This window comes from Buteo buteo, chromosome Z (genome assembly GCF_964188355.1).
Source record: "Buteo buteo chromosome Z, bButBut1.hap1.1, whole genome shotgun sequence".
In the NCBI taxonomy this organism is placed as follows: Eukaryota; Metazoa; Chordata; class Aves; order Accipitriformes; family Accipitridae; genus Buteo; species Buteo buteo.
In genome coordinates, this window is record NC_134204.1 from 15,301,689 (window position 1) to 15,373,343 (window position 71,655).

Genomic DNA, 71,655 nt, shown 5'->3' on the forward strand with positions numbered 1-71,655 from the left:
TCACATTGAGGGTTAAATCTCAGACTATGGTAGGTTTCCCTAGGCCTGTTCTCTTTTTTTACTTTTTTTTTAACCAGGAGTGTTTGCCTATGCAGCTCTTGAGGAATTGCTCTGTCTGCTAGGGATTTCCTGATACCTGGTAGCTCTGCTCTTGATGAAGGTTCCTGCTGTTCTCACAGTGAGGCAGTAACATCAGATCTTCCACCAAGAGCAGCTTTATTTCAGGTGCACAGTGCAGCAAAGTACATAAGTGTCAGGTCTGAGGCTTTCTGAAATGTCCCAGGAAGACTTCAGGGATGCCAGGTGCATATGTGCTACGTCCATTGAGAAAATCCTGTGTTTGCACTTGGGAGCATTAATTAGTGGAAGCCTATTTCCACTTCTGTGATGTGAAGGGAACTGTTCATGTTGGCAGGAACCAGTGAAAGGCCTTTTTAGGTCTGCCTTTGTAGCACAGGGTATGATTCACTTTCTTTGGTCATCAGTGCACTTTCACTTTTTGAATGCTCTCCTACCACAGGTGCCTGGGAAACAGTTCTCTCTCCTGCTTTCTTTTGTGATGTTTGGTCTTTGGTACTTCAAGTCTTCAGGGTCACTTGGGGTGGGCAGGAAGCAGGTAAAGAAGCTTCCAGGGGACTCTTCCAGACCTGGACTGCAAGTATGCAAGGGACTGATCTCATTGATCTGATGGCTTTTACCATTCCTGTGTTTCCAAACCACTCAGCTCTCATATACCCTTGTTCTTAACTTTTTAAAAGAAATCTGTTTTCTTGTATCTTGCTTCCATGTGGATCTTCTGGTGTCTAGTAGAATAGCTAAGATGACATTAATACTTTTTCCTCAACAGGGACACTAATTTCTTTTCATTTTCTCAATTTAGCTGCCTTTTCCCATGAAAATTCTTTGAGAACTATCCTTCTCCCCACCCCAAACAAATTTTCCAGTAATTGTCCACTAGTTTCAAAAGTCACTGAGGAAGACTGACAGGTAGGTGCAATGACAGTACAATTGCCTCAACCTTGTTTCCTTTGGAAGTTTTGCTAAAAATATGGATGGTAATGTAACAACTGTTCTATCCCTTTGTAACGTGCCTCTGATTTCATATAAAAACCTTAACACACTGACATAGACAAGATATAACGTCAGGCTATTCAGCAAATGTTGGGAGGAGCAAGAGCAGTAACTCTAGTAAAGCTGCAGGTCTTCATAAACATAGTGGTGATTCAGGGCATGAATTACATGTAAGATGTGGGGTTGGCAATAAATCCACGAGGGCATTTTGCTGAAGATAATGACTCTCCCAGGTTCTTTACTAATAATATACCATCAATCAGCTGAAGTTGTATACATTATTCTGATAATCATGCTGGATTTGAATTCTTGAAAATCAGTTTGAAAACATACTACAAAGAATTATGAAAAAGAGGATACCATTACACTGTTGACTAACAAAGATAGATAATGCATGCTATAATGAAGGCCAAAGACATATAAAAGATGGACCACACCCACTGCATCAGCTCATCTCTGTTAAGATGTTTATTGGTGTATTACTTTGTTTTGATTAGCAATCATTTAAGCTGCAGGTGCTTTTAAGTCATGGCATTCCATTGCTCTTGGATAGCCAGATGGCCAGTAGAAACTGTGATTTGTAGAATCGGTTTGGAATCCATTATTGTTTTCTAAAAAAGGAGAAAAAATAGTGAAGAATTGATAGAAGGTAGTAGCTACAACTTATACATTTTTCAAAATTTAAGTGAAATAGTACTCTTATGGCTCACCAAGAACATGATTTCAATATGTCTCAAGTATGACTGTAATGTAAAATTATTCTAATGAAGAATGAATCAAAACACATACTGTGATTTTCAGAAGACTTAAATATCTGACTTCTGCTGGAAAAGTGAGACTCAACATGTCTGAGGTGTCAGGAGCCAATTTTTTTAACAGAGCTTTTACTATGCCATAGCAGAGGAAACATATCTGAATATGTATGTATCATGAATCAACATCGTGGTATTTGCTGTCATGGCTGAATAGAAACATGTCAATGAAAAATTTGTGTCAGTGCACAAATAAAATTAAGCTGTTTATGAGATTTTTTATAAAATAAGACCAACTTCACTGGATCAATCAAAGACTAACTTGATACTCTGTTTTTAACGAGGGGACAATAGCACCAACCTAAAGAATGTCCATGAGTAGGGAAACGCATAGAAATACTTGCCCAGAATACTTTCCCATCCTGCCAAAATTGATGCTTCAGAGGTTTCCTGAGCAAGCATGATTATCTACATGTTTGAGAACCTTTCATCAATTTGCATTGAGGTTTTTAAAATGCATATTTACTTTTGGTATGGCCACTGTGTGAAGGACCAGTCTTCAGTCTGTTTTGAATCTGCCACTTGCTAGTTTTATTTAATTTCGCTTATTTCTTATACTTGTCTTCCTCATATTACTCTTGATTTTCCAGCTCTGTATCATATTTTTCTCTCAATTTTCTCTCTTCCACCTTTGGAATAACTTAGGGAATAAGTAACTTTGGTGGCCTTGAGATGCAGTGCTATACGAAGCAGTTTGTAATTCCCTGCTGTAGGGCTAGATGGCCATGAGTGCTGTTATGTCTTGCTGGCCATGCTTTCTGCAGGGTGCTTCAGAAGTAGAGTATTAGGTGTAGCTGAACTCTACTGAAGCTGAGAGAGAGCAGGCATAATAGAAGTCTGATACATATTTTTGGTGCAGGTAGAAGTCATGTTGCAAGACTTACCATCAGGGTGTTTCACTGAGGAAACATTCAAAATCCTTCCCCTATCTTGCCACCTCTTTTCTTCTTGTGGCCTCCCAGAAGAGAAGGAACTTACGGTAACATGTTAAGCATAAAACCCAAACACTTCCTCTTGGGCCTGAAAACTCTTACTGTTACATCCAAGTAGCATGCAAGCTTCTTGTTCTCAGCACATGAAGAAAGTTGAGACCACTTTGCCATTTTATGGACAAAAGCATCCATCCTCAAAATCCTGCTTATTTTTTTGTTTTATTTTGCAGTATTATACTGAAAATTTTTTAAAAATGACAAATCCATGTAGCTAGACATTTTCTTAAACTATTTTTTTTTCCAAGCTAAAAGTTTCAAAACTGCTGTAACAGTAGCTTTGTTGGATTTAAGCATTCTGTTTATCAAGTAAGAGAATTCAGACTCCCAAACTGACTTTATATTTTGTTTCTGCAAAATACATCTCTTTCCCTCTCCCTAAGACATAATTTTTTTGATGGAGAGTCTGACTGGAGATGAAATCTGGATTTTAAGAGGTGGATTTTCAGTCTGTTCTTATCCAGAATTCCATTTTACTCTTGAGTTCTGTGATATAACATTACTTGTCAAGACATTCAAATACAAATCTCACCATTCACAAATTCAAGTGACAAGGTAGCTGTTTTTAAAAGCTGTATCAAGTCACAGATTTAAATGAAACATGCAAGTGGATTTACCCATCACTTCTTCAACTGTGTCACTGAAATACTCCAAATATTGGCTGAGCATTTATTCTAAACAGCGGTAACTTATTAGTACTTAGAGAGGCTGCTTACCTGTTTTTCAGCAGCATAACTATTTTGCTTCTCCACAGGGCCGTTTTTCAATGCTTTCTCCCTGGCATGGTCTGCCATCAGGTTCTGGTGTAGGATTATTACACTGGCGAGTTCGAGTGCTTTCTCCATTGACGCAGGTGGACCAGGCGCTCCAACAGCTCCAGCCTCCATCAGTGACAACTGGTATTAAGACACCATACTAGGATTAGTCCAGCACCTCTCTGTCTTCTGTGCAGTGACAGAGAGATAAATTAGAGCTTTTTACTTGGCACTTTTGAGGGTGGACAAGGTAGACCATGATTCAATTCTTACGTTACCAGTTGTGGTGACTCTGCAGATCACTGCAGCCTACAGCATACAACCCATCACACAGATTTGGCTTTTGAAACTGCTCTTGTCAGCAGCACTGCTTAAGAGCTCAGAGGTTTCAACATTTTTGTCACCCTTGGAAGCTGCCCAAGTATCAAGTTCTAAGGCCCATTTTGGGCACCTATGTTTTAAAAACTTGGCCATAGAGAATGAATTTACTGCACACTGAATTTTTTACATGTTGTGGAACTGCATTCATCTTCTTCTTCTTCCCCTTTGTGGACCAATCCGATATTAAGCTAGCAGAGTAATTATGAAATGTGATCATGTGTTAGCAAACACAGTGCTTTTGCAGCAAACTGAAGACAAAACAACTTATGATGTGGTGAGATTGCTTTTGCCTGAAATCAGTTTACCATTACTGCACCATGCTTCAATAATGCTCCTATTTACTTTCATGAACTTGGGGTATCGTTCCAAGACACAACAATCTATGTGGGACAATGAACTCTAAATTAGAATGCCCTCTTTATAGAAAGAACCCAGTAACTTATGCTAACTTCCACACCATATAACCATGAAGTTTGACAGCAGTAGGTATAAGGGAGTACTATGATATCTTTCTGTCCTTATGAAGGCTCATTTTGTCAGCATATTGTTCACAATAAAAAATATGCTTATTTTAGTCTGTCTGGGGTGTTTACTAACCTTTAACTAATGTAGATTTGGGAATCTGACAAGCAATTCCCTTAAAGTAGCTTGAGCACATGCATGTACAGGCCCCATCTACCAGCACAAGGGTGCCTCCATTTTTGCAGGGTTCACATTTGCACACACTGTATTCAGTAACGTAGTCTTCAATTGCTCTTTCCAAATTTTGTTTCTTTAAATACGCGTTTCTCATCTTAACTGGAACAAGTGTATGTATTGGAGAAGGCTGTAGAAGAAAAAAGCCCATGCATAACAGACTTTCCTGAAGTTCTGAATCCTTTTGATACACCCATCACTCAAGTAAGCATCTGAATAAACTATCAAGGTTGTGGCAGTGTGCTCCACCCGCTGCCCCTGCTTAAGCCATAACCAGCAGTGGGGGTTGTGATGGCTGCATCCAGCTTACCCTGGATTTCGGGGGACAGGTGGCAGCATGGTAGCCAAGGGCTGCTTGGAACAGTGACCCAGACATCTTACCACTATGCAAATACGACTGTAAGTCAATCATCTTACTTTATAAATAGTGGACAGCCAGCCTGGGGCCCGTTGAGCTCTCCTGCACAGCAGTGGGCTGCACGGCAGGATCTCCCCTTGAGTAGGGACACCTCACGAGGTTACTCCTTGAGGTTGAGAGATTTCTTGCCGCAACTTATTCTTGGTAAGTGATTAATAGCATGCTAAACTTTGAAATCTTAGCTAAGTGATATAAACGATTGATTGCACATATATAATCCTTTAGACATAAACCGTTGAGCAAGTCTGTGACTAGGAGTGGATCCAGCTGCACCTAGACTCCTTTCTTTGAGAAGGAGTTCAGAAAGCAAGGGGGTCCTTTCGAACCTCATGACTCAATGGGACGGTCTCCCTGACAGTTTTTTCTGATCCTGTTCTCTATGCAGTAAATGCTCAAACATACCTTGCCATCAAATCTTGTTAAACCACTGTCACATTTACCATTGAACTTTGTTAACTCACTGTTTTACATCAATAAAGTACACTGTTGCTTCTGTCTTATGAGTGAAGTGCATGACTCCATTCGTGATAAAAATGAAGAAAATACCTGCAAGTTCATGATAAACTTGCAGTCTCACCTCCATCTTAGAACAAAAGCTTTCAAACTGTAAGAGCCACAGCTCTGAAGAAGTTGTACTTACCCGTTGCTGTATCACTACTGGAGCATCAACCAAAGACTTAGCCCACTGTATGTAATCCTCTACATCAACCATTTTGGATCCTCGCAGTAACATTTCTTTTATTTTAACTGAAAAATCAATTGTCCCTCCATCAACGAAGGAGATAACATCATCAATGACAGCGTCATCCTTAAGTTCTGCTGCAGAAAGAAAGAAGAGAGGATGAAGAAAGTTGGATGTCCATGCATCTTGAAGAACAATTGTCTTTTTAGCACAAGTCCACCTCTATAAATTGACTATAGAGAGAAGAACCCTTCACTCACTGATTGTGGTGGAATTCAATCTTTCTTTGCTCATACCTCTTATATGGGAGGAAATCTTCTATTTTGCATTTAAATTAGAAAACCCTATATCTGAAAGGAAAGAAGGGGTAGGGCAAAATGACAGATATCATGGAGATCGTAGCTTTTTGATAACAAGCCAAAGATAATATGAGTAATGCTACTGTCTCACATGAGCTGAACCAGAAAAGGGCAGGAATTAGACTAGTAGGAGGTTTTGCTTCATAACTAAAACACAGGAAGAGAGCACTGAAAAGAATTGCCTCTTCTGTGCTCAGTAGTAAATCTCCTTGCCTTTTGCAATTTTTAGGTCATGTGATAGAAAAGTAATTTCCAGACACACAAAGGAGCAGAGAGGAACAATGACAGGCAGGGGAACACAAGTAGCTTAATAAGAGAAAGGAAGCCCCTGCCTTGATTCCTCCCAGGCCTGTCCCAGCAGAGCTATTAGCCCTACAGGATGGGGCTGAGGATGAATGAACAGCAAGATGAGTCAATGGAAAGGCTCTCTGGATGCAAAGAAGGGCACTTCGGGATTGCACAAACTTAAAATACTTAGAGAGTGTTTAGGGGAGTACCGTTGAAGAGGTAAGGGGGGGATCAAGGTGGCTTTGGGAGGAACAATCATGTGAAGGTAGAGGGATAAAAGCAAAAAAGGGGATTGATTGCATATAGAAAAGTGGCTGAGCAGTGAGCTTGTCTGCTGCATACTGTCCTTGATCAGTGCAGTCTGTCCTGGCCTACCATTAAATTCCATTTCTAACTATTTTCCTGGGTGAGGGGACTCTATTCCTTGTGCATGTGTGTGTATGGAGATCTGTATGCCAGCAACTAGAATTGGACAATGGCTGATAGGGACCTGGTATTTGTGGTGCCAGTAACTGGAACGAGTGAGTATACGTGTGTCAGTGTGTGATCACTAGCAAATATCAAGCCAGACTAGGAGGTGAATAGGGTAAGTGGCTTGGGAGCCAAGTATCAAAATGGGTGTTAGTCCGGCCTAGATATCTACATCTCTAGAGTCTAGAGTGAGACAACTGGAGGAGTTGGCTACTGGAGTGACCAGGGTATTTAGGCCAAATACTGGAGAAACCACAGGGTCTTGAGGTTGACTGACACCTGTTTGCATGTGAGTGTGTGTCTGTGCAGGGCAACTGGAGATAAGAGGATCCAAGGACCAACTGCTGGGTAGACTGCGCACCTAGGGCCAGTCACTGGAGGCATCCATAGTGTGTGTGGGGGTGTGTGTGTTGGTGTGCATCAGGTGGTCTGTACCAGCAATGGGACTGGAGCTGTGGTCCTTGGGGTGTTGTATATCTGGGTGCCAGTAACAAGGGAGACTAAGGATCCAGTTGCTGGTTCAGCTGAATGTCTAAGGTTAGCTGCTGGAGGGATCTGTGTTGGCTATATATGTATATTGAGGAGGGGCTGAAATATCTGACAGTTGTGTTGCCTGCAGAGACTATCAGCTCTAGATGACCCTGCTTGAGCAGGGGATTTGGACAAGATGGCCTCCAGAGGACCGTCCTGACCTCAACCACTCTGTGATTCTGTGATATTTCACACTAACAGACTTTCACCCTGATCAGACAGAGACAAGAACAGGATGAAGCCACTGGTGCTGTTTGTGTTTGCCTGAGTGCTGTGCTTTTGTGTATATTGATTTGTGTGGCTAGCAATGTGTGTATGTGTCTATTTGTTAGGTAAGTATGTTTGTGTGTGTGTGCACCTACTGGCAACACATGCTCAGCCTGGCTTGGTCTAGGAGCATGGAAGTATGGCAGCCTCACCTCTGCTTATCTACCAGATTTGTCCTTTCCCTAACAGCAATAGCTATATTGGTTATAAAAAGGGAAAAACTTGGTATTTTGCCTTAAGGAAAAGATGTAATGTAAAATACAGATATACTTACACTTGTCCTTCACATGAATCTTTTCACATTTACCACCCTCAATATTAACATCGGCATGTAAGTCTTCATACGCAATATTGACACCTAAGTGGTAGCCGAGGCATCTTTTCACATCTTCTACAGTGATACCTAGAAGTGGAAATAATTAGGTGATTAGAGGGATTGTATGACTATAAATAATGTGATACTATTATTCTTGGAGAATAAATTTCAGGGCTATTGGACATGTTTATGACTTTCTTCTTCCCATTTATCTCCTGCATTTTCCTCTTCCACAAAATGAATGTGAGGATGATTGTATCTGAAGCCCCTGCACAGAGGCAGGTGAGATCTACAGTGATTAGGAAAATACCAAAACCTTCCAAAAACTGATTTCTATTTTCCTTGATCTAGCTAAAACCAGATGTCCCTCTAGGGACCACTCTTTCCATATATTCTATTGGAATTCTGTCTCAGCTGCTTATCATTTGGTCTTTTTATGTGCTAAATTGTTCAATCCTCCCAGTCTCTGTCACCCAGCCTCACACATGTTTCTCCACTCCTTTTCCCCATAAAGTTAATTAAGGCCACTAATCTCTTACAAGTGCTCTATTCTCATAATTTCTAATCCTCCTCTATCCGCTACTGCCTCCAACACTACTTTTTATTTATTAAACTCAAACATATAATCTGGAACTTCACTTTTGTGTTCAGAAAAAATTTTGCTTAAGATTGGTACTTAAAAAAAATTCAGCACCACATTATCCAGGGGCTGAACAGAGTAATAGTGGGATACGTAAGTGACAGCTTTGCCCTATATCCCTTTGCACAGTCTGAATATCTGATAGTAATATTGGTGGTGGTGCTGCATGCATCAGGTACTTATTTTCTGATCTCCAAAATCAGCATAAGAATTACTTTTTCTAACTTTATTCTAGAATGATACTTTTAATCCATCACAAAACCACATATATCTGAACTGCACATGAAGGAGGATTAAATTGCTACTTTCCTATTTTAACCAGAGCAAGGAAAATTCCAGGGTGAATGTTAAAATCTATAAAACCAGTTTCAACACACTCAAGTGCACTGTGTGATTTCTAGGAAGTTCTTCAATTTATTCCTTATTTTTTGCCACTACCATACTTGTAGAGCAATTGTACCCCAAGAAGGTACCAACTAGCAAATTTGATTTAAGGTTTAGGCAGATTTTCTAGGCATTGGGGATCTCTTGTGAATCATGTCACACCAATTAGTATTGCTAGCATTCTGAAGAGGTTTGTTTAAGATTTTTTTTCTTAGTTACAGACTTAAAATACAGACTTCAAATAATTCTGGAAGTGACAAAGGCTGACTCTCATCTCTGTTGAACTCATGCAATTCTGTAATGTCACTGGTGTGCCACAAGTGGCACACCCTGAAATGTGCTGTTCTCAGTAGTGCTCCATATACACAAATCTATCCTCATACTTCTCTTTGCATGACTGGAGATTGGTGATAATCTGCATAACACAGCAAGGCCAACAGAATGCATACCTGTTCGAGACATAGCGTAATTATCCAGCACGTACACAAGTTCATATTTTCCTCCTACAGTTCCAGAGACTGCATAGTGGGTTCCATAATCTTCTAGGAATTTGAAATATTCCCCCTTATCATATTCAGCAGGCAGCAAGTTTAGATCATCAAGGAAACTATCTGTGAGACGGACATCACGACTCCTCATTTGGAATCTTCCCAGCTGAATCTTTCCTTTTACATGCAGAAAGGTTTGGTTCTAAATGCAGGGGGAAGAAAGCAGATGAAAGTGCCCTTCTGGTATGAAGCACAGCAGGAAAATCTGTTCTATTTTGCTTACAGGGAAACACAGCACCATTAAACATGGCATTCAATATAGCGTTTTGGAACAGGGACAAACTTGTTCAAATTGAAAGTTCTCCAATTTAAACTGAGGAAGTTGCAAGAGATTTAGATCATTTCAGTTCTTTCAGTTTTGCAGAACTCTCCCCTTACTAATTTCAGCAAGCCCTTTGTGATCTATTTGACAACAAGGTCTTCTCTTTAAGTACAATATTTACTGAAGGTGCCTCTCTGACTTTCCTAACATTGAAAAGTAATTCCATATGGTTTGCTAGATAACAGAAGCTGCCCACTGAGGTCAGCCGGAGTTTTGTCTTTGTTTATAGTCAGAGCAGAACTAAGTTCTCTCTTTTATTGGAACACTTCTCTGTTATTAGACTGTCAGGAGGAACAGCACAGCTCCAATTAAAAACAAAAAACCCAAAATAACATTGTAAAATGAAAATTAATTAGGAAAAATTTGCTTTGAGGCCTTTGACCCATACCGACATACTAACTCTAGATTTAGCGACTGATATTTTCATAAATTACACTGCAGATGGTTTTATATCATAATCTAATCTAGGACCTAGCTGCTGCCCGTAACACATGACATCTTGTGAAATAGTTGCACTTAAGACTCTAAGCAAACACATGCCTTCCAAACCCCATTATTATCTGCAGTACTTATGTGACTCCCTTAACAGTAGTGCCTAATAGGAGGTACGTAAAAGGGATTTTGCAACTGACCATCACGTTAGTTGGCACTATTTAAAGAATCTTAAACTGCTGACTAGGATGCTGCTTGGGACTGGCAGAAATCTTCAGGCATCTAAATCTCTGTGAAGAAATTTTTGTAGGTGGAAATATTCCCACCATCCAGCATGTACAAATTCCCTTACCCTCTGGGCTTCTCCTGGCTTTAACTTGCAGGTGAGCCCTGGAGGGTTCTCGACCAGGGACTGCCACTGCAGCAATGCGAGTTTACGGTGATAGACCTCTACCAGTGACAGATCACAACTCATTTTCTGAACTGATTTCCAAGCAAGAATTTGAGGCCAAAACTCCTATCACAAGCCACTAGACTATGAGCAGCCTCTAAGACACCCTGAGCTACAGAACTTGATCTTTCAGGTCTGTGGAGATGAATGCTTTGAGATTTAAATAGTCCATTTCCATCCCAAGAAAACTCATACCAATACAAAGTCAGTGCTGTATGTCAGCTTCTTGTCATAGTACAGACCTTTCTCTTCAGCATTATTTTAATTAATCAGTTATAAAAGTTATCTTAGTTTTCCTTTATATCCATTTGATCTCCAGAGCTCTGAAGGGGTCCTGGATAACAAGGCTGACAAGAAACTTGAAAGATTTAATTAGTTGAGGCAGATATATTCTTCTCCGCATGTGGTGCATTTCAGCAATATGGAATTGATGTACCTTGTACATGACGGCATGTCGCAATCACAGACTTCGGTGAATACGGTGGGAAAGGGTATATGACCCACTAGCACCCAGCTGCTGGATTAGGCCACAGTGTCTAGCATGTCTAGTATCACTTTTTGTGGTCTCTCTTTGACCTCATTAGATGTTAAGGCTACTTCTTTATTAGTAAATAAAATGGGATAGGGCCTTTCCTCTGTCTCAAAGGACAGGTAGAGAGGTATGGCTTGTGTGCATTTCCAAAATAGGCTTGCTTTCTCCAGACTGCCTACTGGGAACATTCCCTTCAAACATGCTGCAGGGGACCACAGGATAGGCATTGCTTATGAGAACATGAGAGCTGGTACATACCAAAATCATGGCAGTGTGCTAGTGAAACTATGGATTATTGTGTGCCAGTGCTAATGCCCATGCCTCTTAGCCTAGGGTAGTTTATTACTACAGATATACCTGAATGGCTGAGATCTGACCTTTCAGTTATTATTCTGCACGTCTATTTTGTCTTTACCTAGCATGGGCCTGCTCAGTGGCAATTTCTATCCCAGGACTTGACCTAATTTGCCCCCATTGCACTAGATCAGAGCTGCTCTCTAATCAAGATAAGATCAGAGATATTTGGCCCTTTCTCACAATCAAGCCCATGTTGAAGATGAGGGTGGTTGCTAGTCAAGGATAAACAGTGGGAAAATGAATCTATATTTGGTTACTCTTTGGCCACATCTGAAATCTTAACCCTAGTATTACCACTATTTCTTTTTTCATGCATAAATTGCAGAAAAGCAGCAGGCAACTCAAATACTGAGAAAGGTTAATATTGTGTTATTCTAACACTGTAAATTTTACTGTTTGTAAAATAGTTGCGTTAAACTCTTTAGCTTGATTAAACTTACCCTTTCTGTGGAGCTTTTCAGGATAGAGCTTAAACTTGAATTCTTGTTATAGTGATACTTGAACTTTTGTTCTAAACCATTTTTGTTACTTCCTTCAGTAGGTGTGTATTTCAAAGATAGGTCAGCATTAAAGTGTTTTTGTTTTTCTATATAAACTTCCCGTAACATTTTTACACGGTCATGGTAGAACACAGATGTGAAGGTTTTGTCTGCTTTTGTCTTAGAAAAGATAATGAAAAGGTTGTATGAGAGAACAAAACAGGCATTAATAGAAAAATCTACAGAGCACTTTAAAGTGGTATGTTTTACATAGTGTAGCAATACATTTTCTTACAGCTCTTTTTTCTTTCAAAAGAAAATAAGTGGAAATGCCACCCCTTCCCCAAATCACCTCATCTGGATCAGCTCAGTCATTCAAAACTAAACAGAAAAGTTCAGAGTCAATACTTCAGTGAGTGTTAAATCTCAGCATGTAACATTTTCAAAGTAATTTATGTGTGTTAACAGTTCCTTTACATGTAAGGACCAGTAGTCTCCATATCCTTCCTAGAATGCAAACAAGATTTGCTAATAGGTTCTGACATCTGAAATGAATCAAAATTATGATTTTGCTTTCTTTTCTTATCGCAGGCAATAGCTAATTCAGAATACCTATTTCAGTGTTGTTTATTTTTGTATACTTTAACAGAACATAAGAGTTCTAGTAACGGGAAATGGTTATGCATCAAAATAAAAAATGAACAATGATGCCTGGGTCAGATATACTCATTTTGGGAAGGATCTGGTTTAAATTGTCATTGTTCTATGGACTTCCTACTTACAGTGATAGGCAAAGCATTTGGTAAGCAAAATACTGCTTTGATTTCTAAAAGGCATCTGACATTGATGTTTCTAAGATCATCAACATTTTTGGTGTTCATACCTCACTGGAAGTCATAGACTGAATCTCAAAAGCCTATAAGATTATTTTTTTCAGTGGGACAGAGAAGGTCATCACTCATAAGAAAGCCCAAGCAGGACCAGAGTACCATAATATTATTCCTGCCTTTTTATCAGTGTCTTTTGTGTGTCCTTGAAAAAGTAGCTTGATTGCTGTTCTGCCCAGTAAAAGTTAGCTATCATATTCCTTTCTGTGCTTCTCCTGTTCATCTCATCCACTTACATTGTAAACATTCCAGAAAGACAGTTTCATTTACTGGGTATGGGTGCAGCAATGAACATGTGGGAATTTATCTGGTACAACTGAGCTTAACTGCTAAAGCAAATGATAATATAGCCTGTTTCCCTCTGGACTTTATCAAAACCTTGATGCTAAAAAACTGCTGCTGCCTGACTCAAGAGATATGCAGAGTCTTCCAAGAGGATGTCAGGATTCATCATTCAGTTAAACACATCCTAGTTCATACAGAAGGATTTAGACTTACATCGTAATTGAGAACACCCACGTTCCATGGCTTGCGGTAGTATGTCCGCGTGTTTCCGTCACGCACCCTTTCACAAAGACCATTGAAAAAGTCATTGTCAAATGGGCTGGCCATTGGCTGCATCCCTAGAATATTGATTCTACAACAGAAATACAGGAGATGTTACACTTCAGGAAAGGAGGTGTCAGCACCTATAGCCTGTAGACAATGATGTTATGACTGGAAAAGACAGATTCTGTAAGAGATGGAGATTATAACTGTGGAACCCAATCTTGCTTCATCCACAGCAGCATGAGCATGCCTCATCTCTTGTGGTCTTCTTATTTGTGTAATGGAGATAACCATACCTCTTTTGTAAAGCACTTTAAGGGCCACACATGAGAAATAAACAAATAAAAGTAGATATTAAACATCAAACACAGTGAGAACTTTAGGAATAAAAGGGTGTAAAAACCATTTCTTCTTGACCAATGTATCTGTGAGAAAGCATTCCTTATAGGTTTGAAGGGGACATCTCTACAGCTACTTTTAACCTGGGTTTTTTTCATATCTTATATTAGTTTGCTGGTAGGAACTTTGGTATCAAGTGTATACCAGATCCCTCAAATCTGTAGAAGGAATATACAGCTACTCCTAGCATTGTCTTTTCTACCAGGGAGTGACCTGGCGGAGTAATAGAATTCCCTGAAGCAGAGGAGAGGAAATCTGAACCACTACAAATCCAGAAAAGTTGGCATATCGACTGCATATCTCTATGCATTTATGTACAAATGTACAACAGATACTTTGAAAAATAACTGCTCCTTGGAGGATTCTATATCCTTTTTTTTTGCCTTCCTGTGTCTGTTTCAAAGATTTGAATTTTTTTCAGCATTTCCAATATTTACGTCTGATACATGTCCATATACCCATCTCAGTGCAGAAGTGGTTATCAATTCATCAAAGTTGCCAGCATCACTACTGCACATCTGTACATTTTCTCATGGAAGATTTTAGTAATAGATTATAATAGAAATAATAAAGAAGTTACTTCTAAAAATGCCTAAGTACCTGGCTTACTTCCCCATGCTACAAGAGCAGCAGTTTTGCTCTTGTGCAGTAATACTATTATCAAAATTAAATGAAAAGAATGCATCCTTTTCATTTAAACACAAGGTGGTGCTCTAGTATACCTTTATTTTCATTTGTCCAGTTTGGATAGCTGCCTTCTAACTCGATTTGTAGATAAACAATGTGTCACACTTTCTTCTTGTTTGAAAAGAAAGAAATCCAGCAGGGTATGAGAACAGAAAGATTAATCTTTGACTTAGATTAATGAGGAAAACTACTGTGAACAACAAAGATCTGGGAAGTGGAGAATGCAATACTGGAAAAAAGCTGCAGGCAGAGTGTTGCAGTAAGTCATCCCATTGTATAAATAATCAAGATACGTTTTCTCCCTTTTAGACAGGCATGTTAGTAAAGTAATTGGGAATGACTGATTCGTTATGAAATATCACTTGAAACATATCTATAAGCTTTAGATTTAAATAATAAATATTGTAAGTATTTTCCTGTAATTAATTCATGATTCTGTGTATTAACGTAATAATTGATTTATACCGTCTGTAGAAATATTTTATCCTCTGCAAGTATACAAAATAAAGCAGTAGTTAGGTGTTCTTCCAAAAGCTACATAGCATTTCTGAATACAAATGTGAACACAATTCAGATTCCACTTTTGGGAATGCCAGTTTGACCCAGTGTTTTCAGCTGGCTTTGGAGACAGTCCTAGACTCTTCACAAGGTGCAGTAGTACTTTTTCATTCATTACATACCCTTGCCCTGCAGTCCTGCCAATTTCAGAGACATCAATATCATGGTTATGGCATGGTGATCGTGGGTTGGATTCACAGTTATCTTCATCAGAAAAGTCTCCACAGTCATTATCTGCATTACACACAAGTCGTCGCTTTATACATCGACCTAATCAAAGAATAAAACATTGAATGAATGCTTTTTTTTCCAAGATGGACTTTAAATAACACCCCCAGCTACTCTTTATTGAGATCTTCCTCTTTGTATAGTTCTATTATTGCCAGGAGCAATTCATGTCCTACACCGTGCCTCTTTCAAATGAAAAAACCCAACACTACTATATTTATTTATGAGTTTACTAGGATGGCTAAGGAAAGTAAGTGACAGGAGAACTACTGTAATTTGCAGAAGTTTGTTACTCCCTATGATTTTTTCTATATTAACCTTTGATTATTAGTGTTGGGGGTTTTTAAACTTGTATTAAGAAAGCACAGGAAAATATTAATTCAATATCAACAAAGAATTATTTCTAAATTGTTTAAATTGTTGCCATTGGACTGTATTATTTGGACACTCTAGTGTCCAAAACCATAGCGATTTGTGTTCTAAAGCAACAGCGAAGTAGTAATTCTCCTGAGGTTGCGTATTACAGGTTTTACAAAGACTGATTTTTTTCTACGGGAGTTAAAGATTTTGGGTAAATTTAGCCTTAGCATAATAAAACAACGCTTGTTGGTATCAACTGCCTCACCTCTAAGTGCCTCACAGTGGCTGTGAACTAGTAGTTAAACACATACTTTCTAATTTTTCTTTCTCTACTTGCACATCACTGTATCAGAGTTAAAGACAATATTGACAGTGGTTTGGGACTCAAAATTCACTTACCGTCTTTCCTTTTCTGTTTTGACTAGTTTTATTACCATTAAATTTTCCTATTTTCTTTTGATTCACGATGAATCGTGAACATTATGTTCATTCATATGCCATGCACATATCACTTTACAAATTTACATCTTACTTTGGATCTAGAGGCATTCTGGTCTCCAGCTAGCATCTATCATACATACCACTTCAGTCGGTAAAACTCCCTATCCTTTTTGTTAAAATTCCTTCTGTCCTAGTTTTATGCAATGATTTTTCATAACACAGTGATTCTGTAGCAGGTGGAGCAGTTATGCTAGGAGAAAGGACACTCATAGTATGGTCAAATTTTAACCGTGGAGTAGAAATTACAAGAGAAGAATTTAAACTAGATGTAAATTGTAATGGGAGGTGAGAAGAATGTACCCATTCTCAAGCATTTCTTGTGCTGTGGTTTTGGCATTGTGGCTTTGCAACCACCTGTCTACACACTAGGGACTCTCTTTAAACCCTAACAATAAGGTGCTGCTTCAGGAAATGATCCCCAACTAGAAAAGCACTGAAGCGTATCTCTCTTTTTGTGTATGTATTTTGTCTTCAATGGAAACTGATTCAGCTTCACAGAACTAAGTAAATGTGGTTTCCTGAGTTACTGCATAACTCACTATGGCACAAAACCAAAACCTACCAGAATTGCATTCAAAGTCAGTACCACAGTCTGGTTCTGGTTCTTCAGGACAGACTTGGCTGGTTTTACAGCTTTGTGTGTCTCCTAAGGTCTCCAGGCATGGTCTTCCATCAAACTGTCCGAATCTTTCAATACGTCTAGAGCGAAACTTGAAGGATAAATAACACTATTAACATTGTTTAGAGGGAAAAGAGAACTACCAGAACTGAAGGATTTCCAGCTTAACTTAGAACTTTTCAAGATGAAGCATATTAGGTGAATTTTTTTGTTGAAAATGCATTGGCACAGCTCATGGTATAAAAGTGTACAGGAACACTGAATTAATAATAATGTCTTAGCAAGTATGTAGAGATGCTTATTTTTCACTATGTAGTTTATTTCACTATTTTCAATCCAGAGAGGAAATGCTTCATATATATCTTGTAAGCTTTCAAACCTTTCATTTTTTTGAAGTCTCATAAGAAGAACTCCCCTAAGAAAATAAAAATCTGCTTTGAAAAAAAATTGCTTTTTATTTAAGAAGGGAAAATGTGTTGAAAAATAATGTTCTTAATAGAAACATCCACATGGCCAAAATAGATAATTTCTATCAACAAAACACTTTGAATGAGAACACTTGACTAGTTTTGGTCATCTGGGTGTAGTCTCCTCTTACTCTTATGGCATCAGATCTGAAATGATCAAATCATGAACATACAATATTAAAAGTTGCAATCTGATATTGTCCCATAACCAAAAAGCAGACAGATGATGTCCCATTAGTTGTGGCTTTGGACCACAGACTTCCAACTGTAGCTTACCCTTTGGTAGGTGCAGGGGTCACAGGGTCCCCACGCATTCCAGCTGCTCAGCTTACAATCTATTGGAGATGGAGCATTCAGTTCTCTTGTTCCCCTGTGGAAAGCTTTTTCTGAAGAGCTGTGAAAGAAAACATTCCAGTACAGTCCTGGGCAGTACGCTAAAATCACATGTCAGTTTGTGTTTAAGCATAGACCAATTTTGGATTTTGGAAGCATCCTCAAGCCACTTTCTGCTTCATTTTCACAGCAGTACTTGGTAGTTAGATGTATAAAGAGCTCCCTAATCTTAAATCCTTTGGTGGTTTAAAATTACATTAAAAAAACTTTGAAGACTTAATAAGCCAGCTCTTTTCCCCCTTTTTAGATCTTTGTGTTTACTCCTGCTTTTTTGGTGGATCATGTTATTGGAGGATCAAACAATAATACACAGAAAACATCTTCAGTTCCCCTATTCAGACAGTGGCTGCGTTCCCCGTATTTAAAGCTGAAGACAAAGCAGCACATCTCAAGTAGACGTAGTACCTCAGTACATCTTTGTGATTTTTTAGCTTATTAACTTTAATGGGGTTGCCCTTAGTTCTAGATAAAAGTTTAAATGTTTTCCTGAGTTGAAAGAAGGCTCATAAATAAAGATACTATTTGCCAATAGGCTAACTTATATAGTTGGAAAAAACAGGCAAGTGTTTAGCTATCTAAGTATTCTTCAGCTTGCCAAGTTGAATATTTTGCCAGTTAGGTCTATATTTTCTAAAGTGACTCTTCATTTTGGTGCTGAGTTTTAAATATATGAAACTCCTGTCTCTCAGTAAGTGAAATGCCATCACTTCATAGAAATCGAGTTTCTTTAAAGCACCCACAGTTCAACATTAAAAACTGATGCACCGTAGGATGACTTGTTAATTTTAAAAACCAAGGCCAATAGCTTACTGGTGACCTTGTCTTCACAGGTAACAATGCTGGAAAGCAAAGGAATGGAGGAGCATTGAAGTCTGACTTGCCTGGTTTGCTCTCTGGAATTGATTACAATTTGGCCTTACATGCTGAATATTCATCCACCACGAAGCAATTCTCTCTATGCACATCTCCAGGTTAATGCTATTGCCTCTGCTCTACAATGGGACCTTCTTTGCTGAGCCCAGCTAGTTGGCACATGTAAGAAACTGAAAGACTTAATGTCTCAAACATTGTGGTGGGGCAAGTTCTGCTTAATGAACTCTGCATAACAAGGAACACTGCCTAACAAGGAACCACAGGTGAAAATAAGCAGATCAGCACAGGACATCAGCAACAGGATGGGGAGGGCAGGCTGGATGGTGCACAGCTCCCTGTTCTGAGGCGCTGAGCGGGGCAGCTCACCATGCATGGCCAAAGATCAAACAGTGGTCATATCTGCAGGGAAGGAGAATTTCCTCCCTAAATGACCCCCAAGCCCACCGACCCATCTCCTAAAGGTTCTGAAGGCACAAACCATGCACGACACCCAATTAGCTGAGTGAGTTTGAGTGCCCACCTGAAGGAGGGGCAAGGAGATGATAAAAGGACACAAACTGAAGCCCGCCACACATACGGCCACTGGAACTGGACCTCCAGGCTGACTGGACCAATGCTAGACCCAGGACTGGTGAATTCTTTCTCTCCTTTTCCTCTCTCTGTCTCACTCTCTCTTTCTCCTTTTCCACAATCCCTACACCTCATCCCTTTAAGTCATAAACCGCTGACCAAGTCTGGGACTAGGAGTGGATCCAGCCACCCCTGGGCTCTTCTCTGAGGAGGAGTCTAGAAAGCAAGGGGGTCTGCTCTGAACCTCGGGACTCAACGGGAGGGATCTCCTTCTTCCCTGAATTGACGTATATGGTTACCACAGGTTACACGGGTCACTGAGGTTGCTCCATGCCAGTTCCTGTTAAGAGAATCCCCGCCACCTGCTGTTAATGCCTTCCAAGTTCAGTTTGCTTCTGCTGTGAATAAAATGTTTTAACTGACCATTTGGTGTCATTTCACCTTAATTTAGCCTGGGGGAGTTCTGAATTCACCAGAACCCCTCCCTGGTCTGTCCAGCCCAGGTCACAACAGCAGATCTGCAGCTCCTGCAGTGTGATGTATGGGCTTTCATTGGAGGCAGGGCCTTGCCCTCCACCCTTTGACCCCATTCCCTTGCACAAATATTTCAGGAGTCCAAACAGATATAACCTGATTCCACAAGATTGAGAAACCTGCAGTTTGGACAAGAAAGATATACCAGTTGGTTCAGCTTTCTGGTGATATTTGTTGTATGTTCAGGTTACATACATAGTAAGTTGTTACGAGAGACCCTAAATCGACCTGTGTCTCTTTCCAGTTATTGAATCTTAAACAGCTCAGGGATCACAGCGTTGTTGTGCAACCTTTTATATACTCATCTGACCCTGACTGGCTCTGATGGCTCAGACTTTCCCCTGTCACACACACCAGCAGTAAACACGCACCACTGCTGCTGGAAGTATCTGCATCATGCACTCCCACTGTCTTGCCTGCTACTCCTAAACAACTCTCTTCCCAGAAGTCTCCTGACTTCAAGGGAGGGCCTGCAGTGAATGGATCCTTGGCTGAGGATCTTGCTTTTAACAGGTGGGATTCTGAAAAAAAGGAAACAGCAAAAAGCACAAATATGCCCAATATCTATGGACAGCAGAAATAAGATAGAGAATCGAGAATTCTCTCCATACAAAGGGGACCTCCCAAACACTTCGCTGGTAGGGAAGTGTGAAGTCTTGTTGTGTGCCTGGCACCAGGAATTTGGGTACCTCATAGACGATGCAGATCCAACCTTGTGAAAAGTCCATTTTACGCAGAATTCCCTTTCACTAATTCTCCGGTGCACTCCGAGCACCTAAATCAATAACCCACTGGTTGGCAGCTGAAAGCACTGGGAACTTGGGAGATGGCATTGAATACCTGCCTTGTTCTCACACTTTTCCCTGAGCCAGCTTTAATGATCACTATCAGGAACAGGGTAATAGATCAGCTGTCTCTTTGCTCTGACCCAGAAAGACTGCGATTAGATTAATCATGTTACTTTTAATTTGAGCCTTTTCTTCTACTTTCATATGCCCACTTAAGGGCCAGCTTTCTTTCTCCAGTGCTGCTGAGGTTTACAGATCCCAAAACACTCTTCAAGGTATATTTCAACTATTGGCTAAGCATGTGTGCTTACATACATCAGAATTATACTTCAGCCTGGGAACTAATACAGTTTTTTGAAATTACAAATCCAGTTTAAGTTGCACTGCAGTCACACTTGCCCTGTGCTATATTAAGGTTTATAACTCAAAAATAAGAAAGAAAAAGAAGTATACAGCATCTCTTACAAACTTCTACAGAAAAGGCTACGTCCTAGAAGGTAGTTATATAGAAGATGGAGGCACCAAGCAGAAATTGCTTCAGGGGAAATGGAATCTAAATATAAAAACCAAACAAACAAACCCAAAACAAAACACCAAACCCCCCCAAACTCTACCATGAGAAAAATTAAACATTGTAATACGTTACCCATGGAAATGGTAAAATGTGCCTCACTGGAAATATTCAAGACTGACCGACAGGAGCCCTGGATAACCTAGTCTAAGGCTCTGCTTTGAAGAGAACATTGTACAAGATCTCCAGAGGTCCCTTCCAACCTAGATTTTTCAATGTATTCTACAGTTCTATGAAATTCTGCAAAGTTGTAATGTATTTGAAGTTTGTTGTAGCTGTCCAGCCTCTCCAAAGACAATTCCTTCACCTGTAATTAACTCATCTTACAAATACTTCATCAACACCACAGTTTACTGGAACTTCATAATAAGCAGGCAATGCTTTGAAAAGTTGCTGTACAGTATTCTATTAAATATTTTTCCAATACTCAGCATAACAGTAACATGAACAGAGGGAAGAAATCAAAATTGACTGGTCTTGCAAATGGATGAGGATCAGCTTGTTCCTTCCTTTATCTGGAAACATGACCTTTCCATCTCCTTACTGATGTAGGACTGTAAACCTCTGGGTAACAACATCTATTCTGGCATCTTGGGTTGAAGACTGACAGATTGTCCTTAAAGATAATAGGAGTGGGAACCCTTAGACAACAGACCTTAAAGATATATGGAGGCACCTAATAGGATTTCTAAAGGCGGATGGATATCTTATTCCTAGCAATTATCAGGTATTTAGGTACCGTAGAAGTTTACATTGAAATGCATTTCTAAACTTTTAAATTACCTTGAAAATGCAGCCAAAATCCCTTGCACAAAGTAAGAATGAACCATGAAAAGCAGTGTCTAGGAGGAATATCTTAAGGAGCTATCAGACTCAAGCTAGTACAGAGTCTAAAGAGTCTCCTAAAGGTTCCTATAAGTAATTATTTTGAGTCTAAAATAAAAATCCCAGGCAGGAGAGGCTGAGTTTAACGTTTCAATGCAAACGGAAATCTTGCCATCAACTGTCTGCCAACCAGAGTTGATGGTAGTCTTTGAGCTGCCTTTCAAGTAGCACAGGTTTTCACATAATCCCAACCGAGCAACTCCTGCAAGAATATTCATTCAGTGATGTACACACACGCATGATCCCCTTCCAGGTTAGTGTACAAGGTTCACATGATTTGCTGCAGATCTATCTTTAGGGTTTTGGATTTATTTGAAGTTAGAGAAGAAAAAAAAATCAGAAAAAGCTCACTGCAAACGAGTCTCATGAACGCTGAAACACCAACAATGCATCCACTATCCAGACTGATGTAGAAATTCAAAGAAACACATATGGAAAGAGCATTTTATTCAACATCACTGTTTAGAAAAAACAAAGATACTAGGAAAATTGGCAAGCCTGTAACCTCCACATTAAACCCAGGGAGAAAGGGTTACTGAAAAACCATGCTGAAACAGGAGATATTAAGTCACGCAATTTAAATAGGAGAGGAGATAAAAGCAGTTCATGAAGAATGTCACTGAAGGTGGCAGTTGGGGCAAGAACAATTGAAATACCTTCTCTGCTATCCATTATTGGGGAGGTTTGAGGGGCAGAAGAGTGGTCTTTGGAAAGGAAAAACCATTTCACTATCAGTACACAGAATTTCTTGCACCTTGTCTTGGATTGCACAATACACTCTGTATACCCTCAAGCCACACAGCTTAGGTGATTTGTTGTTGATCCATACTTCAAAACAAAGAGCTGTTTGGTTCATCAGTTACAAAACCGATGACTCAAGAAAAAGTCTTGGTTTGACAGTTAACACTGACCAAGAGAGAAAGCATGGCTCTCTTGAATTTAGAGACATGATAGCATCACATGAGGGCATAATTCTGCCAACTGTAGTTGCTAGCACCATCATGGAGCTGCATAGTCTTTGGTATGACGTGAAGTCAAGCTGCTGGCCCACATTGCCTGCTATGAACTATCTGTAATAATCATATCTTCTGGCTCAACTGTTTCTAACTGAATATATCAAACCTGTGCTTTAATAGGATCTGAATGCCAAAATAATAATAACCATCAAAACGTAAGAAGAGAGGGAAACAGCAATCTTTCTAGCTTTGAAGGCTGCTCTTCAAAGTCTGTGCAGGTATTTCAAGCAATAACAGGAGCAGCCACTCTCAGGCCTAGACACATGTGCAAGAGGCAATACTTTGTTGATCAGATAGTATTCACATGTCATCACAAAATGCTTCACATACTGCAATTTAAGTCTTGAAGCAGACTGACCCCAATTTATTCTTAATGTACATATATCTATTACAAGACTTACACTCTTTCACCACTTTGCACTAACCATTCTCATAAATGACACACAGACTAGGCAGCTCTATTTCTGCTAGTGTAGCTCTTCAGTTATTTTCACTTTTATAAGGACTAAGCCTTTAGTTCTCCTTCTTGTGATACCTACAGTGAAAAAACAAAGGCTATATTTCCAAAGAACTAGAAATAGGCAGTCTAGGAGACATGAAATAGGAATAGAAGTACTGTCAGCATGATTGTGCATCTTCAGAAAGAAACAGATTGAGATTAGATTATATTTTCTCACTCAGTGTGCAGTAGAAAACAATTGCCTGAGCTCCACCTCCCTGCAAGAACACAGCTTCAGTTGCCATCAGTCACTTTTATTGTGCCACGTACATCCAAAATAAATCAATAAACCATTTCTATTTGACTCTTTGAAATACAGCAAAAAGTAGTTTCCTTTTTCATTGGGTATCTGAGCAAGCTACCATTAGAAATATCTGCATTGGAGGTTTATGCTCTGTGATGGAGAAACAAAACAGAGTAGATTTCTGAAGACCAAGAACACTTACCTTCTGCTTTCCCCCCAAAGTGAGGCAGCCACCTCTAAATTGCATAGTATGGGTATAAGCTGCAGGATAACATGCATGCTTCTCATTTTGTAGCTGAATAGACAAGAATTGCCGACACTGAATTTGTAATTTCTTTATTTGTTCCTTTTGTTATTTATTACCAAGAGAACAAACAAAAAGCAGTGCTTACTAAACAGTGCCAATTACTGGCCAAAACTGCCTTATGGTATATGCTCTAAAGTCCACTTTGCAGAAAATTCCACTTTTTCCTGCATGGAGACTGGGAAATAGTGTAAAGTAGTTTCAAGATTAAAAACAAACCATTTTTGTTTACTAGTACCTTTTAAATATTGGAAAAACATTTTCTATTTAATTAGGGAACAGTTAACTGCCTAGTAAAAAGCAGTCATAGCAGTGACTCATGTGAGGAACAAGTAGTTCCTAAAGCAGAGCTGTTTACAAGAGCAATTTCAGCATCTAACATCTTTGGAATCCATCTTTGGAATAAAGTCCCAAGATTCTTTTTTCTTCTTCCCCCAGCCAATATAAAAGAACACCACACAATTTTTTGTTGTTTTGAAGGAACCTAAAACTCCTAGCTTTCATTGTCACCAAAACCCAAACCACAAGCTAGCTCTTTAGAAGGGCATTCCTATTCAGTGGTTTGCTGTAATCCTGATTTAAGGCATCATGTGCTATACACAGTCACAAGACAGAAGTAACTCAAATAATTCTTAACTGCTAAACAGCAGGGTAAGTATCTGGATGCAAGCTTAAAACAATCATCTAGTACAAGTATATTGCAAATTACTATGGGTTAGTAGAAAAAAATTAATTTTTTCTGCTCCCCCCTTTTTGTGGCAGGGAGAGGGAAGGGTGCAGAATAGGGCAGGAAATTTTTTCCCCTATTCAGTCCTTAATTTGGGATAATTTCATTTAAAGGAACTTAAATCTGATGCAGCCTTAGTCCAGCTTGATGAGTCCGGTTGCACTCAACTCATTTGTTGAGCAAGAATGCAAGACAAACACTTGTAATACTGTATTGTTTCATCATATCTGCTTCAACTGATGGTATATATACCACCACATTTCATGGTTCTTTAAAACAGACTAAATTAGAGCAAACAGCTATTCAAACTAAGCTAGCAGACCAGCAAGCATCTTTGGCCAGCCTGCAAGAGGTCCTGCTAACCAGCTCTTAGTGATCATTCCAACAGCTGTTTCAAAACTCCAGCATAGTAGGAATGTTAATTTTAGCTTGACCAGCAAATGGTCATTTAGACGCTTAACTCAAATGCTGGCAAACATATTCCTTCACTCAAGCACCAAGACAGTCAATTGCTTTTTTAGTTATAATAGTATCTTTGAGTACTAAATCACATGTTCCCATGCAGCCAAAAAAGTAAAAAAAAACCCCAACCCCCAAAAAAACCCCCAAAAACCAACCAACCAAAAAAACTACAGTGATCCTCTATGAAGCACCACAAGACCTATCTTTCAAGCTAGGTACCAACTCCCTTTCAAGGAGTTGTTTTCAGTCCTTCAACCATACAACTCAAACAGTATTAAAAGTAAGCAAACAAGCACCTGTTCTATTTATTCAGTGATAAAGCAGGCTGACAGCTACAGGTCTGTCTCCAGTACTAATGGCTAGTCTAAACCAGTAACTTTCTAAGGGATTTATTCTTTTTAGCTATCTGCATTAAAGGAGTTGTAAAATTTGTTCTGAACATGAGCTAAATGTTCTAATTAGTTTTCCCAGCATCAGTTTAGACCTTCTGCAAAGTTGGAATAGACAAGTCAAATTAATGAAACTTCTGACTGCAATGCAATTTAAGTATCCAGCTTCCATGGTCCTGCAGATGGGAGCAAGAAAGCATCTTTAGTAGCAGCAAACTCAGTTTTGGGACAAGCTTCTAGTGACAGTTTACTAAGTCAGCTGGGAATTTTATTTTTTACTGTGGAACTGCATTTGTTGAACAGGCCTGATGCAAGAAGCTACAGAAAGACTTAAGAGTTTCCCATCAGACAGCTATAGTAAGAACCTGTGAGAAACAATTCTTAGCGGGCTTTGAATACCTAGTGTCAACTAGACCACAAAACTGAGTTATGGAGGACAGAATCAACAGTCACACTAATGTTTGGTATGAAGAGTTGCTTTTGTTTAATGTCATTAGGTAACATCACTTGAGATACTACAGTTCTTTGTAACAGTGTAACATTCATAAGTTTCCACATTTCCAGTTTAAGACAAATACTTCAATTCATAGCTTTTTTTGCATTACAGAAAGTGCAAGAGAGGTTTATATACAAGACTAATTGCATGACTGGCTGAATTCAGTACTAATGCTGTATTCAAGTTGACTTTATTAGTTCTCCAGTTCAGCAATTGCATAGGCATTTGATTTAACAATACCATTTCAAGTTTATACTTTGTATTAACAGTAAAACCTCTGACACATCAGCCATCACCACTGGACAAGAATGTAGTTGTTACAGTCAGTTGTAACCAACTGATTTAAAGATTCGTTAATAAGACATTCCTTGGAAAAGGCATGGTTTTCAAGAGATGGATGACTACCACACATTAACAGCATCTGTTCACAAGGAATCTAGGCACAGAGTGAAGCCATGATTGTCTTCTTGCTTTCTAACATACTGGAAACATGCCACACTATACCATATGACAAGTCAAACTGAGCAACATCAGGGACATTGTGAGATACACGCAAGAAGCTTGTTCCATTTGTCTGCCAAGCCATCCTAGTAGATTTCCCTCCCCCAAAAAAGCCATATCAGCACCATGACAACAGTTAGTGTCCAGGACTACCTTAATGTTCTGCAAGAAGTGTTTCAGCTTATCTGACCCTTCCCTCTAGTACTCAGGACTCAAGCAGTTCTGTTACAGACCCCACAGTTAGTTATTACACATCTATGGCAGAATGGTATTTTTACTTTGAGTTCAATAGACAAGTATTGGATTTTTTCTTCCCCTACCATACAGTTTACACCTTTGTGGCTCAGAGACCAAGTCATATGTCCAGTCACCAATTAGAAACGCATAGAGTCCACTTAACTTTACAACTGGCTGCTGTTGTGATAACAGGCAACTGACCTAGTTGTTTAAAGTGTGGACTTTTAGCTACTAATTCAGTTCCCTGATGTGCAGGCAACACTTCTTCCCCAGGTACATCCAGTTCCTGTATTTTGGGACAGTAAGCACTACATAAAAAGGAATCGTAGTGACCATGTTTACAAGACACATGACTTAGTGTTGCTAAGCTCCTCTCTGGAAGATTGCAAAGAACTAAAGTAAAGTTACCATTCACCAGTTTGAATTTGGGTCTCCAGCATGAGTCCAGCTCTACATTTGCTTTGCCCTGAATTATCATCTTCACAGCATGTTCTTTGAGGGCTCATGTTTCAATCCACCTGGGCATGTTTTAGATTACAGACATCATGGAACAGCAGCAAGAGTGGCAGACAGCAAAGTGAAACGTGTAGAAAAATCATGTTGAGAAGAGGTCCAGTTACTACTCCATTTGTCCTTTCCTGGTTATGCCTAGTATGATGAAAAGGACTTAGGGTTAGGATGGGTGTAAGTTACAGTTTTATTGCTTAAACTAGCTTAGAGCCACTGAGAACAAAAACTAAAGCAATAAATAGCAAGACTTGTCTTCTGTTAGAAGCCAGACCATATTTCAGGGGAAGACTTGGAGGTGTGGCAGTGGAATAGATTTGCTAGTTTGACAGTTCACACTCTCTAGTCAAGGGTACAAAAGTTTGAGTTACATTAGTTTCTAGTAACAAAAGCTCTCATAATAGTTGTTATTCTGTTTTTACACCAATTCACCCAGAGTACAAACCCACAATTATTTAGGGGATTAAACTTCAGAAAGTTGTATGGGGCACTGTGTGTTAACACTCTCCTAAAGAGATATCTGAAGGTGTTTAGTGAGCCCCTCTGAAATTTGCAGCATGTATTTGCTTATTAACTTTCATCAAGGAAAGGAAATCTAGATCTATTGTGGCCTTGAGACTTAAGTCTGTGGAAGAATAAAATCTCTTTCTAAAGTGAAGCTGGCTAGGCTTAGCCAGAATGCAGCTATGTACAAGTCTGTGTAGATGTACTCGTACTCTAGGAGAAGTGTTCTTCTAGGGACTGTTTGCCATACTTTAGAGGAGCATTAGAACTAAGCCAGTGTAGTTTTTAGCCAGCTCTTTACCAAAGGTTTTCTGAATCAATTTCAGAGAATGAAATATGTTTCCTTACTGGTGGAAGACTTACCTGATCTATGCAAATGGGTTGCCAAAAGGATCACCAAAAGGGCCAGAAGGTGGTTTCTGAGATTTCTAAGGAAAGAGAGATCACAGGCTGTTAGTGGGTTTCCAGGTTTACCCTGTGTAGCTCTATCTGCTAGTTCCCATTCCAAACACCATCTGGAAAGAATACGGCAGAGTCCCTGCTAAATACACATTACCTGTACTGCTTTAACAAGAGAAAAGGGCTCTAAAGCAGTGTTAGCAGTTATCCTAGTCTGAGGCAAGGTATCTTTCAGAAAAGCCATGTGTCCTTACTGAACACTCTTTGGAGCAGAGCCCATATAGTCATGATGAGGTCTGTTTTAGCCAAATGCTAGATCTCTTAGGATCCAGAGTTTACACCAAGGATTTCAAGTACTGTGTCCCAACTGGAGCGATCCGGTTAAGCCACTTCTTCCCCCAGGGGGTACTGAACATGGGAGCCTCCCATTTGTTCAGCAAGAGAGCTGCACAGTCTGCACTGCTCAGTCTACTCCACAGAAAGTTAAGTATAACTGAAGTGGAAGACTTCTGCAGCTACATTATTTTACAGTCTTTTGTAGAAGCTCCCAATACTGAAGAACTTCCTGCTAGGGCTTGCAGATTGGGGAACTGGTTATGGGCCCAAGCCAAACAGAATCATACTTTGTTAGCCTTCTTGCAACAAATGCCTTCTGTTAGATTAAATATTAGCCTCAGACATGCAATAAGGTTTGTTCCATTGCCTCTAAAGCCAGAACTAAGTCAGTGCTCAAACACAGGCACTGTGTTTCTCCTGTTAAGGAGAAAGAAGGGTTGTATTTTTTAGTGTTGGTTTGGTTTTTCTTTTTTTTACTACTTACAGATGAGTCACTGAAAAGGTCCATTTTAGCTTGACTTTCAAATAGGACGTCAGCTGGCACCACACTTTGTTGGAGAACAGGCTTTGGTGGTTCTAAGGAAAAGAGATATACTGCTATAATCACTTAACAGCTTTAACAGGTACTCAGCTCTGCCTGTGTAGCAACACCAAAGCTCATCTAATTAGATACACAAAAAACCCCACAGAGAAGTCGCTTTGAGTGACCCCACAATTTTATCTCTTGCTTGTCCCTCACTACACTTCAGCTAGATGGGACTTCTAACATTGTATACAGACCTAGTTTACCTCATTCTAGTCAAGTATCTTAGACACTAGATGTCAGTGTTTGGCCACTAACATTGATCAATTCTGTAACATTGTTAGGGGACACAGTCCTTCAACACTCTGTTTCAGTAACCATTAAATCAGATTTTTAGTTCTATCAGAAGGGACTACTGAACAACCATCCCAATTCCTGAGCAGCTATTGAAGCGGAAGGAAGAAAAATTACCAGTCATTTTGGCAGACAACTTGCTAGCTTCCATGTCATCATGACCTGTACTATCTTGAGGACTGCCTACTTTACTACTAAAGTAACTGCTGAAAGCTCCAGAAGCACCTGAAAGGCTTTGCTGCTCTCCTCTCCTTGCTGGTACGGCAGGTGGCTTTGTCAGCTGGAATTCTTTAAACATTTCCTTGACTTCCTTCATCTCTTTATCACCAAGTGGATCCAGATCAACAAAAGCATCACTTTCTTTCTTGAGCTCCTTCTGAGGGGTAGTTCTAGGTGGTGGCGGAGGTGGGCTAGTTGTTTTTGGCGTGGAAGACAGTACACATGGTATCTGAGCAGGTAGCGTTGATGATGGAAGAGCACTACTCTGGAAGGATCTTACAGCACTGGATGGCTGCGCCCATGGAGTAGATGGAACTTGTGCTTGATGTGCCCAGAGAATAGGAGACTGAGGGGCTGTAGGCTTGTTCCAGCTTGGCAGTGTTGGAGTACTAAAGGCAAGTGGTTGAGTAAATCCTGTAGGCGGAGCAGATAACAAAGATCCAGGAAAGACTGATGCAGCCTGAGTGAAGGAAGGTGACTGTGCACTCCACGGTGATGGATTTACTGGCAAGCCACCTGGGGGAGAGATTGTCGTTACACAGCACTCCAGTGACCTGAAGACCTCAAGCAAGAGTGTATCAACTCTGAGGGTACCCACAAAACATTTTTCATGTACTGTTTGCAAAAATGTGTTGATTTATACTTAAAAGTCAAGTTCTTGGGGGTGGGGGAGGGGAGAAGGAGGTTAACATTTTTTACTTTGCTGCATTCCAGTCCTGAAAGAACAGAATCGAGGTTGATGTAACAGAGGAACATACTTAGTTCTAGCACAGAAGTGACAGATGCATTTGCCATATAATTACTTCTGTGTAAATTATTATTAAGACTCTGCAGCAGTGTAACCCTAGCCTCTCAAATTGTGCTTGGCTTACTTTAACCTTGTGTACCTGAAGCAGCAATCTGCTGTCAAAGTTTAAGCAAAAACCCTGTTCCAGTTAAGGATGCAGAGCTTAGGCCTCTATTCACAGAACTTAATAGTTCAGGGCAGACAGCGGAATTTAATAGTTTTAGGGCACATGGATCAAAGAACAAGGCACTACACATGAAGTAAAAGAAAACTAGAACCCCTGTTTTAGTGTTAGCAGGTATTTTAGACTGGAGCAACACCTTCACTTTGTGAACTAACCTAGACAACCCAATGGAGATGGTATGGTAAGACTGGTTTTGAAGAGGTCCAGTGGCACAGGTCCTGTTTGTGCAACTGACGTCAAGCTAACACTTTCTGTAGTTGGCACAAAGAAGTCTGAGCTAAATAAGTCACTCGATGCAGTCTAGAAAGAAAAAAAAAAGCTTTGTGAGATGGCATGGCAGAACACATGCTAGCATGATCAAGACTCCCTAGTCCAGAGCTACAAGTTTTTATTTCAGCTAGAGCAGAGCAGAGAGCTTTGATGTATCCTTTAGAGACCAAGTATAAAAGAGTTTCAAACTTCATTATATTCATGCCTACTGAGATGCATGGCATTAAGTAAGTATAATATACAGTAGTCACAAGTCAACAGCAAAGACTAAGACTTAAAGTGACTGAATGATTTGTCATCATAATAAGCTTCCCTCTGCCCCCTACCCCTCTGAACATTCCTGCTCAGTCTGCAGTGACCCCTGCAGTTCTGGCAATGTCAGCAACAGTTTTGCATCATTTGAGTGCAAGACAAATGCAGTTGACCCAGAGCCACGCTGTGTCTAATAAGGCAAGTCACTGAGGTTGCCCTCAGTAGGCAGGTACTGAGAAACTACACAGGTTTCTGTAAGCTAGTACTAGTACCTCATTGTTATGAAAACACAGGTTGATGGGCATACAGCTATCATAACAGTTTCTGGCATTTTATCAAGTGTCAATATACATAGCAGCATACTTACCAGACCTTTACAGAAGTATGAAAGCATTAAGGAAGAGAGTATATAATTTAGTGACCATAGCTACTATGAAGCATTCATTAATGTTAGAATATATCATGGCTGCAGAGAGGTTAGGGTAAGCATGGCAGGTAAAAGAAGTAGATGCATTGTGAAGCTATTTAGCTAGTTACACAGTATGATGAAAGAAAAGCTTCTTGCACCCAGATTCTCCCAGTAAGAGCATGCATATCACTTTTTGAATGTTGTTCACCTTGACAGACCTCCTTCCTCTTCCTGGCTTGGTACTTTGTGGTGGTGGGCTAATTGTTATAGACTCATGTGACATGAGCTGGATATTGCTTTCAGAATCCAGCTTTACTCCATTCTGCAGAGATACTTCTTTGGAAGGACCTTCCACAAACAGGTTTGATGGGGCTTTAAGAAAGCCACTTTGTTCTCTCTCTTGTACCCCATTTGGAATTCTGGCTGCAGGCGACTTACTCTCAAGTGGCCACTGGCTGGTTAGTGCTTCTTGTTTGCCAGTTCTATTAGAAATCTGGTCAAACTGTTTACCAAAGTAGTCAGTATCACCATTTGAAGCACCATTACCCATGGGTGTCAAGGTACTCAGACTTTCCTTCTTTCCATCAGGAGATTTTAGAGAACCAAATGAAGGCAGTGCAGATTGGTCTGGCTGTGCAAAAGGATCATCACTGAAAGGGTCTGGGTTAGGTGTGGGAAAGAAGCTGAGACTGGTAGAGAAAGAACTCTCAGGCAAGAAGGGTGTCTGTGGCTTTGGTTGTGGAAGAGAGGTTGTGATGTCATTCAAGAAGAGATCCTCTTTTGTAAAAGTCTGTTTGGTCTCAATTTCAGAATTTAGATCCACTAACAGAATCTCTTTAGCTTCCTATTTGTTCAGAAAGAAAAATAAAATTAGTTTTATGTAGGACTTGCTGCATAGTACAAGCTCGATCCTAGTATCCAATACATTATACTAATAAGTATTCAATGTCACAATGAAGTTGCACTAAGGCTTCCTCTTATAAAGTCACTGGGGCAAGCACTGCTGTCTGTGGTCAAATCACAGCTACCTAGTTACAGAAACTCAATGTTAAAAGCACCTCTTCTAAGATCCTTTAGTTAAATATCAGATACTTATTCTACAGCCTAGAGACTGTAGAGTGATCAAGCACTAATTACACCTAGGCTTTCACTGGAGTCAAGAACCCCTGTTTGAATTCTAGTCGTTTGTTTTGACAAGTTGTGAAATCACACTGCCTTAGTGTGACTTCAAATTGCAGTCTCAGCTTCAGAGTAAGATTGGAGAGCTATTTGACAGTGGAAGATGTTAACATGCCATCTCTCCCACCAAGCAGGCAGTAGAAGGGTAAGACCTGGTCACTAGCTGGATTGACAGCACCAATTGGATCATGGCTGATGGTGGCTTACAGTGCCAGAATAAACTGGTAGGATTTTGGGTGTCATACTGAGCTATGACAAGGTTTATGCACACTTCTGTCCAGTTAGGCCACATCTTGAGCTAGGGCTACTCATCTAGAATAGCCACAAGTCCACTCTGAGGGACTTAAGGATTCACCTGTCCTTAAAATGACCTTCAGCTTTAAAGGTCTTTAGCAAAGTTTCTGTAATAGCTCTCATAGTAGCAGAGGCATGTACTGCTAGCACATATTTCTAAGACATCTGACTAGAGAGGTGGGCCCATGTGAAATTCATGAAGTTCAACAAGACCAAGTAAAAGGTCCTCACCTGAGTCAGGGCAATCCCAAACATTGATACAGACTAGGCAATGAGTTGGTTGAGAGCAGCCCTGTGGATAAGCACTTGGGGGTATTGGTAAATGGAAAACTGAATATGACCCTGCAATGTGTGTTCACAGCCCAGAAAAGCCAATCACATTCTGGGCTGCACTAAAAGAAATGTGGCCAAGTTGAGGGATGTGATCCTCCCCTTCTGCTCCGCTCTTGTGAGACCCTACCCAAGTACTGTGTTCAGCTCTGGGGCCCACAGCATAAGAAAGACATGGACCACCCGGACCTGCTTGAGCAGGTCCAGAGGAGGGCCATGAAGATGATCAGGGGGCTGGAGCACCTCCCCTATGGAGACAGGCTGAGAGAGTTGGGGTTGTTTAGCATAAGACAAGAGAAGGCTCCAGGGAGCCTTCCAGTACCTAAAGGAGGCCTACAGGAAAGATGGGGAAAGACTCTTATTAGCAACTATAGTGATAGGACAAGGGGTAATGGTTTTAAACTGAAAGACAGTAGATTTGGATTAGATATTAGGAAGAAATTCTTTACTGTGAGTGGTGAGACACTGGAACAGGTTGCCCAGAGAAGTTGTGGATGACCTGACCCTGGAAGTGTTCAAGGCCAGGCTGGATGGGCTTTGAGCAACCTGGTCTAGTGGAAGGTGTCCCTGCCCATGGCAGGGGGGTTGGAACTAGATGACCTTTTGGGTTTCCAACTCAAACCCATTCTATGACTAATAATATAGGATTATCTGTCACAGTCTCAAGTGAGCTCTGCTGGCTAAGAATGACATTAGCTACTCTACTTAGTAAGTAGATACTATTATAGCCCTAAGACACTAGTACACTGATGATAGCTAGACAGGTGTCTCGGTGAAACCAGAAACCAGGACTAACAAAGTAAAACCAAATCTTATTACTAGGACTAGTTTGCTCTCAAAGCAAGAGTCAATACAGCTAAGCTAGATTCTACTTACTGTGGGACTGCTTACATCAGGTGGTGTTGACATATCCCCAAACAAGTCCATCTGGTCAACTCCCTTGAAGCCAGAAATATTGAAAGAATTTATATTTGTTAGAGTTCTTGCATGAGCAAGAATCAAGCATTATGCTCATCTAGTGTAAACACATGTATAAATACTGCCTTTTCCACACAATGTGGAGACAGACAGTTATGAACTCCTTAATGGCATCAGCATAAAGTTCAAAAATTTAACATACCGGTTTCATTTTGTCAGCTTGATCAGCAGGTAGTGCTACGCTACCATTCTGTAATAGATGGATAACAGTGTCAGCAATAATTGGAATATCAAAACTTGCCTTAAGCAAGGGACTTGCAAGCTTCAAAGAGCAAGTGATGGAAAGACGAAGTATGAGGGAGATCACTACTCATTATTAGTTCCGTAGGCCCCTTTTACTCCCATTCCAATGTAATTGGGCATCTGACATTGCCTCCATAATGCTGGCAGTGTAAAGAAAGTCAAAGCTAGTTGTGCTGCAGCAGCATACCTAATCAAGTGAGGGTGAGTTGGAGTGGCTTACCTCAGTCTCACTTGCTTCTTCACCCTAAAGAAGAAAAGGCAGCTTTTAATATTTTTTAGACATCATGTAGATTATCTAAAGCCTTTTGCTTTGGAGAGCTTACTAGATCTAGGAGGTAATCAAGCTGCTAGTACAACTACCAACCAATAACTTCAAGTGATCCTGGACTTAAACCTCAGTGTTAAGTCTTACAAGAGCCCAAAAGCCAAGCCAAAGCTGAAGCAAGCTTTATTTCTATGCAGAATCCAATGCAGTTTCTTTAATTTTACTCACCTTTTTCTTCTCATCTTCTTCATTCTGTTTCATGTTATATATTAGTTGGAAGAGGTCCTTAAGATCAACAACCAGAGGCTCAGCCTGGAAAAGAATGTAGCTTTTAGGCCATGTACTACTTCTCCCTGAACTTCTACTGAAGCAAGCTGTGCAGCAAGCCAGACTTTCCTAAGTGGTGCAACAGTAAGGTTGAGACAACAGGAAAAGCAAGATTTTAAAAGGACTGTCTAGCCTCCACAGAAGAGAGCTGATGCAGAATCCAAGGGTAATGGAGCACAACCAGCTTAGAACTGTTGCTAACTCCACAGGGAAAGTGGCTGTATATGTGCTAAACCTGCTATGTTTTTGCTAAAAAGCTTGTAGCACAAGACTTCCTCAGTGCATGGCAAATCCTAATCAGATTTCCTCAAAAGTGCAAAGCTTATCCAAGCTCTCTGGTACTCTCATGAGAGGAAAAACATTATGAATCCATCTGTTTTCTATGAACTCCAACACTGAACCTGGAGAAAGCTTCTATACCCGATACTACATCTCTTTTAAACAGGATGCAAATAGTAAATCAGCAAGGCAAGCATAAGGTAAGATTATCATCACCTCAAATGCATACAGTAGACACCTGCATTAAATGGTATCTGCATCAGGATGAAAACTTAGTGTGAATTAGAAAGGCACTGCATTCCCTGCACACCCATTAACATGAATGTTTTGAGTGGTTGCTGAGATGGTGGCATGTTCAGCTATACCAATTTAACACTTTTGCTTGAGGCATACAGCAGTTGTGTCAGTGCCTACGATAGGACAACTCCCCTTGTTCAGCCACTGCCTTTGGCTCAAGCAGAGAATCTGTTGAACAGATCTCACTGTTTATATCTGAGCATCATCCTCTCCTAATCAAGGTATTTAGACATGCAACTGCAGGAAAAGCCATTTCAGGAGTTATCAACTTTGACAAACAGTACAGCTGCAGCAGTCTAAAGCTGCACAAGTCCTTCTCAGCTAGACAAGTCTGTGTCACAAACGACTAGCAGCAAGTCAAGAGCTATCTACAGCTTGGCTAAGCTTGTAGGCTGGCAAGAAGCACCCCATGGTGAAAAGCTCTGAGAGAAGACTCCAATCCAGAGCACACACAGAAGGCTTTTGTACTTAATTGACAATTCCAGTGAAATCAATACAACACAGGACTCTGATAAACTAATAAAACAGGCTTAGGAGAGGGTGTTACAGTTGTTACTAAAGTAGTAACATGCTCCAACAAGAAGCCCCTCAGTCCCATCTATAGTGGGTCTGAAGTTGCCAACAGCTTCTCCAGGAGGGCAGGCAAGGATGTGTAGGAAGAAATTACTAGCTTTGAAGTCTTGGCTCATCAGGTCATTTTAATGACTACTATAAAGACATTATAATGACAAGCTGATAAATGATAAATATCTAACTTAAGTTCAGGTCATTTAGGAAACTGCATAATACTCAGCAGTAATTCTAAGTAGCTTGTTTCCAGTGCTGCTTATGTACAGATTCTTTTGAGAGACAAACCCTGAATACAGGATTTCTGCATGGGGGAAACGTAGCACAGAAGAATTAGAATCCCTTCAAGAAGTAACTCTAGGAAGACCAGACCTGCCATTCACTCACCCCAGAAACACTATTGCAATTGAGTAAGTTTGTTTTCACTGCTGCACAAGACAAAGCATCATGACAACTAGACTAGTGGAGTTCTAACATCATCCCTGTTAATTCCAAGTGAAGCTCTGCCTATTTGACTCAAGAACTAGCATTCTCACTGACAGCAACAGGCCACTGTACTGGAAAGCCCATGATAATGGCTCTGTTCATCTCACTAATGATTTCCATGGTGCATGGACATTTCAAGCAAGGTTAATCACAGTAAGCAAGGCTACTTCAGTGTTTTTATTCCACAGACTACAGAGAAGCTCAACAAGGTAAAAGCCACTGGTGATACAATCAATTCCTACTGCCCTCCTCTGGTGATACATTCAATTCCTACTGCCCTCCTCTAGGAGGGGAGTCCATCCACCTGTGCTGGTACTCCCCTATACCTACCTCATAGGGCTACCAGTAAAACACAACACCCTTATCACATGTTAAGTGTTTACACAATAGCATTACTCATAGCAAGTGGAAAAGGATTTCTGATCCATACCTGTTGTGCTGTTTTTATGGCAAAAAATTGGTGCTGGCCTTCTCCTCCACATATGTAGCCAAAAGCACGATTGTCTGTTACATCCCGAGCAATAAAGGAGATTTTATTTACTGGATGGTCATATTCTATGACCTAGAATTGGAAAAAAAACACCACCTATTGGTTTAAATTGTTGGAGATAATAGTTGCTCTTATCTGTAGTTATAATGACTGAGACTGTTAGAAGGCTTCAGTTCAAGACTCAGATTTATCAGCTTTTGACTAACCACAATAGGATGCATCTCTTTCCGGCAGGAGGCTTCAGCATTACAACTCATTTCACAAACCAATTTTTAGTATGTGGAAGGGGGGCACGATGCCATTAAGAAATCTAGTTCAGATTGGTCTACCTTCCAAGCACCTCACTTGCTTTAAGAATCACAGTAAGAGGATAAGTCATATCTTACCCCAGTTCTCTCATCTATTATCTTGATACCAGAGAGGGATATGTTCACCCAGATCTTCTGTTTGTGTTGACCCTGGGAACGGGAGGCCGCTGCCATTCCCTAAAGAGGATGGATATCAAAGTATTGATGAGACTTGTGTCAGATTGAGCTTTAACTTGTTTCCTTACATTCCTCATAAGCCCATGGCTATGAATGTACTAGCACTAATCTAGTTATTCCTATACAGCTGTACAGTTAGAGCAGCATTCCTCTTGCAACATATGCCTTACTAGGTTTGAAGGGATACCTCAGAACTAGATTGTGTTTCATGTGTAAATATTTTAGAGCTTTAAAACTTATCTTAGCTTACAAAACTGCTGCAGTAGCAGCATGTTTACCAGCCTTCCTGGCCTGACTGAAGCTATGTGAGTGTTCTGCACTCCAGAAGTAATCTTCTTTGCTGCTGCAGGGTCTCATTTATTCTTTGGTTTATCTGATCTCTTGGTGTCACTACTGCCGCAGGATGCCAACTTGTGCTTTTAGGTCTGTTAAATTGCACAGAGTTCCCTCCTCCCCATCCAAAACCCAAGCTCACTATTTGTGATCAAGTTCATACTATTAGCATCCATACTGGATGCCTATAAGAGACTTAAAGGAGCAGTCTCAAGCTATTAGAGGAATAATGTTCTTTGAGCAAAGGCTTACAGCTTTAGAAGTAACATCCGTCTAGGATGGTGCTGTTATTAGTGTGTGTTACCATTAAGCTGTTACTTTGGCACAACTTCAAATACCATTTGATTTGCTTTCTGAAGGCTACCCAGAAGTTGTTCCTTACATGCCAGCTCAAGCCCTTACCTTCAGCTTCATCATTGAATCTTGACTCATTTTGTCTCCTCTTGCCTCTGGGACATCATCAATGCCAATCAGTTTAGCTTTGTATCTTACACCATCACCTTTGAATCTGGCCAAGAGAGATTCATCTGTCTTTTCTAGCCCTGGAAGCAGAGAAAAGTTGTTTGTTTGTTGGTGTTTGGGTTTTGTGGGTTTTTTTGTTTGTTTGTTTTAGTTTGGGGGTTTGTTTTGTTTGGTTTTTGTTTGGTTTTTTAAGAGAGAAATGTCTATATTGTGGCTTTGAGATCTTTGAAAAATTATATTCTATAAGTACGTATTAAAACTGTCCCTTGAGTATAGCTGACTAACAACCCATAGTCCTTCTAGCACTGTGTGCACCGCAAGAAAGTTACTCTTTTAAGGTCACAGCGCTCTTGCAGAATCTGGCCTCTGTTCAAAGAGTGGAGTCCAGTGCCTAATGTTTGGGAACTTCAGAACAATTGTTTGCCATATAAAAAGACTGAAATATTTATAGGCAACAGCCAATTAGATATAAAGTGCTAAGCAAAAACACCAAGCAGAGGTGGTACTTTCCATGGCCATAGAAGATGTTCAATAAGCCTTTCTGATGCTAGCTCCTCATTCTGGTGTAGTCAGATCTCTTCTAGCACAGGAACTAGAAAGTTCTTGTTGTGCAAGAATCTCCTATCAGCACCACCATTTCTACAAGTCCTTGTACCCCCATCCCTGTAATCACTTGGGATTTTAGCTGATTTACTTTTTCTGCTGTTCCTACTACTTCTCAGAATTGCTTGTTTTTCTTCCCTGCATGTTCAACATACTCTGAGTGTATACCTAGGTATGTATTTCTGTATGAGGTAATTCTATTTACATGACCTAATCTATCAAAAAATTTATTATCTGATCTACAGTAATTCTCACAAAATGAGCTTTCTAGCTTCTCTGGACTAGAAGCTGTATCTGTGTCTAGCATATCACTCCCTCTCTGGAAGTAGGGGAAGAAGCAAGTTCAGGTTCAGACTGACAGCTACCTGGATGATCCTGGATCTGGTCACCTCCTCAGGGAGGCTTTCACTGCTCTGGGCTTTTGGTGACTTGCCAGGCTCAACAAATAAGTCATTTAACAAGTGCAACTGAGAGCTTTATAACTTAAAGCTAAAAAAACCAACAAACCTTTCAAGGTAAAAGCTTACCTCCTGGTTAGATTTATTTTACTAGCTTATTTACTCAGTCTTCCAGTCAGCTTGAAATCTCAGAGTTAACTATGCTGTGAGAGCGATTTTAGTTTTAGGCAAGTGCAAAAGGTTAGGGACACTGACTAGAGATGTTCTAGAAGTAAGCATTTCTTACCTTTCTTTTTTTCCTTCTTTGAATGTTGTGCTTTTGGTGGAACCTGTTGCTCAGGCTGGCTGGCTGTAGTTTCAGCTTCAGTGGACATGATGGGATGGTCGTCAGCTATGCTTGCTGTAGTTTTTAAAAATCCAAGTAACAATCAGTAAACAGACACAGTATTTTACCTTGAAGAAGAAATATTCTTATTAAACCTGTTTAGTCCAGTTTTGTTCTGCTGAACACTGAAAGTTTTAGTAGTGATCATATAGGAAGTCTGACTCACTAACTGTTCATCTCAGGCTACAGAGAGCATGAAGTTATGGCCACTAGGTGATGAACAGTCACCTCAGTAATACCTAATCAGTAGACCACACTGACCTAATTCCACAGACTGTACTTGCATCACCCTGTTTTAATCTGTCAATCTTTAGCTTTTACCCTTTAAAGTTATTTATAGAACCTCAGACATTTTGCTCTCTTCTTCAGCGCTGCCAGCTGCATCTCTGTAGAGGATAGGAGGGAATGCAAGAAACATTTGTTAGGATCTCTTCCAAACACCCATGAAGATGGCACCAGAACACCTCAAAGAAACCAGTAGATCTTATTCATGTTTCTATAACTAGCGGAAGTCTGAGGTTATACCACCCAACAGGTAAAAGCAAATAAATTCCTTGGGCTGCAGACAGACCATTCCAGGAAAAATAAACACAACAAAACCCCAAACCAAACCCTACACCCTTAACAGTAATCAAGTAACCTGAGGGTTTTTTGAAAACAAACCACCTGCAAGTTAATAGAAATTATGGACTAGTATGACTTGACTTGTAACTCTATGCCATGAGACCCTTTTGCCTCTGAGATGCAAGATACATTTAAAAAATAATCTGCAATCACCATGTTTTGTTCCTACACAGCTGAAGCATTGATTCACACTTACCAAACAGAGGGACTCATATTGTCTTTATAGAGTTCTGAACATCATCTATACCTGGCCAGAAAGAACTGGACATTCACATCTGCTACAGAAAACATTCTGTGAATCTTCTGTCTGGGGTACTGCAGTGGCTTCAGTTAGTGCTTTGAATTTTAGGGTGACAAATTAAGCCAAGAGTTTGTTTAGATGATTAAGTAGCTGGGCTACCCTCTACTAGTAATTTCCCCTATATCCAGGCAAGCAGCCACAGACCAAGCCACCCCTATTATCCAGCATACCATTTGAGACATAAGTGCTGAAGCGTTCCATGTCCTCTAACATTAGAGGTTTGCAATTCTCAATAACCTATTCCTCATTTGCCTTAGTCACAGCTAATGATTTATCCATTACTTGGAAGTTACTTTCAGGGTTTTGCTCTCACTCCTGCCTTCCCCTCTTCCCTCAATTCATTGCTAAGTCAATAGCTATAGACTGACTCATCCAGCTTGCTACTAACAGAGTAATGGATGTCAATGCTTCACTGATTCTTAACCTATGAAGAACACAAATTCCTAGGTCTTTGAGAGAATTTCACCCTGAAGGCCTCCATTTCCATTTAGCTAGAAGGGAAGCCTTTAGGGAACTAGCTGTTAATGTAAGTTAGATCTAGCTGCTTACCAGATAGTTTGTGAATTGCATTTAGCATTGCTCAAGTAAATCAGAGATAAAAGTGCTCATGGGAAAGATCTCTGGCAGCTATACCTGTTCTCCTCTGTAAGCAACTTACCTGGTCACAGCTAGGGAACATTTGATGCAAGGGAACAAAGGTGTTGCTGTGAAAATTTCAAGTGGTTCTGAGTAGAACTAGATGTCAGAGGAAGAGTTGATATAGCAACACATGGTTATTTAGGAAATGTTATCACTAAAAGAGTGGCTTGTGTGCCCATTCTGACAAAGGAGCAATGGGGAAACTATTACAGCCAAGAGGGATTTTGCAGGATACTTGCACCAGTGCTAAAAAGGAGTGTGCCCACTGAAAACCACACATTAGGCAGGTAAAATGAAGCCAGCTGAATTCTGCTCTAAAACTAGACTAGCTTGCCTGATGGTATAGGTTTTTTTTGGGTAGAGATAGTCTTTAGACTTCAGCATAATGAGCTTCTCCCTGGATTTATCAAGTCCTTCAGAAATAGGGAGGAAGGAAAGACAAAGTTAAGGTTGAATCATTAATTAAACACCCACCCGCATCTGGAAGGTTACTGTTTAGCGAACAGAAGGAAAAGGCCTGGAGAAGAACAGAGCTAAAACATGCTCTCTAGGAGTCGTGTCATACCTTTAGGACACTGCCCAGCTCCATCCTGGAAAGAAGAAACAACAACCTCAAGACACTGAGTCCCACCTCTCAGTGATTCTGCTTCCCCAACTTAATTGGTAGAGCTACACTCAGCTCTGGTGTTATACAACCACAGTAAGTATCTCAGTCTGAAGTAAAGTTAAGAGGCAATAACAAGCAAATAACCTAGGGAGGAGCAAATATGCACAAGCAAGACCTCACTTCAGCAACTGTAAAGTGGTAGAAATCCAGATGGGCAGTTGCCATCTTTAGACTCTAGGCTGTCTCTATCCTATGGAAGCCAGACCACTTATTTGCATAGAGCCCCAAGGTGGAGGAAGATGGGCAGGGGTACTCACAAGTCTGGCTGAACCCTCGCAAACACCCCATCTTACTGTGGAGAAGCTCATTCTCAATGATAACAATGCAATTTGAGAAGATTAGTGAGGGCTTTCTGGACAGCTTACAGGACATAGTCTCCTATCTGAGGTCTGGCACAGCTCATCTCACCTGCTGAGAGTTCACAGTACATGACAGTTATTTATCATACCTTTGGAGAACCCAATGTCTTTGGGAATCATAACTCTGGAGCAAGAGAACTGGCACAACTAAGAATGCAAGTATAGCCAAAGGCTCCCTAACACATGTTCATATTTTAATTAACTACTTCTTGACATCTTAGTTAAGCCACAAGACTGGCACAAAACTGCCTCAGCCTTTACCTTAAAATTTTACCGGAGTGGGGAGCAACATTATGTAGCTTGAGTTAGCAGTAATCTAGTCTGCTTGCAGTACAAGAGTCTCAGCCACAACTAAATTTGGATTCTGCGCTTTAGACACAAGCTAAAGCTGTGCAAGGTCTCTGTCGCATTTAAGTTTGGCTTATCTTAATGGAAAGTGCTGGTGTGCTCTACATGCAAATAACTAAAATGAAGTTAAAGTCTTCTGTTTGTAGTTCTTGCTTGGAAGCTTCCTTTCACAGTACTCAGTCCCTTAGTATTTCCTTACTCAGACTGCAGGAGTAAGGCAACAAGAGTCTAGATCTGTTCTATTACACTTGAATTCTGAGTCTACCTGAAAAGAGCCAGCTAGCAGTATGGCAGGGTTAGAGATGCATGTGCTTTTATGCAAGGACACTATGCCATTATAACTGAAGACATGACTGAAGAACATGATCATTCCCACAGCAGCTATGTCACCAGACCGTTAAATGATGCCTTTTGAACCTTCTCCATGGAGATAAGTCCATTGCTATCACTACAGCTTAATTACTCTCTATGAGATTGTATGGCCCATTTTAACTACTATTCTAAACGCAGTATTCCAAAAGTCTTAGACTGCAGATTTATGGATGTTGCTACCTTGGGACAAGTGTCCCAAACCCTTGCCTGTATCAGTAGATACACACCACATTTTGCCCACCCACTTTTCAATTTACTCCGGAAAGGGCTTGTTAAAATACCACTAATAGTATCTTCCTTTTTTGCTATATGGACTATCCTGTGAAGAGCAAGTACTGACCACTCCTTAGGGAAAGACCATTTCAGGCCTTCAACATATAGGCCTTGACATGAGCAGTTACCTACTGTTTCAAGTCAGGCAATTCTCCATTCAAGCATTGTACTTAATTTTCCACACATCTACCCTGGGAAAGTCAGTCTTAAGACTTCAGGCATACTGTGCTCTTGGTGTATTCTCTGAACTCCCTGCAAGGAGAACTGTTGTTAGTGACAAGTTGTCCTTGAAATACCTGCTTCTTAGCAAGACTTGAAGCACACGCCAAACAATTTTGTTAAGCAACATTTAGTTTCCCTTAAGAGATGCTTTCACAATTATTCCTTATTTGAGCAACATGGTAGCTACCCTTAGTGATTATATTTTTGTCCTGTGCACAGGGGATTGAGAATCTTCATTATGGCTGTAGTCTGTCATGGGATTTAAAGACTGGATAATAATCCTCAACCAACAGACAGGCTTTTGCCCTCAAAGATAGTTGCCTCAGTGTTGATGAAAGCTTGCCTGAGATGAGGTTAGGGACACTGAAAAAGTCAGAGGCAAGGCAGATAAACTAAACATCTGCTCAGCAGTCTAATACTTTGTCCTTTTCACAGGCTGTGCTCCTTCTTTGTCCCTTGATTCTGCAAGTACATGATTCAGCTTAAAGAGTTATTGCATGTAAATATTAACCTCAAATTAGAATCTGAGAGGCCAGGAGAAGACAAGAGAAGCTTTTACTGCCAACTGCAATATAGCCTGTTAGGATGAAGTTGTAACCAGAAGCACAGCAATAGTTCAAGTGCTGAACATGCTTCCAAGGCAGGTTGTTCCCTCCTCCACACCTTCTTGAAGAGTTAGTCAAGTTCTTCTGGTTAGAAGGCTGTGTCAGGACCTGCACAATGTATCCTTAGAAATATCTCTAGCCATCAAGTTCTTGACAGAAAAGCTGTTTTCAGAAGGCTGGTAAACAAGCTATCCACTTGAGTAAATTCAAGACTTCAGTTTCACAGGCTGAGGAAATAGACTAAAGGCTAAACAGCAATACAATGACTAGCAAGAGTTAAAATTGTAAATCCAGATACATTTACCAACAATGGACTACCCTGACTAGCAGCATTCTACCCACATTAGAAGTATAATAGTGCATTTGTGTGAGCCCCTGTATGACTGACTTACATTAGCATCTAACAAATCCCTGTGCGCATAACTGACTATCACATTTTCTGCCTAGTTCTTGCTGCAATGGTAGTGCCCCAAGTAGCCTTGAGAAGCACTAGGCATGCATTAATAAATCAGAAACATGGATGTACTATTCAGACTTTTGCCTTTTAAACAGGGTCATTCATGCCAAGGAGTCAAATAAAATATCAGCTTAAGTGTTTTGTTTCATTACTAGAACACCCATTGCTTTAGCATCTGACAGTGTCTAAGAGTTCAAGTTGAATAAACCTTCTGTAACATGACACAATTACTATGAATTAGATGGAAAATTCCAGCTGCTTGTTCTGATGCAAGGACTACCATTAGTTTGTTTCCTCTATTAAAACAAATTAGTCTGTTAGAAACTAGCATAGCCAGTGACTCATATACATGAAAGATACTAGCCCTACCTATAGGTAGGTTATTCCCGGTATGTATTGTTCACACTTATACATAACAAGTACCTGCTAGAGGACAAGTGGTGGAAGAGAGTTCACAGACAGCTTGGGAACTGTTCCTTTCCAGTTTATGCTGTGTCTGGAATGCAAGAGCAGCATCACTTGCCAGAAAGATGACTGAATACAGGCTCTTACACTGCTAAGTCTAACCCAAGACCCTGTGGTTAGTCTTGTAAGAGCAACAACTGAAAAGGGTGTTGACCTATCTTGCCTGGCAAGTGATCTGTCATTCCTGCAATCAGTAAAGTCTAGATTAGTGATGCTCCCACTACTCAGTTTCTCCTGTGATTCCTTGATAGCAGGGAAACCAAGACCAGTGTTTTCAGTCTAAGTTCAAATACCCTGTTTAACTGTCCTGTTTAGGCCACAGTTAATTAGAAACATGATTTGTGGTTAAAAGATCATTTGCTTGGTATTATGGCCCCAGTTAAGCCAGGCACTTGGCCTGTTGGCCAGAATATTTCTAGATTAGCAGGATTTTACTTGAGGGAACTTCTTTCGTGCAACTTGCTTTAAGCCCTGTTTGATATTCTGTCCTCTCAACTAAGACATGGATCAATACTTCGCTCAGGTATTAAGGCAGCCTTATGCCAAGGGCTTCCTCTGCTAACAGGAATACCCTTTTGGAACAAGCTACAACTCTACTTACATATTGCAGGATACAGCACATAGTCCAGCTGTCTTTATCATACTCAACCAGTAATGAGAAACAGGGAAGAGTGACATTCATGTGCTGAGTGGCATAGAAGTGTAGTAACGGACACATCAGGGAATACCTCCTTCATGCTTGCTGCTCCCTTCCCCAAGTACCAACTGCAAAGTAGATAAAGATCTTAGTACTCTAATTAGCCATGTCAGCTACAGATGTTGGCATGTACAATTGCAGGAGCAGGATCATGCCTGTGAAACTACCCAGGCATCTTACTATTTCAGTCAATTTGCTAACTGCTATTTCATCAGTTGAACAGAACAGTCTGTTATCATATCTGTGCATCACTGTCCCCTGAGCTGTTTGGTCTTCAGCAAGACCATAGAAATTCAAAGTAAGTTCCTGAAAGTGTTTTTTGCACAGTTGAATCACTGGGATCACAGCCAAGTGAACATCACTAAGTTAACAGCTGGAACTGAACAGGTCGCTCAGTTCAAGTGGTGCAATTGGACCAGTACATTTTGCCATTGTACTATGCTTTTGAGCACATAATTTCTGATGAGATAATCAGTTAATTCTCAACCCAGCTACCACACTAGCTCTATTTTGGATTTTCCTTCCACTTGTCATGGGAATAAATACAGCTGTTGCAGGAATATTATAACAGAGGGCTCAGGAGAAGTCATGACCAGTTTAAACAAGCTGTACCTAACAACTTGGAATGATATAAATGAGCAAGTATTGACCTCTGCTTACTTTAAAGGAAGAAAGAGAAATGCTTTTCATGAGCTAGTGCTATCTGGTTCCCTGAAGACTTAATCTCAAGCTTAAGGGAACTAGCACTGTAATAGTCTGTTTGATAGTTATTTTTCCACCAGGAACTTCAGTGTCCAAAGGTGATGTCCAGTCACCTAGCTAGTGCACCTCAAACTGAGTTGTTCCAGGAATAACACAGCATCTTGCAACAGGTCTTGGTAGCAGCCTTTCCAATCTCTGTTCACCATTTAGCATTCCAACCTACTAGTTCATTTCTTAGATTAAGAAACCCCTTCACTCTTAGTACCAGCAATATCAGCATCTGAACTCCAGAAAGATTGATAGATATCTCAGCATGCTATTTCTTGATAGAGAGCTATTCAGTTGGTAACACAGGCTTATTATTAGATTATATATTTCTATTACCCACAAGAGGTTTCTTTATATCAGCCTTCCAGAAAGACAGCATGCTAAGGGGCCAGTCCTGTATACCACTCTCTCCAGTTTCCAGTGCTGAAGCCTCAAATCAATGGCTCCTGAGCCAGAGTTCAGTTGTCTGTTCTAGCTATTGCTCAGGAAATCATCACCTGCCTACTCACAGAATGAGGAATCTCAGGCCACGTGCCTGCAGTACATATCACTTGAGCTTCTGTCAATACTACTTGTTGAGACTCACTGGATATACCAAACAACCTGGAAGCAAAGCAGTTGTTAGTCAAGGCAGCTAGTGTTTACTCAGATGCAAACTAGTTTGAACTAGACAACAGCTCAAACACTTCATTTTCAACTGCACTCCTAACTCCCTCCTGCCTAAAAGGACTGTTTCTGATCTTCTTACTAGTTAGTATAGCAAAGGACTTTTGCCAATAACCATGATTTTCACTCCCTTCTTCAGAGCAGGAACTTGACACATATTGAAGCTGTTATCATAGGTTATTTCAGCTGCATGCTGTTAAGTGTCCAGTGCTGGCAGAGTTATCCTTCTTTACAGTTTGGGTGTGTGCAAGCTGTACTGAGAGAGATTGTGTATGTTCTGTATAGCCTATGCTAAACTCTAAGTGTTCTCTACTGATTCACAAATATATCTGTATGAGCAACAGGATTTTGCTGTATTATTCTTGTGTTCACCCAAGCTAAAACCATATAGTCATGGCCACAGTGTCAAGTACTGCAGTTTGCTTAAGTAGCCTGATGATCCCATGAGCCAAAACCCTGTCCTTTAAACATTCATTTCAGCAGTATTTGAAGAACCGTCCACCTAGCCCCCAGCTACCATACGTCTCATAACAAACTGTTGTAGCAGTCGTTGTCACAGGAGTCACCCCATACTGTCTCTTGTAACAGATGCAAGTTACATTCATTTGTCATTAGAAGACTGAAGACAATTTGTTTGCACCTTATGAAGCCAGGCTCTTCTACAGCAATTTCAGCCCTCACTTAAGCAGTATGCTTCATAATGCCTAATACAAGGCTTACTCTTGCCTTCAAGATTAGTCATTACCAAGAACCCCAGCTCTCCCTTGTACATGCAGCAAGAAAGGCAATGAATAACTAAACAAGACAAATCTAAAAAGGTGGTACAAAAAGATCTATACCAGAGCTAAAAAAGGATTAACCAGAATTATCGGAGGTCCACTGCAGCTCATTCAGTAGCTGTCCTTCTAAACAGCTAGTCAAGTTTCACAGATGACTATTCTGCAGTAAGTTCACCTATTGGTAAATGTAGTTACACATATTTGTGATTTACATTAGAAGAAGTTTACATTATTGCTCCTAAATCCAGACTCTAAAGTAATCCTGACCAGGCTTTCATTTTCCACCTCTAAGATGGTCTTGATACCATATTATGGGGATGTCCCATCTACCAGAAGCATGCAAGGACAAGTGCCAACCTTCTATCCTGCTCTGAAGTTTACCTTTCATCAGCCAGGCTAGAAGCTGTTTGCAAATTGATCTGCTATTCAAGCTACTAGAAAACTAGTTCTTACTCATATGGTGACCTTTGTGCCCTCCCTTAAAGCACAACTAACCCTGTTCAGAGAGAGCACAGAAGATGTCTGTGAGGTAGAAACACAGACTGCAATATTAACACTACATCCTTAGTATTCCAACTTGTCTTGTCCCTTCCTAGGAAGAAAGTCTCACCCATAGGCATTTTAGCCATAGGACAGGTGTATGAGACTTCTCACGGGAGAAGACTTGGTGTTGTGTGACACGTCAGCATTAAGGGTTGAGTACACTGTTGGAGAAGCTAGGTCTTAGTTAACACTTTCATGAAGCCTCCTGACTTCATGGTAGGTAGGTAAAGGTCTATTGTCCTGGCTCTCAGACCTACTTGTTCTGTTCAAGAGATAATCAAGTATTTCACCTCTCACCTTATTGCTTAAGGATGCCATATGAACTGACAGAGCAGCAGGAAATTCAGCTCTAAGGCCAATAGTCTGTCCTTAACTGGCCCCATAATATCTGAGCTTTGAGATTTAAGGTGACATGCACCAGCTATGAAGCTTTATTAGAAGCTTTTAAAAGATAACCAACCAACCAAAATAACCAACCAACCAAAAATACCACGGTTTCGAGTGAAGGTCTGCAGGGTATTTCAGCTGAGACACTTCATCTTCAGGCACTCCACAGCATATGCAAGGCACATCCTTTCAGAAGAGGGAAACTGGAATGGTCTATGGTCCCATCAACCAGGGCTGACAACAGATAGATGGGAGAAGATGCCTTGTTCAGCACTTAGCTGTCCAGCTCCTATAAACAAGCTAATCCTGTTGAAACTGGTACCTCTTGTTTATTGACTAGACCTGCCACTATGCTTCATCCAGCTTCTTTATAACCCTGAGACCCTTGAACCCACACACAGCCTCAAAATCAGGTTTCTAAAATCAGTTTGTTTTGTCAGTTATGGTACTTAGACACATTGTTCTATCTGATTCTTCTAACACAACCCCCAGTTGTATTTCTGTGGAGTCCATGCTGAGGTAGAGGAGGAGCAGCTTATGCTTGGTTGTGTTTCACAGCAGTAGCTCATTAAGACCTCTTAGCATTCCTCCTCCCCTCCCCCAGAGGTAGGGTCTTGATTCTACTATTAATCCCTTAGTCTACGTGCAAGATCTAGGTTTTTCTCAAAAGTCCTTGCAGATTACAAGTTACCTTCATGCTATCCCTTCATCATTTCTTTTGATAGAAACTAGCCAGCAAGCGGGATTTGCACATCAGTACTGTTTCCAGAACAAGCTGGCTTTCTCTGGATGTGGAATTTATTGCTTTATTATCCAAGCAAATTCACGCTTCTGTAGTGCTCACATATTGCTAGCCTTGCTGAATAAAGTCCACAAACATTCCCAAGAACTGGATTAACCCAGCAGGTCACACAAATGTCCTAGCACTGTAAAATTCACCAGTAGAGAAGAGCATCAATAGGAGAAAAAAATCTGTAGGTTTGGCAACAATACTCAATGACTACAGCATATTATGCACTTTCATTTACTTCATATTTTAAGCTATGGGTTTTATCCCAAACATCCTGTCCAGACACCAGCCCTTGATTCCCCCTTCCTTGACATCAAGTGCATTTATTTGCTTTACCACAGAGACAAAAATCTAAGAACTCCTCTTGCCACCCTTTGCATATATTACATTCAGCTGTTTATAGTGCTTCTTTCCATATCTGCTTGTGATGTAAAGGCCTTAAGCAAGAAGTATATCCATAGCAGCTACTTGTCTGCAGTCTCCAATAATAGGGTTATGCAGGCACTTTGGCAAGTAATGCTCTTCTCAATGATAAAGTGGGATAGCAGAAGGCACACATTAGAATGGATAACCATCTCTACCTTCAGAAAAGGAAGCTGATGCCAGATTTTTGACATCTGGCCCATCCTTCCAACTGACAGTGCTGAGCACAACCTCTGGTGCTCAGCCAATAGCTTTGTTTCAAGTAAGAGCACAAGAGATGAGAAGTATCCTAAGTCACAGGACTATCAGAGTAGTGCTTGTCATTCTCCCAGTCTCCTGTCTGCAGTGAAAAGCACACAAGACCCTGTTAGATTCCCTTCAGCAGAACCACCTCTTCATTTAAGACTTGGAGCACCTGGCATTCACTCCACTTTACACTGAGCCTTCCTATCCCCTAAGTCATGAAATTTGCTAGTTAAGCTGCTGTTCTGATGGTTCACCTGACACTCATTTAGCACTCACATCCTCCTTACCCATATTGGGTTTGTGTGGCAAGGTTTTGGTAGTGGGGGGTTACAGGCATGGCTTCTGTGAGAAGCTGCTAGAAGCTTCCCCTATGTCTCACAGAGCCAATGCCAGCCAGCTCTAAGACAGACCCACTGCCAGCCAAGGCCAAGCCCATCAGCGATAGCACCTCTGTGATAACAGATTTAAGAAGGGAAAAAAGTTGCAGCAGGCACAGAAACAGCAGCTGGAGAGAGGAGTGAGAATATGTGAGAGAAACAACCCTGCAGACCCCAAGGTCAGTGAAGAAGGAGGGGGAGGAGGTGTTCCAGGTGCCGGAGCAGAGATTCCCCTGCAGCCTGTGGGGAAGACCATGGTGAGGCAGGCTGTCGCCCTGCAGCCCAGGGAGGTCCAGAGCAGAGCAGATCTCCACCTGCAGCCCAGGGAAAGAGGACCCCAATGCTGAGCAGGTGGGTGCCTGAAGGAGGCTGTGACCCCATGGGAAGCCCATGCTGGAGCAGGCTCCTGGCAGGAGCTCCAGATCTGCATAAGGAGGAGCCCATGCTGGAGCAGGTTTTCTGGCAGGACTTGTGACCCCGCAGGGGACCCACACTGGAGAAGTCTGTGCCTGAAGAACTGCAGCCCATGGGAAGGGCCCATGTTGGCTAAGTCCATGGAGGACCGTCTCCCATGGGAGGGACCCCGTGCTGGAGGAGGGGAGAGTGTGAGGAGCCCTGCCCCTGAAGAGGATGAAGCAGCAGAGAATGTGTGATGAACTGACCCCAACTCCCATTCCCCATCTCACTGCGCTACTAGGTGGGGGGGTAGGTAGAGAATCTGGGAGTGAAGTTGTGCCCAGGAAGAAGGGAGGAGTGGAGGGAAGGTGTTTTGAGATTTGGTTTTGTTTCGCATTACCCTACTCCGGCTGATTAGCAATAAATTAAGTTAATTTTCCCCAAGTTGAGTCTGTTTTGCCCATGATGGTAATTGGTTGAGTGATCTCTCCCTGTCCTTATCTCAACCCACAGCCCTTCATTATATTTTCTCTCTCCTGTCCAGCTGAGGGGGGGGAGTGATAGAACAGCTTTGGTGGGCACCTGGCATCCAGCCAGGGTTAACCCACCACATTACCACTTCTATCACTTGGTTCGCCTCCTCCAATTGCAAACTCTAGTGCATTACTATTAATAGAAATTTCTGCTTTAGACTTGACCACATCCTCAGAACCTTCTGAGAATTTTGTAAACCTGATTATGCCTCAGGAACCATTGTGCTGGATGCAACTGCAGTGATTCTTTGAACAGATATGGTGGATGACTCCCTCAAACAATCCCCTTCTCAGCTGAAAAGATTTTCTTTGGATTCTGATTTGCGTCTCCAGTTAGCCACCTACTGCCTTACCCACCTCCTGGAAGGTCCTAATGGAAGCTGATCAGAAGACCTGCTAGCATTATAACTGCCTAACAGGTCACTATCAGACACAAGGACATATTTTCAATTTACCAGGCCCTGGTAAGTCCTCACAGCCGGCTACAATATATAGCTTCATAATTACTTTTCTCTAATCAAATCAGCATCTCTATCTCACCTATCTACACAGGTGTTCCTATCCCTAAGCATACATATGCCCATTCCTTAGCATGCAATGGTCAAATCTAAGCCTGCGTGCTCTGATTTGGTCCATTTTGGGCAGCCTTTTTAATCGAAGTTACAGAAGACTTCTGAGGCAAAAGATGCAGCACTTTAAGGTAAACTACCTTCATTAGGAGAACATTGAACCCCCCCCCCCCCCAAAAAAAATCCTGCCTGACCAGTGGATTTGCATGCTTGTCTGGTAAGGGTTCAAGTAACCAGCCTCAGCTTATCTGAGGGGCAGAAACTCTGCTACAGAGAAGTCCAGTTGTATTAGCAACAGCTGCATTTATCTTACTGTTCTGGAAGTAAGCACCGGCATTACCCCAACATAAGTGTCATCATATGATGATCATTAGACTTTAAGTCTCACCAGCTGGAAGTCAGTTTCTCTCACAAGGTAGAAGACTCATTCCAGTTAATACTGGACATCTTTAACTATACCCATTTACCACAGACAGAAGTAGTATTCTGAGATTCAACAGCCAACAGAGGGGTGCCCAGCAAGGGTGCTCCATCCAAAACCAGACCAAACCCCTACACCTGCTTCACAGCATCCTAACCCGTTCCTCCTCTCTGCTACTAGAGACATTATTTCACATCGGTTATCTATATGAAATTTAGGTCTTATATAGCTTTTTTTTTCTTAAGTCCCCCCTCTCGAAGCACAAAAGTGAAACCGCACGTTTATTTCCCTTCGCGCTCAAGCCGCCTCAGGGCGCCGGTCCCGCCAGAGCCCGGAGCGGGACGCAGGCGGCTTCCACCCCGCCTCAGCCGGGACACGCTCCTCGCAGCCCGGACCGAGCAGCGCCCAGCTTCCCCCCCACACACCCCGGCTTTCGGCGGCCGAGACCCCTCTGCAGAGCCGAGGCTGCCCCGAGCGCTGCCGGCGCCGGGCCAGCGCCGCGAACCACGCCGGCGTTCGGCGGCGGAGCGCAGCCCCGCCGGCGCCTTCTGCCTGCGGCTGCGGGGAGATGCGAGCAGCCGGGTCGGGCTGAGCCCCGGCCCGGCCGCCGCCAGAGCACTCTCCCCTCCGCACCCCACCTCCGGCCGTTCGGGCCCCGGCATCCCCGGCACCCCACCTCCGGCCCGTCGGGGCCCCGGCATCCCCACCTCCGGCCCGTCGGGGCCCCGGCATCCCCACCTCCGGCCCGTCGGGGCCCCGGCATCCCCACCACCCCACCACCGGTCGTTCGGGGCCCCCGGCACCCCACCTCCGGCCCGTCGGGGCCCCGGCATCCCCACCACCCCACCACCGGTCGTTCGGGGCCCCCACCACCCGCCGCTGCCCCACCACAGGCACCGTCGCGCCCTAAGGGGAAAGCCGCCGCCGCCCGCCGCCGCCGCTTCCCCCCGGTGACAGCCTCTTGCCCGCCACAGGCTCTGCAGGAGCCGGGCCCCGCTCGCAAAGCTACTTACGGGCTAGATCTGTTCCGCTCCGTGCATGGTCCGACGACGGCAGCCAGTACTCGGGCCGGGACCGGAGGCCCGGTTAAATATCCCGTTGCGCTCTCGCCTTCCGATTAGTTAGCCACTCACAGCGAGGGACACGGTTTTAATCAGATACTGGCAGCTGACGACTATCCAGGAATGTGCTATGATGTTTTTGCTGCCTGGACTTAGCTACACCCCCTCAACGTGTCGGTGCTCACAAGCTTAATTTAACCCCTTGGGAGCCGCCGCTCCGGCCCCCGCTGCGGGGGAGGGAGGGAGGGAGGGAGGGAGGGAGCTGGGGCCCGGGACGGACCCTTGCCAGGAGGGGGTGGGAGCCCCCCGGAGAGAGGGGAGACTGGGGGGGACCCTGCGAGGCGCCCGCTGTTCGCAGGGCCACAGGTATCTGTGCTTCTTAGGCAGCAACGGCCCCAAAACGCCCTTCTAGAAAAGGGGTCCCTTCATGCGTCTGCTTAAACGTGGGTGCGGTGATGGTGTTAAAAAAACAAGTCCAAGCCAGCAACTTTTTTTTTTGGTTGGTTGGTTGGTTGTTTTGTCTGGTTTTTTGGTTGTTTTTCCAAAATCACCAAACCCAGAGTAGCCCCCCCCCCCAAAAAAAAAAAAAAGTGTGGCTAGCTGAACCAAAGCATTGGGACAGTGCAGTTCCGTTTCTAGGTCACATCCAGACCTGATCTTTGTACTTCCCACTCATCTTTATTTAAACATCTATCATGTTTTACTCCCCAGCGTAGTACAGCTGTTATCCAACTTGTGTGAAAGAGCCTCTGATAAGAAATATCGCATTCTTGTCCTTGTAGCAGAACGTTTTTATCTTCCTCAAGACTGTGAACTTAGCCTAACATTTATTTTCTCAAAACAGTGCAAATATTTCTGTTCAAAACTGTGACATTGCCCTCCACAGCAATACCCAATTTAAAAAGAGAAAAAAAGAGCAACACTTTTCCTGCAGTTTTAATACATTTGATAGGTATTTTTAAATGTTTTGGAAGAGGGAAATATTTAATACAAAATTATTTTACCACCGGGGAGTTCAGGGTTCAAAACTGGTGGATGCATTTGGTCATCATTCACATCCAGAGCTACCAAATGCCACAATACTTGCCTTGATGTGGTGTGGTACTCTCTTTTTAGGAATAGCGAAAGTGGTAGGAGCCCTGTACCTGAGATGACCAAAATCTGATAGTTGCCTCTCACTTTCCTGTATCTGTTGCTTCAGAAGTGCCAATTTTAACCAAAAAGACGAGAAGGACGCATTTTTATGCACTAGCCTAGTGTTCATGGAAGGAGGTGCATGCCACATAAGTAAGAAGGCATTTGCTGCAGTTAACAGGTTGCTGGCTATGCCATGTCAGTATTTGCAGGATTAGATCTGAATTCCATGGTACACTGTTGTACTCTTGTTTGACAATGTTGGTTTTGTACAGCTTGCACTGTACTGTACATTGTTTTGAACACCTTGTGCTAGATGCTTACCAGCAGGACTGGAGCTTCTTGGCCCTGGTGCGGTACGTATTTTAAAGAATAATACTTTGCTCAGTGTGCTTTGTGGGAGCTGCACAGACCGCCTAACATGAAGGATGACATTGTGCCTAGTTTAAACATGGTGCAGTAACAAAGCAACTTGTATAAAGCAGCCCAGCCAGGTGCTGGCATAAGCAGGATTACCATTTGTGCTTTGGCCAACACAAAACCCAGGCACATTTCACTGAAATACCTTGACTAGTTGTACTAATGGTTACAAATATGATTTATACTATTTGTTGTTGAATTTGGAAGAGATGAGAATGCTTGTCATTTGCCAATAAAGAGCAGTTTAAGAGCCCTTTTGAGGTGCAATGAAATTATATCCACTACAGAAATGGCAAGAAGTCCTTCACTATCTACTAGCACTTGGGACATCACTAATAATCTCACGGAAAAACTTTTTTACTGATCAATGGTTAATAACTAACTGGAAAAAATTACAGTTTTCTTAGAGAATAAAAAATGCCTCAAGCCTTGAAGGACTGCACTTTCTATTTTGTAATTCAACTCAGAACAGCTCCCCTGATGTCCCACACTGTTGAGCTAGATGTTAAATTTCAGAACTGTTACATTAAACATATGTAATAGGATTGCCTTCTGAACGTAGGAGGAATCCAGGCAGAAAGCCCCACAGGAATTCAGTTATTTCATCTATACTGTGCTGCAGGACTTAAAGGGCATGCTTTACACTTTATGAAAAGTAAAAAGGATTTTTATTTCTCTGCAGTAAAAACAGAATCAAATTGAAAATGGCTGTTATGACTTTAAGCCTGACTATTAAAAGATTATAGTAGAGACAGAGTGCTGTTTTCTAGGATGATGACTTTTTTTCTCATATTTGTTGTGTCAGATCTTACTATTGCTGGCATAGGTTCAGTCCCTGCCGAAGGCTTTTTTTGTTTTAAGTTAACCGCTTGTTGTGCTGAACAGTATCAACCTCAGCACTTTCCAAACACAAGCCTTTTTTCAGCAGGTCTAAAATTATCTTGAAGCTGCAGCTGGAAACCTTCACCTCAGTGAGTTTTTCTATCGATTTTCCGGATGTTAACTCTGCCCAAACCACAGTCTGTCATTAAGATCACTGGGATTCCAGTCCGGGTGGAAACTAGGGTAGTAGTGTGAAATAAAAACACGAAAGTGCAGAGACCTTTGGAAGACATCAACTTAAGTGAATGCCTTGAAAGTGGTTTCAGTAACAGTTTGTGAAAAATCTGCTTGCAGCAAAGCAATGTGGTAGCTAATCTTGCGATGGCTTGCTCAGGAATGCCTGGTTTATTATTAAAGTAATCTTTTAAGATTTTATTGGAATGTGTTTTCACAGTGGTGTTCCTACCTTTGTGGGCTTTACTGTGTGTGTGTCATCTTGTCCATAATTAAACTTTTCACTGACAGGCCTGGGACTTTTTTTTCCTTAAACCTCCCACTTTGAATGCTGGAATTTCATCTGAACTTTAAATACCGTCTTGGAATTTGCCATAAGGTAAACTGTCTGCTCTTGTACACTTCCCTGCACTGCTACAGATGTTGCAGACACACAATAAGTGACTGAATGTAAAAGAGCTTGTGTCTTAATGTTAAAAAAAGGCTGACAGGAATGAAGTAGTTGTTCAGATGCTCAGGTTGTCCCTAGAAAATTCTCACTTTGGAATATATGGGAATAAAAATTAATGGAAAACTGGCCTAGAAAGTACATTTTCAGGGAAACTTCACTGCTGTCAACTGGAGAAGGCGAAGTATGTCAAAGGAAACATGAAGGAAGAATTTGTACTTCAGCCTTTGGACTTCTCAGCCAAGTTCCTCATGTGACTTGGACTTGCTGACCACTTCTTTTTATAAATTCAGTTAAGGATAAAGTTCACAGAATATCTGAAACAAAAAGCATCCTTGCTATTTTAAAATCTTAAATTACAATCTATAGCTCATTTTAGTATAGCTCTAGGCATATGTCTGGGAGATGCAGTCCATATGTTAACAGCCTCGGTACCCAAATGCTGGATCATCAACAGACCTCAAACTTGTCTTGGAAATAGTTTCTCCTGGAATCAAGGATAGACTTGAATAATTATTTAATCGAAGGTTTGTTTGTTGAGGCCCAAGTCTGGGCATCTCAGGCTTAGACTGCCACAGGGATTTAAACTGGTGATATGTTCAGCCATTTAGATGTGATTGAGTAGAAGAAGTGTAAGAGCTATTGCCCCTCAGCTGAGGTACAACAGCTCTTGGTCTGTGCCTTAACCAGCTGCAATGTGAGGTAAACCCAATTACTTTAGATTGCCTTCAGTGGTGTTTGCTAACAATTAAAGCTAAGCTCTCTCTCAGTTGATGACTGCTAATACATGCTGAGAAAGGATGACTTCCCATAGTACCTTGCACTCTGCCATGCTTCAGGCAGGGAAACTTCAGGAGGAGATGATGAATTTTAGGACTGGAAGCTCATGTCTTGCCATTATAGCACTGCGGCCTCTCCAGCCCTGAGGTCCTAGCCATCCGACATGGTCACCAGTGCAATGCAGGCTTCCAAAACCAGAGACACATTGTGGAGTTCTATAGCAGCTTCCCATATCTCACCTGTAGCCATAGTTTGCCTCAGGCCTGTCTGTGGATGTGTGCTGGCATGGAGGGTAGGCATGATTTTATGTCACACAACATGGTCATGGTATGCGGCTTATATAGTGCCTCTGTTCCTAGCATGGCTGTGTGTGCCTCAATGGCCAGCAGATTTTAGTTGAAGCAGAAATGACATTTCCATCACTGAAACCTGGTGCTTGGTAACTGGTATGGTCAACCAGGACCATGAATTTGTCTGAGCAAAAAGTATGTTGGTAGGCAATGTCATCTTACTTGAAAGAGCGCACTGCCCCCACCCACATTATATAAGTAAACACAGTATTTTGTTTGGCAGCCATCAAGATGAAGAAAGGTCAATACCCAAGCCACATTCTCTGACTGTGACGCTACTCTGTGAATAGTGGGAAGCGACCACTTTCTGTTTTGAAGGAAGAGCGGCCAGTATCTGTGGCCTGGATGACAATGCATGTGCATATATATTCCTGCATACAGGAAGGGATTTTGGCCACAGTGTGCTTCTTCCCTGGAAAGGTGCTATGTCCAGAAGAAAGCGAAAGTTCAGATGCATCCTTCTTGGCACTGTTTCACGTCGGCTGGCTGTAGCTCCTTCTGTTTGTGAGCATTATATATTCTGAGTCTGTTTTTTGAGTCCACAGCTGGCGCCTGACTTTTTGGCTTCATAATATTTAGCATCCAAACATGTGAGTCTCTTCTGGGGTCTGGCCCATCATTCCTAACCTGTACAGATTGTTAAGTGGAGTTTGACAGTTGATCTGCTTAGCTGTGTTTGCAAATTCTGCTAAAAATGCCGTGATTTTTAGGTGTCTAAATACTTTTATAAACCTATTCTTACACCTTTCAGTTAATTGAAACCTGTCTTTGGTGTGCTGCACAATTCCCTGTCTATATGTGTCAACATGGAAGCTTGTCCTTAACCCTTGTGACATGTAAAGTGAAACTGTACACAACTTAGATCTAAACGAATCCAGAAGAATGTATTAAAACCCACAGAATCTTATTTGATGTAACGTAATCAGGTGTAGACATCCTTGCCAGTATGGGTTCTATTACATTTTCAAAGATTCTCCCTGTAGTTATAAAGTAGATAGACTGAGCAGGAGGGAATCTGAGATAATAGACCTTCATCTGAAATTCTAACAATTAAACCTCACCTTTGAATTTGGACAAGTAAATGAGTACATAACTAAGAAGCCCAAACAACTATAAATAAGTGCCTGAAAGGTGTCAGCTACATCTGTGTGAGATTGTGACATTAGCTTTGTGTTTAGCTCAGAAATAGTAAAGGCAGGAAACAACACTGTTGGGATCAGTCACCCAGAAGAAGAAACACACACTATTCTTTCTTCTATTACCTGTAAAGAAACTAGTCCAGTTACAGCCTTTCTGTGTTCCTGTACTTTAAGAAATCTTCCTCAAATGGTGTTTACTATGTAGGTTAAGTCATCCTGATTCAGTTAGCGCATCCTAGAGTAGTATACTGCTCTGAAACGCCAGCTCTGGCATATTTATGTAACAATACTCAAAAGGTGGTATAAATACTTTCAAAAACATTTTTAGATGAAAATATACAATGCTGCTGTCCTGTGGAGAGTTTTGATTTAAACTTTTTTTTATCTGCTCATCTTCTTTCTCTTAGCCCATGTATCTTGTTCCTCTAAGTTAGAAACATATAACATAGGGGAATACATTTTGGGTGTTTTCTGTGGAGCTCCAATTCCATCTGAACAAAGAACATAACATTTGTATTTTGTATTCACAGACCCTTCATAAGTAAATTGCTTTTATTGCCTGAACTTAGATAGAATGGGGTTCAGAGGTGTAGTTTATGCTGCAGAGTAACTTCACATTCAAAGTAGGCTTAGAGCTCAGGTCTCCTATGCAAATACTGGAATTAATCTGACTGAGCAAAGGCTTTCACTTGTTTGCTAACAATGCACTGGGTAACTTGCATTCTTCCATACTCTTAATCCCATTAACACCCTCAAGGTAACAAGTTGTAGAAAATTAATAATACCTTTATGGTATTTAGGTGTTGGTTGTGTGGTAAGTGCTCTACAGAGAAGAATCAATCCTCTTTGTGCCCTTTATCTTTCATTACGCTTTTCTTCTCACTTTGATTATTTCTCAGCATTTCTTAGAACCATGCCTACTCTTTTCACATAAGACAGCATATACTACCTTTGCTTGTTGTCTGGTTCTCTTTTCCCTAATTCTCTGGAACTACCTCTCCAGATAGGATTGTCTTCGTCCCGAAAGGTTGTCCTTCATCCAGGTTTCCTATAATAGCTGTGTCTTGCAAGAGTTCCTTGCCTTCTTGGTAGCCTTGCTGCTTCATTGGCAACTCCTATTTTTTCATCTTCCTTTCTACCTTGTAAATAGCATGTCATGAAGAATGCAGTGAAATTGTTGCCTCTTCCATTTTGTTCTTCTTTAGTTTGTCAGTCTCTGGCATCACCTCATCAAATGAGAGCTTTGTACCAGCCTTCATGAGCAGACACATTTCCGTATCAATCACAGGTGCTCATTCAGAGACCATTTGCACTGACCCCTCTCCTTCCATGTATGTTTCATTTAATTTATTCTAAAATTTACAAAATTTGTCTAATAATATTTTATTCAGGCACCCTTACTGCCATCTAAAAATTTTTATATTTCACCTGGAGTTAATGTATTTTGTTTTAGTTTACAGAAAGGGAGATAGAGGATCATTATGCAAACTCCTATCACATGTTCCTGGCCTATACCAGATAACGGAGGCTCAGCTTTGTGATGTTTTGTCTGTGAGGGAAAACCAGTGATCTTTGTTGTTCTTTTAACTGATAGCAATTTTATGGGAGCCCATCTGGGCCCTGAAGATCCAGGCTTGACAACACTGGGTACAGAAAACAAGAAACCAAATAGTTCAATATGATCTCTGTCAAATATGCAGGCTCCACAGCCTCATTTCACTTGTCACCTCATTCTCCCCTTTTTGTAGGTTGAAAGTCTGAAAAGAACAGACCTTTTATGAACTGTTTTCAGGGTGCTGAGCTTTAACAGCATAAGATGATTCCTGTTTCATCTGAAATATTTTTATCTTAGACACCTGAGGTCTTGGAGCTTTGACACTCACTTTGTGGCTTTGACCATGTCAGTTTGCCTTTGCTTTACTCACTCTGGTAGGAAAGTTGGGGCAAAGACATTTTCTGAGATCAAACTAAATAAAATTTGTAGGGTACTTGTAAGATCAGTATCAGGATATGACTCTTACTTCTTGGACTGTGCTTATTCCTCTAAACTTCCTGTTTGCTAAAGGTTTTTACATAAAAAGCTTCCTCTTGCTGCTTTTCAGTTTGATATTTTTACAAGTCAAATTAGACTGTGTGCTTCTCTTTGTCATAACTGATGTAAAACACTGTTAAAAGACATTTGCAATGTCATAAAATGATTATGATTTGACAAATATGAGAACATTCAAATTTGATTGCTTCTCCCCACCTGTAGCATTCCAAGCAGCCTGGAAGATAAGAACACACTGTTGCTATTAGGAGACAAATTGTTTGTAAAAAGGATTCAGGATTGTCCTAGTAATGCAAATTACTAGATAACTGCTTTATGAAATAAATTTGGATTTTTGATAAACAGTGTAAAATATTAAAGTGGAACAAATTAATCTACATAAATCTGACTATAAAAATGTATGAGGTTTAACACAATTTGCTTCTGCTTGGGGAAATGATTACCACATATACTGTAGCTCATGCTGAGGAAGTGATGCTATAAGACCTTAAACTACTATATCAATGATCTCTCAATAGTGCATGGCACTAAATACTTAGAAGTCAGCTTTGTTTTCTGTAACTTGGCCTAGAGGTAAATAGAAAGATCATGACAGACCTATTTTCTGTACTAATAGCCACAGAATTCCTCACAAAAAAGTTTGCTGGCAAGAAGCCTCACTTTTCTTAACCCCCTTCCCGTACTTGCTTCAGTCGGAGCTGACCGAAATTTTATTTTTTAAGTGGGGGCATCTATCCAAGTTCTGTCACATCCCATCATGCAGCAGTATATAAAACTGATTTGCTAGTATGAGAGGCCCTCTTTTTCTTTGGGTCGCCTTTGTTTAAAATATAAATGACTGAAATAGCCCAGGAACATTCCCTGTGTTATGAGTGTTTGGTAAGAATGTGGCTTCCTTTTATTTTAGTTTTCTGTTAGGAATGTTCCTTTAAGGGTTACTATAGCAATGCAAGCTGCTATTGAGACTGTAAACATTAATGATGACTTGGAAGTTGACACCCTGCAAAAACATTTCAGTCATTCTAAGTAAGACTTCCAACAGCACTGCCATAATATGCAACTCCTACTGAGAACAGCAGGATTCAGAGTTTTTTAAGAAAATAGTCTATACACTAGACAGCAAAACTGCAATGAAGGGAAAATAATATACTCTAATTTTGCAACAAACCAAAAGTCCCATTTCAGCATATTCTGATGCTGTATTCATTATATTTTGGGAGGTCTGTCAGGCCACTTTTAAAGCAACATTTGCCTGCCAAGTCCAAATTGGCCCTTCATCTCTCTGGAATCAAACTTTTGTTGCTATTGTTGTTGCCTTTCTTTTGCAAATGCAATAAAAATACGTGCTAGGTTACATGTGGTCATGGATATCATTTATCATGTAGGAAGCACAGAAACAAACCAACCACCAACCCAACCAGATGCTTATAGGGTATTTTGAGAGGGCAAAATCCAAATTTGGGTTTCACTCCAAATTTGGGAGCTTTAAAATAGAAAAGGAAGATCACAGGTTTGTGTCTCAAACACATTTTCTGATTGGTTTTCACAAATACAGTTTGTAATGTGGGCTGAAGAACGCTGTCTTCAGTTGCTGTTTACAGGGGATGACTCTTCAGTATGATACCAATACCTGCAACTGTATTTAATGTTTGCTAATGCACAGCTCCTTTGGTGAGCAACTGAGTAGTAGTTAACAAAGCTGAGACAAAAAGCAAATGGTTTTAGGGACTCACAGCTATTTAATTTTCTCTTCCTAATGAAATACAATATTTGGGCTTACTTTACAGCATATTTTAGGTATCAAGCACAAGTGGAAATTTGTTTAACTAACAATTGTCAAATCAAAAAGGCACAACCCAAGACAAATTCACAAAATATTAATCTCCCTGGATCATTGCTTCTGCAGAGGCCAAAGATGTTGGTGTTGAGCTGGATCTTTCCTGCCCTCTTCCTGTGGCACACTGGAGTCTTTGTGGGTTTTCGTCTTTCGCGCCATAGGTCATAGGCTTGTTACAGGGTGTTGGGAAGTATTTTGTGGTTTGTGGGGACCCTTCTGGACTAAAGAACTCTTTTACATTGTTGTCTGTGACTGTAGGAGCCTGGACTTACATTTTTTTCCAGTGCTGTGATTCCGGAAACTTTGTTTTCATTTGCAACAGAGTTCATCTCAAGGCCGGATTGTGTTCCCCTACTGAGGTTGCTAGTGGACTCCCGTAAATACAACAGCCATTAATTTTCTGACTTTTTCTGGTGTTGCACTGCCCTTTCGCAAGAGTCCACACAGAGGCTGTGCCACTTCAAAAATCGCCAAATCTGGAAGGTACAAACTGTTTAGCCTTGGTTATGGGCTAAAATATTGGACCAGGCCAGTTACAGAGTGCAGGGGCGAAAAATGAAAAAAAGAAAGCCCTCAGCGACAGCTGCCAGAAACCTGCCAGGGTGCTGAGTGCATCAACCAGCACTGTAAACTTTTTCTCCCATCCTAGGAAGCTGTGTTCAAGGTCAGCTTTGATGGGCACAGCTGTGTAACCTTGGATCGAGCTGCTGTGAAAACAGTTGACAGTCAGAAGTCTCCTTCGGGGCGGCTCTCTGCCTGGGAGCTGTGTTCAGGATGAGGCCCTTGCTCTCGGTCCTCTCCTGAGCTACACTGCAGGTGTGCTGGGCTGGCCCCTGTGCTCTCCTGAGCCTCACCTTGCCTCTCCAGTCTGATTTTTTGGCTTGACCTCAGACCTGCCTTATCCCTACAGACGTGTCCAGCAGTCAGTGAGCTGTGGCTGACCCTGGCTGCTGCCACTGGACCTGCTCTGTTTATCTTGTTTGGGTGCTGTGGGAATGGGCCCCTGTCACAAGGCCACGCTTCTGCCCGCCTTGCTATCATCTCACCTCCCTGCTCGCCCTCCCTTGCAGAACAGCCCCACTGTTGTGTCTCCCTGATAAAACTGTAGGGATGTGTAAAAGTGTTAATGATGTTTGGATTTGCCTATGTGGATCACAAATTTTTTTGGCATTAGTTTCACTAACATCTCAAAATACAGCTCCCATTGCATCTGCTTAGCTACCTACTTACTATTTTATTTTTGTAGGGACTAGAGAGTTGAGCAAAGATTGGGACCCCTTGTTGTAGGTAGGATAAAATATTTCAAAAAGCCCTGTCATTTGCTGCCATTCATCACCAGCAAAGTACCTCAGTATCCTTCAACAGGTCCTTAACAGTATAGCTAAGTGTGAGCAAATCCAAGAGTAGAACTACCAACATCTCAGTATGCAAAACTGAGTAACACACGACCAGGCAGAATACGTGGTACAAATTATGGACAACAAAAATGTTATACAAATGTTGTTCAGATAAGAAAGAAAACTTTCAGCCTGTATAAGGCCATCAGCAGAGGTTAAATTAGAAGAATTAAGGTGCACAGAGGAGGCTAAAATCCACAGTACTTATGGTGAGATTTGAAAAGCTATAGGAATGTGATGAGGGAGGACAATATAAGGCAGGAGTTGTCACAGCTGCTGTTAAGTGGTACAATAACCTAATTGTACCCCTGCAAAAGAGAGTTATAAACTGCATCCATGTCATAGTACAGCTACATGATCTCAAAACGGACCTGCAACTGAATTCACCTGACATTCAAATTCAGCAAAAGCTGCAGCGTGCATGCATACTTCCATCTGGCAAGTCTGTGGTGGCCAAGGGTGCTGGGGCAAGCTGAACATGGAACATGAGCGACACTGCAGGCCTGCTGGGCCAGCACTCTGACTCGGCTGATGAAAGGTCCTTCTTGAAAGCTGCCATTACTGCTGTTGGCTGTGGACTCCGTATGTCAAATACTGTGAACTGGTCTCAGTCTAATTCCCAGCTGACACTCCCCAAATTTCTATCAGAATTAGTGAGCTGTAGCTCCAGAAGAGCAGTCAGCGGCGAGGCCAGCAGCGGCAGCGGTAGGTGGCTGGTTGCCGAAAGGGCGGACTGAGGGGGACCGGGAGGCTCCCGAGGCCCGGGAGTGCCGGGGGAGAGCGGGGGGACCGGCCAGAGCGGGGGACTGGCCACAGCCGGAGGCTCTCGCGAGAGAGGCAGGCGTTGGGCGTGGTGGGTGTTGCCGGGGGCAACCGCGGGAGATTTGAACGGCCCTGAGGGGCGCCGGCCGACGGGGCGTGGCGCGGCAGTTGAGGGCGCAGGAAGAGGGTGCGGCCCCCCTCTTCCTCTTCCTCTTCCTCTTCCTCTTCCTCTTCCCCTTCCCCTTCCCCTTCCCCTTCCCCTTCCCCTTCCCCTTCCCAGCCAGAGGAAGCTACTCGAGCCGTGGGCCTCGGCCCAGAGGGAGACCGGGGTATGGCTGCCGCTCGGGGGAAAGCCACTGTTAGGAAAAATGTGTCCGCGCAGACAGAGCTCCTGTGTGAAGGTGCAGCCGCCCGCGTCTCTGGCCGCAGGGAGTGCCTGAGTCTATCGCTGATGGCGGACGGCGGTGGGGACGCCTCTTGTGTGCGGTGTGACCAGGTGGGTGATCTGCTCAGCCTGGTGGTAGAGCTGAAGGAGGCAGTGGAAAAGTTGGGGAGTATCAGGGACTGCAAGAGGCAGATAGATTGGTGGGCCCGCATCCTGCCATCCCTGAGGCAGAGCCAGCAGATGGAGGCTCCGCGAGAAGCAGAGGTTCCCCTGCCCTCTTGCCACCAGGCAGGAGGGGACCTAAGAGATGGAGGGGGATGGATACAGGTCCCTGCTCGGGGAGGCAGGCGAGTCCCCTCCCGGTCTCCCTCACGTTCCCAGTTGGCCCTACACAACAGGTATGGGGCTCTGGAACTTGAGGGCCAGGCCAGTGAAGATCAGGGGGTAGAGGAATTCCTACCTAGGGAGGTGCCTAGGCCCAGTCGGGCAGCCCCACGCATTCTGACAGCCTTCATTAAGAGGAAAAGGAGGGTAATTGTTGGAGGTGACTCCCTTCTGAGGGGGACAGAGGGCCTAATATGCAGACTTGACCCATCCCACAGGGAAGTCTGCCGCCTCCCTGGGGCCCGGGTAAAAGACATTACCAGGGAACTCCCTGGTCTGGTTCAGACCTCTGATTATTACCCATTGCTGGTTGTGCAGGTTGGCAGTGATGAGATTGCAGAGAGAAATCCAAAGGCAATCAAAAGGGACTTTAGGGAACTGGGACGATTAGTGGAATGATCAGGAGCACAGGTAGTGTTTTCCTCAATCCCTTCAGTGGCAGGGGAACATACTGAAAGGAACAGGAAAACACACCTGGTTAATACGTGGCTCAGAGGCTGGTGCCATCAGTGGAATTTTGGGTTTTTTGATCACGGGGAGGTTTACACAGCACCGGGCTTGCTGGCAACAGATGGTATCCAACTGTCTCAAAGGCGTAAAAGAATTTTTGGTCATGATATGACAGGGCTTATAGAAAGGGCTTTAAACTGGGCTTGAAGGGGGTAAGGGATAAAACTAGGTGCACCAGAGATGAGCCTGGAGGTAGCATGCCAATGTTAGGGGTGGATTTGGTAGGCCAGCTCAAATACATCTATGCCAATGCATGCAGCATGGGCAATAAACAGGAGGAGCTGGAAACCATTGTGCAGCAGGATAGCTACGACTTAGTCGCCATCAAGGAAACCTGGTGGGATGACTCCCATGACTGGAGTGCTGCGACAGATGGCTATAAGCTCTTCAGAAGGGATAGGCAAGGAAGGAGAGGTGGTGGGGTGGCTCTCTATGTTAGGGAGTGTTTAGATTGTACAGAGCTACACGATTGTGATGCCAAGGTGGAGTGCTTATGGGTGATGATGAGAGGGAAGGTCGACAAGGCAGTTATTGTGCTGGGAGTCTGTTATATACCACTCGACCAGGCTGAAGAGACAGGTGAATCATTCTACAAGCAGCTGGCAGTAGTCTCACAATTGTGTGCCCTTGTTCTCATGGCGGACTTCAACTTTCTGGATGTCTGCTGGAAATACAACACAGCAGAGAGCAAACAGTCTAGGAGGTTCCTGGAATGTGTGGAAGATAACTTCCTGACACAGCTGATGGGTGAGCCAACCAGGGGAGGAGCCTTGCTAGATCTGTTGGATATGAACAGGGAAGGATTGGTGGGAGGTGTGATGGTCAGAGGCCGTCTTGGGCTTAGCAACCATGAAATGATAGAATTCTCAGTTCTTAGTGAGGCAAGGAAGGGGGTCAACAAAACCACCACTATGGACTTCTGGAGGACAAACTTTAGCCTCTTTGAGGCACCGGTTGAGAGAGACCCTTGTGAGACAGTCCTGACGGGCAAAGGGGTCCAGGAGGGATGGACATTCTTCAAGAAGGAAATCTTAATGGCTCAGGACCAGGCTATTCCCATGTGCTGCAAGTTGAACCGCCGAGGAAAACAACTGGCCTGGCTGAATGGGGAGCTTTTGCTAGGACTCGAGAAGGAAAGGAGAGTTTATCGTCCCTGGAAGAAAGGGTGGGCAACTTGGGAGGAGTACAGGGAACTTATTAGGTCATGCAGAGAGGAAATTAGAAGGTCAAAAGCTCAGCTAGAACTAAATCTGGCCACTATTGTAAGGGACAACAAAAATGTTTTTACAAATATGTTAACAATAAAAAGAGAGTCAAGGAGAATATCTATCCTTTAATGGATACAGAAGGGAACATTGCCACCAGAGCTGAAGAAAAGGCTGAGGTACTTAATGCCTTCTTTGCCTCAGTCTTTAATAAGGAGACCAGTTATCCTCAGGGTACTCTGCCCCCTGAGCTGGAAGGTGAGGATGAAGTGCAGAATATAACCCCCTTAATCCAGGAGGAAATATTTAGTGACCTGCTACACCATCTGAACACTCACAAATCTATGGGACCTGATGGGATCCATCCAAGAGTACTGAGGGAACTGGCAGAGGTCCTTACCAAGCCACTCTCCATCATCTATCAGCAATCCTGGTCAACAGGGGAGGTCCCAGAGGACTGGAAGCTTGCCAATGTGACTCCCATTTACAAGAAGGGTTGGAGGGAGGATCCGGGGAACTACAGGCCTGTCAGCCTGACCTTGGCACTGGGCAAGGTTATGGAATGGTTTGTCTTGAGAACACTCACATGGCAAGTCCAGGACAACCAGGGGATCAAGCCCAGTCAGTATGGGTTCATGAAAGGCAGGTCCTGCTTGACCAACCTGATCTCCTTCTATGACTGGGTGACCCACCTAGTGGAGGAGGAGAATGCTGTGGATGTTGTCTACCTAGACTTCAGTAAGGCCTTTGACACTGTCTCTCATGGCATACTCCTTGAGAAGCTGGTGTCTCATGGCTTGAGCAAGTATACTCTTAGCTGGGTAAAAAACTGGCTGGATGGACGAGCCCAGAGGCTTGTGGTGAATGGAGTTAAATCCAGTTGGTGGCAGGTCACAAGTGGTGTTCCCCAGGTCTTGGTGTTGGGTTCTATTCTGTTTAATATCTTTATCCATGATTTGGATGAGGGTATTGAGTGCACCCTCAGTAAGTTTGCAGACGACGCCAAGCTGGCCAGGAGTGTTGACCTGCTTGAGGGTAGGAAGGCTCTACAGAAGGATCTGAACAGGCTGGATTGATGGGCTGAGGCCAATTAATTGTATGTGGTTTAACAAGGCTAAGTGACAGGTCCTGCACTTGGGTCACAACCACCCCATGCAGCGCTACAGGCTTGGGGAAGAGTGGCTGGAAAGCTGCCCGGCAGAGAAAGACCTACGGGTGCTGGTCGACAACCGGCTGAATATGAGCCAGCAGTGTGCCCAGGTGGCCAAGAAGGCCAACGGCATCCTGGCCTGTATCAGAAATGGTGTGGCCAGCAGCAGCAGGGAGGTGATTGTTCCCCTGTACTGGGCACTGGTGAGGCCGCCCCTCGAGTCCTGTGTTCAGTTTTGGGCCCCTCACTACAGGAAAGACATGGAGGTGCTGGAGCGTGTCCAGAGAAGGGCAACCAAGCTGGTGAGGGGCCTGGAGCACAAGTCTTGTGAGGAGCGGCCAAGGGAGCTGGGGCTGTTTAGTCTGGAGAAGAGGAGGCTGAGGGGAGACCTTATCGCTCTCTACAACTGCCTGAAGGGGGTTGTAGTGAGGCGGGTGCTGGTCTCTTCTGTCAGGTGGCTAGTGATAGGACAAGAGTTAATAGCCTCAAGTTGCAGCAAGGGAGATTTAAGTTGGATATTAGGAAAAATTTCTTTACTGAGAGGGTTGTCAGACATTGGAACAGGCTGCCCAGGGAAGTGGTTGAGTCATCATCCCTGGAGGTATTAAAAAAGCGCCTAGACATGGTACTCCAGAACATGGTTTAGTGGGCATGATGATGGTTGGACTCGATGATCTTGAAGGTCTTTTCCAACCTAAACGATTCTATGATTCTATAAGAGATGACACCACAGGAGGACCATGATGACAGCATAGCTCTCCCTGGTGAGGGGTGATGTACACTTGCAGGTTGAGCTAAAGCAGCTGAATGTATCTGTTCTGTAGATAATGCACTCTATATTGTTTGCTGTTATCTTGGCATAAAGCATGAAGTCTAAGCAAAAAATGGTGTGTCAAAGAGTATTGGAAGATTTCATTTTATTTGTTGCCTTCTTGCCTGAGGTAACAAAACCACACCAGTTCCCTTCCATCTTTCTGAAAAGAACATCCAAGTTCAATGCAGTAAAAATATCCTGGAACCCCATTACCAATCTCTGAAAGCAGGAGTTTTAAAATGAAATGGGGAACAGGGGACAGAAGTTGACAGGGGCTCCTCTGTTTTATATATATAGCACAAAGTCCAGAAGTATAAAGAGGGGGAAGCGTGTTATCTATTTAGATTGGAACTTTACACAGTGGAACTGTCTCAGGAGCAGCCCATCTCTTGCATGCCTGCCTACTTCTACTTGGGTGTCAGAGTGGAAAAGCAAGGTCTACATGGGGCAGGTGATTTTGCAGCTGCTCTAGCTCATGTCAGAAGTAAAAGGAAAAGAGGAATGGGGAGTGGCCTTGCATTTACTACCCCTAATTGTTTCTGTCCAGTCTACTGACTTGAGAGAAACATTTCCACTCCTCCACTGCTATCCAAGTCTCTAATAATAAATTCCACCAAGGGTAGAAGACAACCTCTGGGGGCCCATGGCTTGCCTGCATGGAGAAGTGAAAGTTAAGTAAGACTCTGTACGTTGATTTTCTGCTAAATCAGTACATAGTTGTGATGAGTGATATACTTGGAATTCTTTTCAAAACCAACACCAAAAAAAATTGTAATACCATGAAGTATTGTGAAACCATTGAACTAGCTATAATTGGGGTGAGGGAAGCCTGTGGGTAGGGGCAAGGAGGTTTTTTTTCCATTATTTCACTTGTTCCACATTATTTCCATGTTCTCAGATAATCTGATTCTGTTGTGGGACCAGAATTTGCTCTCTGGGGCTCCACTATCTGTTTCTCTGGTTGCTGTGCCCCCCCCCCCCCAACATCCTCAGCACACCTCCCTCCTTGTCCTACCACTTCTTCTGAAGGCCATGGATGGTATGTGCGTGGCAGAATTTCTCTGTTGGGGAGCTGGAGGACCTCTACCAGATAAGGTAATGGAGTTGCATTACCTCCTTCTAGACCTTTCCCACCACGTTGCTAGAGTGGAGGAACCACATTCAAGGTCCCCTTTGAACGTTTTCCTGCCCCAGTGGTGATAGACCTCTGAATTTGGTCCAAGCTAGTTAGATCCCACTCTTACATGTGCAGCTTTATGAATGTGAATAGCTTTGGGAAGTGCAGAGTGACTCAGGCACCACTTCCAGGACTGAGATTAAGTTGGTTCATGAAGAAGTGAAAATTGAGTAAGATAACTATGACACAGGGATATTTGTTCATTAACAGTTCAGCTTTACAACTGTGGCAAGATGGGGAACTGAGTGTTCTGAATTTCTGAATCATCTAGATCGTGAATATTTTTATTTTCTTTTGAGAACAATTGACTTAGACAATACTGATTATAGACTGGCTATTTTCAGTGTGTTGCAACTCCTGTTTCTGCTGCTTTTCTGTTTGTTAAAAGGTGCATTCCTAACAAGAAAAAGGGCTCAAAGAATATAACTATATGCTTGGAAACTCATATTACTTGAAGTGACGTGATTAAATGCAAGTATGCATGTGTTCATGTCTATGTAGAGAACTATATTGCACCTACACAGAAAACAAAGACAAATTAATATAGATATAAAAGGAAGATGTATTTGATAGCCAGTAGTTTTTAAGTGATATCAAATGGAGACTTGTATTTGCAT

General features: G+C 42.0%; 2 protein-coding genes across 5 annotated transcripts; both read right to left on the minus strand.

Annotated features, from left to right (window-relative positions):
• Positions 1–1,507: 1,507 nt before the first annotated feature.
• Positions 1,508–24,117, minus strand: C9 (complement C9). Of its 2 annotated transcripts, none has more exons than XM_075019975.1 (11): positions 24,012–24,117; positions 17,713–17,830; positions 16,913–17,060; positions 15,384–15,531; positions 13,567–13,705; positions 12,143–12,361; positions 9,510–9,750; positions 7,995–8,123; positions 5,763–5,941; positions 3,589–3,768; positions 1,508–1,682 (listed from the first exon to the last, which is right to left on the minus strand). In XM_075019975.1, exons 1-11 carry the CDS (start codon positions 24,095–24,097, stop codon positions 1,593–1,595), a joined length of 1,677 nt encoding a protein of 558 aa, XP_074876076.1. In that variant the 5' UTR covers positions 24,098–24,117; the 3' UTR covers positions 1,508–1,592. The 2 variants fall into 2 exon arrangements, with proteins under 2 accessions (XP_074876076.1, XP_074876075.1); XM_075019974.1 differs by lacking the exon at positions 1,508–1,682 and adding an exon at positions 4,606–4,834.
• A 2,034-nt stretch (positions 24,118–26,151) lies between these two features.
• On the minus strand, positions 26,152–54,208 carry DAB2 (DAB adaptor protein 2). 3 transcript variants are annotated; one of them, XM_075020059.1, is made up of 15 exons: positions 53,993–54,208; positions 39,972–40,085; positions 38,625–38,764; positions 37,791–37,889; positions 37,345–37,476; positions 35,187–35,270; positions 34,914–34,937; positions 34,593–34,640; positions 34,364–34,411; positions 31,878–32,513; positions 30,894–31,038; positions 29,666–30,283; positions 29,156–29,247; positions 28,300–28,364; positions 26,152–27,573 (listed from the first exon to the last, which is right to left on the minus strand). In XM_075020059.1, the coding sequence occupies exons 2-14, from the start codon at positions 40,057–40,059 to the stop codon at positions 28,305–28,307; spliced, it is 2,214 nt and encodes a 737-aa protein (XP_074876160.1). In that variant the 5' UTR covers positions 40,060–40,085; positions 53,993–54,208; the 3' UTR covers positions 26,152–27,573; positions 28,300–28,304. The 3 variants fall into 3 exon arrangements, with proteins under 3 accessions (XP_074876160.1, XP_074876161.1, XP_074876159.1); XM_075020060.1 differs by having other exon boundaries at positions 29,774–30,283; positions 34,349–34,411; XM_075020058.1 differs by having other exon boundaries at positions 34,349–34,411.
• Positions 54,209–71,655: the final 17,447 nt, after the last annotated feature.

Coding starts and splice junctions, on each gene's coding strand:
- C9 (XM_075019974.1), bottom strand. CDS start 24,097: ATGAGAAGCATGCATGTTATCCTGCAGCTTATACCCATACTATGCAAT. Junction 9,751..12,142: donor TGAAAAGCTCCACAGAAAGG/GTAAGTTTAATC, acceptor CCCTGCATTTAG/AACCAAACCTTTCTGCATGT. Junction 8,124..9,509: donor TTACGCTATGTCTCGAACAG/GTATGCATTCTG, acceptor TTCCACTTCTAG/GTATCACTGTAGAAGATGTG.
- DAB2 (XM_075020058.1), bottom strand. CDS start 40,059: ATGTCCACTGAAGCTGAAACTACAGCCAGCCAGCCTGAGCAACAGGTT. Junction 37,890..38,624: donor ATTCAATGATGAAGCTGAAG/GTAAGGGCTTGA, acceptor CATCCTCTTTAG/GGAATGGCAGCGGCCTCCCG. Junction 34,938..35,186: donor AAGAAGATGAGAAGAAAAAG/GTGAGTAAAATT, acceptor TTTCTTCTTTAG/GGTGAAGAAGCAAGTGAGAC.